This window comes from Castanea sativa, chromosome 5 (genome assembly GCF_040712315.1).
Source record: "Castanea sativa cultivar Marrone di Chiusa Pesio chromosome 5, ASM4071231v1".
NCBI lineage: Eukaryota > Viridiplantae > Streptophyta > Magnoliopsida > Fagales > Fagaceae > Castanea > Castanea sativa.
The window spans coordinates 443,305-505,442 of record NC_134017.1 but is presented as its reverse complement, the minus strand read 5'-3'; the positions used below and the strand labels follow the sequence as shown (position 1 = coordinate 505,442).

Here is a 62,138-nt window from a genome sequence, read left to right as displayed (position 1 = left end):
CTTCGTTGCTTCTTGGAATCTCGGTGGCTGCTGCTTTTTTGACTTGTTTTATGGCCTTATACACATTTGGATTCGCTTTCACATCCTCTATTCATTAACTTACCAATTACCATTCTTTGTGGATTTTGGATTCCAAATTTGTCATCGAGTATATATATATATATATATATATAATTGGCTATAATTGTCATCATGTATATTAAGTTATTAATTAATCCTATTATGTATGTTATTATGGTAATGGATAAAAAATAGGTACTATAGGATAAAGATATAATTAATCTACAGATTAAATTTTCTTGAAATCACGTGGGAGAAATCTCCTTTAAAATATTATGCAGTGAATTATAAGATTATTCACTTATATTAAATAGGTCATATGATTTAGAGTATATATAAATAATAGTTTGATTTTCCATATAGGGTTTGAGAAATCTGTTATATAAGGAACCAATTAAGGCTGTTAAGGACAAAATCTAATCTAAAATCAAAGAAATAATCTTTTAAGATAGGATCCTAAGATTTTGTAAAGCTATTAAAAAATTACTGATAGATATTAATCTAACAACGTAGTGTTAGATTGCTAAATTTTCAAACTTTCAAACCCAACTTAATAACAATAATTAAATTGCCCCCAATAGCTAGAAGAGCCTTAAAATTTCTGCTACTTGTGGCTTGAGCAATCAATTTGCCCTGATATCAACCATTAAATGGCCACACTTTTGTTACACCATGTTTTTTATTTATTTATTAAGGGTGAGTTACAAATTATATCCCTAAAGTTTGAGAGTGATTGGATTTTACACTTTAAAGTTTCAGAATTTAGATTTTATCCTCCGAAATTTGGGGTGTTTGGATTTTACACCTTGACGTTTCAGAATATAAATTCTACCCCCTAAAGTAGGGTTTTTTGGATTTTACACTCCCAAATTCTGAAACTTTAGGGTGTAAAATTCAGATATTCTAAAACTTTAGGAAGTAAATCCAAACACTCCTAAAAAATAAGGGGTAAATTTCAAATTCTGAAATGTTGGGTGTAAAATCCAAATTCTGAAATTTTAGGGTGTAAAATCTAATCACCTCTAAACTTTAGAGGTGTAATTTGCAATTTACCCTTTTATTAATAAATCTATGTTATTGACCAAAAGGATAATGCTACTAAATACTTTTGAAAATTGTTGAACTTTAATTCATGACTTTGGCTCAACTTATATCTATTAGTTAAATGACTCTAAGGTGAGAGTTTAGTGGTTAAGCATTTCTTTCGCCTCACCTCAATGCTTGGGTTTGAGTCGTGTGGAACATACTAGTATCAGGGTTGGCGGGACCATTTAGTGCGAGGGTTTAACTCGTCACAGTGAAAAGTAACTTTCTCCCAAAATTCTACCTTTAAAAGCTTATGTATTGTACTTTTTGGGGGGGGGGGGGGGGGGGGGAAGAAGATAAAAATAAGTTCATCTAGCAGATACAAGAAAAAAAGAAAAAGAAAAAAAAGAGGTCATCTAATGGACCAAAGTTTATGATAAAGATGCAGGGTCAAGCATTTAGGGTCTTTTTAAAAAAAAAAAAAAAAAAAAATAGCACTTAGGGTATTGAAGCTAGTCAATGGATTGATAGTGGTTGGATTTGTAGTCATTGACCTAAGCAAAATAAAAATTTGAGTCACAAAAACACAATGCCATCCAAGTCAAAGATCTGGTAATGAAAAGGTTGTTCAAATCCAACAATCCTGATTTTGTTTGGGGGGGGGGAAGAAGTAAAAAGATGTGCAGTGAAGGGAATATACAGGAGATTTTGATGCATGCAAATACTGTAGGCTTGTGCAAGATTTAAGGATGAGTGAATTAATTTAGAGGCAATTAGGCTAATAACTAATAAGAAAAGCAATGGAGTGGCCCAGCATTGTCACATGCTAATGTTTTACGTTTTCCACTCCTTTAGCACAAAGCTCAAGATTACTTGACTTTTTAAAATTAAACTCAAAAAAATAATGATTTTTAATCGGTAGAAGCCGCATAAGCATCCAAATCCAACGATGTTAAGTTTAGGCGTGGTAATTCATTTTTTGGGTGTTAGGGTTGTGTTGTATCGACTCATGAGTATTTGATTATATTAGTAAGTTACTTGTGCGATGTACAAATAATTTAGTGATATTTTATGTAAAATGGTTTTGGATAATATTGTACATATATTATAAATAAAAGTAAACTAAATTAGAACAAAGAAAACGTATACATTTTGAAATATTAAAAATTTGTTTAGTAGCTTTACTACATATTTGTAGCATTCTTAAGGTAAGATTAATTTTTTTTAAGATCATGAAATCAAAAATAAATGCAAAAGAAAAACAGGATCGTGAAAGTCAACTAATTTGTGTTGTGCTCACATATTTCATACCATAAAATGAAAGTATGTCTAACTATCTTCCACTCATCAATAATGCGAGATTAAGACATGTCGTGGGCAAGTGTATATGCATGTATCTTATAGATAATTAAAATTAAACCATGGTAGAATATGACTTTACATTGCCCACAAAATACTCTCTTTATTCATATACCCAAAATAAAAACTATCCATCTAAATTACATAAACCTAAATCATATTTAAGCCCCTAATTTAAAAAGAAAAAAAATTACCCGTAGGGGTTTCAGTATCTTGATGGTGGTGAGAGGCTAGTATAACTAAGGTGGTGACCCTTAGATTCCTCTTTCTCTCTCTTTCAAATGTTTTGTTAGTCTCAGGTTTTTATTTTTTATTTTTTTTTATTATAAATTTTGGTAGTATATAGTGAAATAATGAGTTTTATTTAACAATCTACAACATTTTTGTGTCGCTCTATCTCTCTCCAGTGTCTTATCTAGTTAGTTATTACTATTAGTCCTTATTTATTATTATTTTGTTTTATTTTTGCTTAAAAAAAAAAACTAAAACAGTAGGTATGCTAAAAGACATGAAGAATAAAGAAAAGTGTAGCGTAAGCTTAGGCAATTAATGAGATATTAATTAATGAGATGACAATAAAATAAGTTAATGTGAACTTTTGGGTAACAGTAAAACAAACTTAATGAAAGAGCGGTAAAAAAGAAGAAGCTAAATGCAAAATTAGTGCACCACTTGACAGGAGCTCATGCACTCTCACATGAGGTCTCTGTTTATATATATATATATATATATATATATATATATATATATATATATATATATATATATATATATATATATATATATATATATTGATGAGTCAACATTAACCCGATACGTTTATTAAATGGGTCAAAATTCCTTAACCTTAACATGATCTATTTAGGGATGTTCACCAAATCGTATAAACCGCACCAAAACCGCCCACAAAATAGCATAACGGCACCACAAGTAATAATACACGATACTGCACCGCACCGCATCGTATCCTCTTTATATATTAATTTATTTATTTATTTTAATACTAAATATATTGTTAATAGTTTAATAACTATAGTTTTCAAAAAAAAAAAAAAAAGTTTGATAACCCTAACAAGTGTTAACTAGAAAAGCCAACCCAAAATAAAGAAAAACTAGCTCTATAATTTAAAACTTGACCCAATAAAAGGGGAAAAAAAAAAGTTTTGGGCTAGGTAGAAAATAACCAAAATTTGAAAAATATACCGACTTCAAATCGCATCTTATATATAGCATCGCACATGTGACTACAAAAATGAGGTGCGGTGCAGTTATGGTTTTCGCTAAACTCTAAACTGCACCACAACGTACCGCATCGCACCGTGAACATCCCTAGATCTATTTATTAACGGGTGAGTTGTATCAACCCGTTTATCATATTTTATCAAAACGAAAAAAAAAAATAGTACTAACCAAATTGATCTAAATTATATAAAAAAAAAAACCAAGTAAATTTTTTAAATATAAAATTCAGAACTTACGAGTACTATATCACAGAATAATTATTCAAATTAAAGCATATTTCAATATTACAAATAATCAATTATAATATGTCAAAGAAAATAAACAAGAACAACTAATAAGTTTATATACCTAGGGTTTGAAGGCTATATTGAAAAAATGTTATTTAATTAAACAAATTAGATGGGTCAAACGGTTTCCATGGGTTGGACATAAAACCGACATGTTTATTAAACGGGTTATTGTGTCAACCCGAATATGACAAAAACCCATTAAATATTAACCTATAATCTGCTAATTTTGTGTCGTGTCGTATCAAGTTAGTAGTTCGTGTCAAATTTGGCCACCCTTAGTGATGTTGAATGGGAGAGGAATTTTTTAAAATTTTAACTAACTTAGTCGGTCAAGTCCTATGACATGTCTTTGATATGATTTTTTTTTTAATATCTTATTAGGTGAAGATATCGATTAGTTTTGGTGTAAATGTATTTGAACTCAAATCTCTTATTCAACGCGAATTTTTATATCAATTTAAGTAGAATATACTGTATCTTATCCTAAAAGTCATAGTTTTTTGTCTTCTTAAGAAAGGAATTATGTTAATCAATAAACTCTTGTGGTCCTAACCGTTATATTAAAAGCCAGTGATAGTAGCCTTTCTCTTTTTCATTTCCCTTCTTTGTTTCAGAAATAGCAATCATAAGTTTTTCAAAATAAAAAAAGAAAAAGAAGAAGAAGCAATCATATTTCAAGATAAATGGGGTACAGCAAATTTGAAAAGGTGAGAATTATTCATCCGAAAGAATGAAAATTAGTAAGAATCAACATGATCCATGTAATTATAGAAGCAATTACATATTTATCACTCTAAAAAAAAAAGATGAGAAAATTTGTTACATTCTCGCATATGTGACAACAAATTTTCAATTATAAAATACATGGAACCTTAATAAAGCTTCTTGAATTTTTCTCAGAGATTTTGTTGTTTATAAAGGAATTGCGTAAAGCTCCGAACCTGCGAACCAATCAAACCTTTCCCGCAAGTTAATTGGTTTCCTGTCACTGGCCACAATTTTGGGCTTTAAATAAAATATAGAAGACGTAGGTCAAAAAATATATACAAAGACAAAATGATTAATTGGGAATGATTTTTTTTTTTTTCCCAAAATTTTCCTGTCATTATGGACATTGATGCCATTTAGTGGTAAAAGCATAATAACAGAAACGTGTACGATTGTTTCTCTAAAATATAGATTTTTTTTATAAAAATTATTTATTTTGGGGCTAATAAGAAAGCTGGGAGATAGTGACTTTATTAAGTGCTACGTTTATGCCACAGGAAATGGGCAGTGTTTTTGTTTGAAATGGGCTTAGTCTCTTGACCCCGCATGTTGGGCCTAGTACTGTGGATTAGTTGGAGCATCCATAATTGAGCTAGGTCGACTAAGGAGGCCCAAACTCATATACAGTTTTGTTTAGGGGATTTGGCCAATTGCCAATGATCCAATTGGTTTATTGGTATCATCACCTTGTGAAATGGAAGAAGGAATCTCAAATTCTATAGAGTTTTGTGTTCCTTTTCCTTTTTTATGGGTAGTATATTATGGCCCAAACTAATTGTAGGCTCATGTACTTGTAAAACAAGCATATTAACCTTAGGTTTATTTATGGTTATACTAGACTTAATCAAATATTTTTTAGTATATAAATTCTACATTTGATTCACGGTAACACAAATACTTAATACAATATAGTTGTCAAGGGCTTTTTCATTGTGAATATAGGCTATTAGGCTGAACCATGTAAACCGTTATGTGTACTATATATCTCTTTTATGCTTTTGCTTATCATTCAATTATATAATAATCACACATAATTACAAAACAACTTTCACAGTCTTGAAATTTCTTTTCAAGCTATTAATGTAAACAATTTTTCATTTTCATTTTCATTTTCTTTATTTGCAATGCTATTTTTTTTTCCTTAATTTACCTAATGCATTTATGAATTTTAAAAACAAGAAAATTTTTTTCGCTCTTAAAAATAATGGTCCCTTTAGATTGAGGGAAAGGGAGGGAGATTAAAGTAGAGTAGATTTTGCACAAAATTAACTTATTTTTAGTTAACTCAACTCTACTCCCCTCTACTCTCCTTTTTTCCCCCCTCCATCCAAACTTACCATAAATTTTTCAAAACAAGAAACTGAAAACATTTAAGAGTAATTCTTAGGTACTCCCGGAGCACGGAGAATGGTGCTCCCTCCTCTCACATTCATGGTGGGGTCCGCTCATTAAATTCATGGTAGGGTCCACCATGAATGTGAGAGGAGGGAGCACCATTTCACTATACTCCGGGAGTACCTAAGAATTTTCCAACATTTAATTACTTACTAAAAATTATATTAAGCAAGCAACAATGGTTTAATAGGAGAGAGAGGCTATCGCCATTGGGATTGAGATCTTCTAGAGTTCCTAGGGTACTCTGCCATGTAGAGTTCTTTTAATCTTAACATTTAATTTATAATAAAATGTCTAGATTTTGCCATATCATTAATCCACTAACAAATCTACAAAAATAATGATTTTAAAAAATAACTGCTCATAAATGATAGGTATTACCTTAAATGCGAATAGTGGCTATGACATTGCAGCATTAAATACAAAAGAAATTTGCTTATTTAGAAAATTGATTATTATGCACATAGACCAAGAAGCATATATATATATATATATATATATATATATATATATATATATATATATATAATTGATATATGAATGGTAGAGACACCTGAGTTTTCATTCCAATTTTTTTAGTCTTCTATTAATTTTATTAAAATTAAGCATATAAATGTTTTTCCTTTCTTTTCAAGTACATGATTGGCACTTAGGATCATAAAATATGATTTTTCTATGTCCCATTTCAGTCGAACCTATGCTTTGAAATTAACAACCAAAATGATTTAAGGAACAAATTGAAAAATGAAGAGGGGAAGGAGAAGATGACTTCACGTTTTCTTAGAGACCTGATTTAGGTAAAAGAGGTAAGGCAATAATTATCATTTATGAGTAGTTATTTTTTATACCATTATTTTAGGGGATTTGTTAGTGGATTAATGGTATGGAAAAATCTGGACCTTTTATTATAAATGAATGGTTAAGATTAATAGAACTCTACATGGTAGAGTACCCTAGGAACTCTAGAGGATCTCAATCCATCGCGATTGTGTAGTACGTGTAATTAGTAACGACGATAGTCAAAATCAACTCTCTAGTACTAATCGTAAAATTTGGTCTACTAGCTCAAGCTAGCGCATGCCATCTAAAATCCTTAATTTCCTTTTCTCCTCTCCAAAGTTTCATTTCCATTATAAGTGAGGATATAAACAAGGTTAATTTACTTAATGTTATTTCAAATAAAATTCGAGTTTGAACTCATTACCGAGTTACATTACATGTTCTCCTCAAAAAAGAAAAAAAAGAAGAAGGAGTGATTACATGTCCACAGTTGGTTTATTTTCTAACTTTATTAGCAAGTTATTACTTAGTTAGTTTATTCTTTCTCAATATATAATAAGAACCATAACTAAAAATAAACCCCTTAACAAATTTATAGAAATAATTAATAACTGTATTATAATTGAAATCGTTGCCGAGGACTTGCTTTTAAAACACTATTATTATTTTCTTGCGTGTTCTAATAAGTATTGCTATTTACTAAAAAAAAAAGATGTTTATCTCACATTGGTTCTGTGTGTCTAGTGTTCACTGTTTATAACCCCAGTCTACAACTATAAAGGTTAGACTCTTTTGTAGTTGTATTCTGGTTATGTAATGTAATGTATTATAAATCCGGTTTAAAACATTATTATTATTTTTGTGTGTGTTTTAATAAGTATTATTGTTTACTAAAAAAAAAAATTGAAATCATATTATTATAATTAATTAGATATCTTGTAAGAAATTATAAGAGTTAGATTCATCATTCTTGTATTGTAGAATATATATATTTTATTTCTACTACAAAATTTCCTATTTATATTATCAATAGATCATAAAACTAAAAATATATACATGTTTATATTTTACTTTTTCTAACAGATTTTAATACTTTTTTCAATGGTTTCAACAATTAAAAATTACCAAATTTCTTATAGTGACTTTTGTATTACACTTCTATGCCTCATATAAAAGGCACTCATATATATTTTATTAAGTGAGAAATACAATTAATACATGCATTAAGTATTTCTAACACACATAAAAAATCATTTTATTACATGAGTTATTACAGTTTACCAAATATGCCATTATTAGAATTAATGGTAAGTAATAAGTGAATATTATCCTTGTGAGAAGTAAATATCTGTTTTCCACATTACAAGTAACTAATCTTATTTGGTTACCAATGGATTAATTATATTTGACTAATACCCTTTTAAACTTTAGTTTTTCTCCAATATGTAGTGAACAATGGGAGAAAAAGTAGGAAAAATATTTCCCCTAGAAATTGAATTTTAAAGAATACATTATAGGAAAATTCAATTGGTGGGAGTGGAAATAATGGATAAGTCTGACACCCTTGAGCACTTTTTGATTGTTATTTTCCCTTGAAGGTGTTCCTTGTCCTAGCCAGAAAAAATGGCAATTGAATTGCCAATTTGTCATGTTATTTGAATATCAAATAAAGCATATAGAGGAGACGAGTATTGTGATTTAATAGCATTACTCGGTCTAGCCTATGTTCTGCGGCTGCCTCACTACTTTTTGTAAGGAAAAAAAAAAAAAAAAAAAACTATAAATCATACAAATTCATTAAAACAGGGCTGCCGATATTATAAGACAACCAACTTAAATGAATAAAACATTTCTTATTAGGAAAAGGAAAAAGACCAAAAAAAAAAAAAAATCTATCTAAACTTTTTCTTTTTGTTTGAGAAAGAACCCTGTAATTTTATTGATGGTAAGCCGAATCGGCTAAAATTACAGAAACAAGATTTGGAGGAACATTCTTTATCCACACTGAAAACTCGTTAATATGTCTCGCATGTTAAAGATGATTAAGATGAGAGACATACGAAGCAGTATCCATTTACAAATTAAAATGGGGTGATTTTATTAGTTTTGGTTCCAACAATATAGGAAGAAACCGTAGAGGGACATCCGGACATAGACATTGTTATTAAGAACAGAAGGTAAAAGCAAACCCTGCATGTTATTGAGTGACGACGCAATAATATAACGAAGAAATTGAACATGAACAGTACTCCTCAACAGTAACAATGACAATAATGTAACTTCCGAGGCTGGCCGTTCTTAAAAAACTTACAAAAGCCTCCTTTAGAGCAACCATTGTTGAGACAAAGGTTGTTACATTCTGCTTCACCATTTTTAATTGGGTTTTCTGCTTTTGTAATGCATTTCACATGGTTGTCGAAGCAGCATTTTATTGGGGCTGCTGCTGCGTTTTGGCTTTGGCTGGCGACTTGGTTGCAACTACTGGAGATTAATATTATTATGCTCACCATAAGGAATAATAATGAGGGGAGACTGACTCTCACTCTACCCATCTTTGATCTATCAATTTTCACCAACTTGCTTTTCTACAATATTAGTTTCTTTGTATTACTTTTACCCATTAGGTATGCCGTATATATAATGTCAATTTTTTTACTATAATGGAATTCTTTATAATTCAGCGAATGTATTTAACTTAGACAATATTAATTTAAATTGTTATGGCAAGATCCTAATGCCAATTACAAGATATATATTGTTAATTATGGGAAGGATACGTTTGAAGCCTTGACTTCTTAAAAATCTCCTTTCCCTATTATATTTTTGGTAAAACAAATTATTTTGGACATAAATTTCTATTAGTGGTTGGAGCTCAAAAATCTAAACATGTTTACAGCTAAAATTTTTTCCTTATGGGATTTTACTTCTGCAATTTCTATATATTATTTTATAATTTTTTTCCTTAAAACGTTAGTCATGTCATATTTTCAAATATTCAAACTTGACTTTTTCGATTTTGTTAATTTTTTTTAAAAGATAATGAAATCTAAAATCTATAAAATAATAATAATATCAACCAAAAGGCAAACGTTTTCACGAGATTTTAGGATATTAAGAGATTTTAGGAAATTCATTCCTTTAGAATTGTGAAGAACATTTAGACGACAAACATAAGATTATTAAGAGATTTTAGGATTGGTTAATTAATATCTTGTTGCTTATGCAAAAAATACAATGTGATCTAATTAATTTAAATCAGAATAGTTTAACACTATTTTTTAATCTATAAAGCAAATTTAAAAATATATCATATAATAAAATGTGGGTTTTAACTAGCTCAACTAGTAAAGTTTTTAATGGTTGAATAAGAGATCTGGTGTTCAATCCTCGCTTACACAAAAAATTGATAATAAAATGTGGCCTGATAATAAAGAGCTATTATCAGATGCAAACACCGTAGGTTTAAACTCTCTCTCTAAAAAAATAATAATATATATATAATAAAATAATGAGGTAGAAAATAAATCTTAAAAAAATGTTCACATAAAAAAGCATTAAAAAATGTCAAAAACCGGTCAAAACATTTCATTTTATATAATCTATTATAGAATTTATTTGTAGGGTTTATACATACATAGTGTGAGAAATAAGTACGTAGGACAAATCCACACTATCAAAAAAGAAAAGAAAGAAAAAGAAGAAGAGAGGGAAACATCCATTACAAGACTTATTGTAAGGTCCTATCACTCTCCAAAAAAAAGAAAAGAAAAGAAAAAGGTAAGTTCCTATATTTAGTAATTAGTGTTAGTTTTTTAGAAACATATTTAGTTTTTATTTCCCTTAAAAAGAAATTGCATTTCTGACACTTGGGCAAAATTTTCTAATTTCTCTGTCATTTTATTTAGAGAACAATAATATGGTTGAAAGTTGAAACTGCTATGGCAACATATCAATGTCAATTAATATATTAAATTAAATATTCTTGTGGCAAAATTTTTTAATTCTTAAAAATTTTATACATCAATATTTTAATATGATTCTGAATTTGGTAAAATGAGGTGTAAAACCTATATTTTATACTATCCAATAAGAGATTCTCACATAAAAATTTTACTTAAAATTCAATACATCGTACTGTAAGTGCACAATTGCACCTGGCCCCAAGAACAGTTACGGGCTCAGGCCCAATGAGCCTTAAACAATATGAATTTGTAAAGTGTGGGCTTGAAACCCAGGTTAGAAGTGTGTGAGGATTAAATGACAAGCCAAAGATTGCAAATACTCAAAAACAACGGGGAATATTGTAAATCAACCTCCTCGGACGAAGCCAAGAGTTGTTCTTATATTATCTCTTTCTCTTTTTTCTTTTCCTTTTAGATTACAAAGTCCTTTCCCCCCCCCCCCTTTTCAGTTTTAGGTTGCTCCTTAAATACTCTTCTTTTTGATACTTTGTACACGTGTTGCCCCAACTCACCCTTAGCCTAGATATTTCTTTTCTCAGTGCTTTTGAATAGTAACCAGAAGTTTCCCTTCCACTGTTCAGGTGTCACTTCCCCATTAATGCGGTCAGGGTGGTAGGTGCAGGGTCTTTAATGTGGAGGTAGTAGCCTTTATCTTTGATATTTCTCCAACATCGGTGCTTCTAGGACATTCAAGGGTTTACCCCTTTTAACCATTGGTCTTGACCGTATCATTCCTTAACCTTTACCATGAAGTCCCGAGTTCTCTAGCGTCCGTCTGAAGGGAAATTCACCCTCGGCTAGATCCTCGGCGTATGGGCCGACCCATAGTACTAACAAATTCTAAACCCAGGAGCAGGTCGGTCTTCCTTAGCACGGCTCAAAAGGCCCACATTCCCATCAGGATCTTTTTACCCCCCACAATAGCCCCTCAAAACTCTAATTTTCAACGTCTGAGGAGAAAAATAGGGTTTTGATCCAACGAGAACCTACTCCACACATTTTGTGAGTGATGGCACGTGTGGAAATCGTTTCGCATCCCAGAAGACGCCACTTGGCTGTTTTATTTTCAACAACGCGCGCATTTATTACTGCCAGTTACACTTTGTCCCCCACGTTCAACGGCGAGATGGGCATCCAACGGCCCTCATTACTCCACGAAAATTTGGGCGGGATAAATATAATTTCGAGGCCGCTTTTCCGTACGCCGTGACGCTTCGGGAACCTGCGCCTTCATTTAATTCCCCAGGGGTTAATCCCATCAAAACATCAGCCATCATACTTTACCTGCAGAAAACCGTGGAAATTTGCACATCTTCAACTTTGTAAGTTTTTGTTCTTTCTATTCTTAACCTTTTCTCCTCGGACCTTGTCCTCGGCTGTCCCTATAAACGTTCTCCCTCTTAGAGTTTATTCTTTCGTTCCTCTGTAATGGGAAGATTCAAGTGTCTAGTTGATACCGCTGCTGGGATGGAAGGCTTTAGGGCCAAGTACCGTATTCCCAGCGACGTAGGTCTAGAATATTGTCCGGCGGAAGCCGTGGCCGATTCTAGGAAGGAGGGAGAGGTTATCATCCCAATGATAGCCTTTATAGAGGGTGGGATGACCCTCCCAATGAAACCTATAACTAGGGAGTACCTTCGCAACCACCGGTTGTGTCCCGATCAATGCCTCCCAAACATTTTTAGAGTTTTGGGTAGCGTCGATGCTCTAAACGAGCAAATGGGTCTAAACTTATCCTGGCATGATGTCGTCTTTCTGTACGAGTCCCATAAACTCTCCAATGTAGGTTACTACATTAAGTCCCATTCTAGTGTCGTTAGGCTGATCTCCTGTCTGCCCAAATCCAACAAAGGCATGAAGGACGACCACCTGATCGTCTCTGGGAACTGGCACGACGGCCTCCACTGCCCAGTTGAGTGGGGGGACCCAGGTGCGATGCCATAGGATTAATCTCCCCACAACACAACTTCCTCTAACACACACAAAAGTGCGTATTCATGTTTACTTAAACTTATTACATATCTGTGTGAATCTGACCAGGCTTGTTTGTTTTGATGTCTTTTTTGCAGATAAACAACACGTGCGCCCTCGTTTGAGTCACTGTAACGTCGCAGACCTAAACCGAGTACTGCGTTCCGAGGTGTTCGTTAGCGAAGATCTACAACTTAGGGCCGCTCATCTGATCCTAGGGTACGATCCTATTTCCTCGGACTTCCAGGAGATAGAGAACGCCATAATTGCGGGTGACCGAAGACGAAGGAGAATAAACGTAGCCCGGCCCCACTTTTTGGACGACCGCGAGCTCCCTGACGCCCCTAACACCGTCTTGTACAACCAGGCCATAGCGGCAATTCCCCTCGCCGTACATTCCTAGGCAACTATTGTTCCAGAGGAGCAGGTGTCTTCTTCTCATACACTAGACGAAGAGATAGATCAATTCCAATTCGAAGACACCGAAAGACCTCGAGGGAATCAATTCGTCGTGCTTTCAGACGAGGAGGAAGAAGCTACCGAGGCCTCCGGAATTGTAGGGTTCGTAGTTGCCCAACCGGAAGACGAAGCCGAGGAAGACATGGATAGGATGCAAGATCTCCTAGTCAAGAGAGGTGCGAAGGTCGCCGAGAAAAAGACGGGGGGGGGGGTCTAAAGCTCTTCAAAATTTGCCACCTCCTCCTCCTCCAACTGAGCCAAAACTTCCAGCCGAGGATCCCAAAAAGAAGAGAAAGGGGGAGGCCGAGGGGATGATTAGCAAAGACCCCAAGAAACCGCGGCAACAACTCCCACCGGTTCAGCAGCAGAAGCTGGACAAAGGCAAGGGTAGGGCCCGCTCAGTTGAAAGCGGGGAAATTAGGGACGAGGTCGAAGTGCGCCGAGCACCGAACACCTGGTCCCCCGACTTAAGACTGGACGGCGCACCCATCTCCTGCCAGTCCAGTATAAGGGCGGTTCAACAAGGCCATGCCCACCACTTGGCCGAAGTGTTGGAGCGCCCTCTTCTGTTGCCCAAGGACATGAAGACCTTGGAAAAAATGAGCCAGCCACAACTATTCCTCTCTTTAAAAAGGGATTTAGCGCTGGTAAGTCTCCCCCTTTTTAGGAAGATTCCACTTTTAACAATATTCATAAGTTGTTTATTATTCCTGATTCCATCACACTTTGTTACAGGCCATTCAGGAGGTCTTTGTAGCCGAGAAATTTATAGAAGACACTCGGAAGAAGGCCAGGACTGAGCTGGAGATTAGGCTGGAGACTGAGAAGTCCTTGGGCACTGCTCTTGCTGAGAACGAAAAGCTTACCTCGGAGGTGGCTGAGCTGAGGAGAGAGAAAAATGGGGTCGAGTCAAACTTGAAGACCATGAAGACCCAGATAGAAGGGCAACGCAAGCTCCTTCGCGAAAGAGATGAAGAGCTCTCTCAAGCCCAAAGGGAGTGCTCGGATCTGAAAAAGGAACTTGCGCTGATGAAGGAAGAAGCCAGCTCATTCCAACGCTCTTTTGAGGCTGCTAAGCAGACGAGCTACGAGGAAGGGGTAGCAACAACCGAGGAGCAGCTGACAGAGGCCTTCGCGGCTTTGTGCCGGGAGTACTGTCAGAAGGTCTGGGGGGAAGCTTTAAACGTAGCAGGAGTTCCTCTATCTTCGGATCTGAGGAAATCCGAGAACATTTGGCTTCCCCTGGAGATACAGGAGATTGAAGAGGCTCCTGCTGCTACTCCTACCCCTGAGACAACTCTTCCTGCTCTTCCTCCCATGGTCTCGAAGCCAATTCCAGATCCTACAGAACCTTCGGGTTCCAATAAAGACAAGGAAGGAGGCGGAGATGCCGAGAAGGGCCTTAGCCAAGCCATGGAGTCCAATGTCCCTCCAACGAAAGTAGCAGACAAAGAAAAAAAGGTTCTGTCTCCTTTTGAGTTGGAGTTGAAAGAGACAGAGGGAACCAGCACTTCTCAGCAAGATCCTCCTCCAAAAGCTTAGGACTTAACTTAGGGCTTCTCTTTCTCCATGTTCAGCCTTTATATGTAATGCATGTCCAAATGATTAATGAAGAACAACTTTATTTGATTTTTACTCGTGTTGCATCTGTTTTTACTTTATTCTTTTTATATTTATCGCAAAAGTTTCCCATTAACACATAAAAAAAGTTTCTCAGAGTAAACAAATTTAACTCCAAGGATTGCACAATCATAACTTCCACATAATCATACGCACATTATTAAAGATTTAATAGAAGGTGATATGGTTGAGATATTTAAACAATGCCTTTGATTAAAAAAGAAGAGAAGATCTCATATAACGATTAAACCCTTGTAATGTACAACACCTTTTCTAGTAGGATGTAAGGTCCGAGGACTGTTCCTTACACAAATTTGCTTAACACTTAAAGATATAAAACTTAAGATCCAAGTTAATAAACAGTAACGCATTAACACCCAGACATAATAAGAAGTTAACTTTGATCAAAGTCGTGGTCCAAAGATAAGACTTAACCAATTTTTCGTTTGATTCTTAAAAATTGTAACTTCAAATGTTAATTTTCCCAAAGCAGGAGGTCCGAAGACCCGGCATAACTAAGGTTCTGTTTAACAAATGACAAGACATCAATTTCCACAAGGTTTGTGGTCCGAGGACTGCACTTAACCAAGTTTCTGTTTGATTCTTAAAAATGATAACTTCAAATGTTAATTTTCCCAAAGCAGGAGGTCCGAAGACCCGGCATAACTAAGGTTCTGTTTAACAAATGACAAGACATCAATTTCCACAAGGTTTGTGGTCCGAGGACTGCACTTAACCAAGTTTCTGTTTGATTCTTAAAAATGATAACTTCAAATGTTAATTTTCCCAAAGCAGGAGGTCCGAAGACCCGGCATAACTTAGGTTCTGTTTAACAAATGACAAGACATCAATTTCCACAAGGTTTGTGGTCCGAGGACTGCACTTAACTAAGTTTCTATTTGATTCTTAAAAATGATAACTTCAAATGTTAATTTTCCCAAAGCAGGAGGTCCGAAAACCCGGCATAACTAAGGTTCTGTTTAACAAATGACAAGACATCAATTTCCACAAGGTTTGTGGTCTGAGGACTGCACTTAACCAAGTTTCTGTTTGATTCTTTAGAACAGTAACTTCAAATGTTAATTTTCCCAAAGTAGGAGGTCCGAGGACCCGGCATAACTTAGGTTCTGTTTAACAAATGACAAGACATCAATTTCCACAAGGTTTGTGGTCCGAGGACTGCACTTAACCAAGTTTCTGTTTGATTCTTTAGAACAGTAACTTCAAATGTTAATTTTCCCAAAGTAGGAGATCCGAGGACCCGGCATAACTTAGGTTCTGTTTAACAAATGACAAGACATCAATTTCCACAAGGTTTGTGGTCCGAGGACTGCACTTAACCAAGTTTCTGTTTGATTCTTTAGAACAGTAACTTCAAATGTTAATTTTCCCAAAGTAGGAGGTCCGAGGACCCGGGATAACTTAAGTTCTGTTTAACAAATGACAAGACATCAATTTCCACAAGGTTTGTGGTCCGAGGACTGCACTTAACCAAGTTTCTGTTTGATTCTTAAAAATGATAACATCAAATGTTAATTTTCCCAAAGCAGGAGGTCTGAAGACCCAGCATAACTTAGGTTTTGTTTAACAAATGACAAGACATCAATTTCCACAAGGTTTGTGGTCCGAGGACTGCACTTAACCAAGTTTCTGTTTGATTCTTAAAAATGATAACTTCAAATGTTAATTTTCCCAAAGCAGGAGGTCCGAAAACTCGGCATAACTAAGGTTCTGTTTAACAAATGACAAGACATCAATTTCCACAAGGTTTGTGGTCCGAGGACTGCACTTAACCAAGTTTCTGTTTGATTCTTTAGAACAGTAACTTCAAATGTTAATTTTCCCAAAGTAGGAGGTCCGAAGACCCGGCATAACTTAGGTTCTGTTTAACAAATGACAAGACATCAATTTCCACAAGGTTTGTGGTCCGAGGACTGCACTTAACCAAGTTTCTGTTTGATTCTTTAAAAATGATAACTTCAAATATTAATTTTCCCAAAGCAGGAGGTCCGAAAACCCGGCATAACTAAGGTTCTGTTTAACAAATGACAAGACATCAATTTCCACAAGGTTTGTGGTCCGAGGACTGCACTTAACCAAGTTTCTGTTTGATTCTTTAGAACAGTAACTTCAAATGTTAATTTTCCCAAAGTAGGAGGTCCGAGGAGCCGGCATAACTTAGGTTCTGTTTAACAAATGACAAGACATCAATTTCCACAAGGTTTGTGGTCCAAGGACTGCACTTAACCAAGTTTCTGTTTGATTCTTTAGAACAGTAACTTCATGCATCAGAGGTACTTATAACTTCGAAATGTTAACTGACAAAAGCATATTTTATTAATAATAATACCTTCTAAGATTATTTACATTCCACGGGCGTGGTACAATTTTTTCGTCTAGGTCAGCTAGCCGATATGACCCTATGCCTGCTACTGAAACAATGCGATAAGGGCCTTCCCAGTTGGGTCCTAGCTTACCCCAAGCTGGGTTTTTAGAGGTGCCAACAACTTTTCTTAGCACAAGATCACCCGGTGCAAGTGGCCTTAGCCTCACGTGGGCGTCATATCCTCGTTTTAGCTTCTATTGATAGTAAGCCATTTGAACCATAGCTACCTCGCGTCGTTCCTCAAGTAAATCAAGACCTTTCTCCAGGAGTCCATCGTTATTCTCCGGGCTAAAAGAACTTGTCTTTAGGGTAGGAAAACCAGATTCCAAAGGTATGACCGCCTCGGCTCCATAAGTCATAGAGAATGGCGTTTCTCCAGTGGACCTGCGCGGTGTGGTCCGATACGTCCACAGAATGTGAGGGAGCTCTTCTACTCATCTGCCTTTCGCATCGTCCAACCTTTTCTTCAGCCCACTGACAATGACCTTGTTAACGGCCTCGGCTTGTCCATTTCCTTGAGGATAAACTGGGGTGGAATATCTATTTATGATACCCATGTCACCACAATACTTCCTAAAAGCCTTACTATCGAACTGGACACCATTGTCTGAGATGAGTGTGTGTGGTATTCCGAATCTAGTGACGATGTTTTTCCAGAAGAATTTCTTGGAGTCAACATCTCTAATATTTGCTAAGGGCTCGGCCTCAACCCATTTAGTGAAATAGTCTGTTCCCACGAAAAGCCATCTTTTGTTACCTGTTGCCCTGGGGAATGGCCCAACTATGTCTAGTCCCCACTGTGCGAAGGGCTAAGGACTGGAAAGGGGGTTAAGAACTCCTCCAGGTTGATGAATATTAGGGGCGAACCTCTGACACTGATCGCATTTCCTGGCATAGTCTTGAGCCTCCCTTTGCATATTGGGCCACCAATAACCCTGAGTTAGAGCTCTGTGGGCTAAGGATCTTCCCCCAGTGTGGCTACCACAAATCCCTTCATGCAGTTCTTCCAGAAGCCCTTCCGTTGAGTCAGGGTGTACACACAACAAGTACTGTCCTGAAAAGGATCGTTTGTACAGTTTCTGGTCTTCGGACAACCAGAAACGCGGCGCCTTTCGGCGTATCTTATCTGCCTCAGATTTGTCCTCAGGAAGGACATCATTCCTAAGAAAGGATATGACCGGGTCAATCCAACTACGTCCTGGCCTTATTAGATGGATGCGAGGTGCGTCAGCAATGACAACAGAGGGTTTTAGTAAATCCTCAACGAGGATAACCCTAGGTAAACCTTGAGCCGAGGTAGTTGCCAGCGTGGCTAAGGAGTCTGCATGGGTGTTTCCGGTCCGAGAGATATGGGTTAAGGCGAAGGAATCAAACTCAGTTTGCTGGCGTTTGATCTGGGCCAAATATTCCTGCATTCTGGGGTCTCTAGCCTCCATGGTCCCCATGACCTGGCCGACCACCAGTTGAGAGTCCGAGAAGACATGGACTTCCTTACCACCCGTCTTACGTACCATCTGCATGCCTACCAAGACTGCTTCATACTCGGCCTCATTGTTAGTAGCCGAGAAGGCCAATCTTAAAGATTTTTCAAAGACAATTCCTTCAGGGGACATTAGAACAAGTCCAATACCAGACCCTCTCTGATTAGCAGCCCCATCCACATACACTTCCCAAATCGGAGACACCGCAGCTGTGATTACCCCAACTGATTTTTCACCTATGTGGGCCTCTTTCAGAGTTTCTTCCAGCAATGGCTCGGCAAATTCCGCCACCAGGTCAGCGAGGACCTGGCCTTTCACCGAGGTGCGAGGCTTGTATTTAACATCAAAAGCCCCCAGGATGGTCCCCCACTTTGCTATCCTTCCTGAGTAGTCGGCGCTACGCAGCACTGCCTTGAGGGGTAATTGAGTCAGAACAACCACCGTGTGAGACTGAAAATAATGGGGAAGCTTTCGTGTGGCATGAACCACGGCCAGGAGCGCTTTCTCTAAAGGTTGATAACGCACTTCGGCATCACCTAAAGACTTACTAACATAATATACAGGTCTTTGCACCCCGTCATCATCTCTTATCAGGACCAGGCTGACCGCGTGGACGGCCACTGCTAGATAAGCAAACAAAATCTCATGTGCCTCCGGACGAGACAGAATGGGTGACCGAGAAAGATATTGCTTGAGACGTTGAAAAGCTAACTCACAGTCCTCGGTCCATTGAAACCCTTTCCACTTATTCAACAGTTGGAAGAAAGGACGACACCGGTCAGCTGACCGAGATATGAATCTATTCAAGGCAGCAATCATTCCCGTTAACTTCTGGATTTCTTTTGGGTCCCGAGGAGACTGCAAGTCCTGAATAGCCTTGACCTGCACCGGATTTACCTCTATGCCTCTATGAGTAATCATATATCCTAAGAACTTTCCAGACCCCATGCCGAAAGAGCACTTTGAGGCGTTGAGGCGCAACTTGTACTTTCTCAGTGTCTGAAAAGTGTCGGCCAAATCTTTCACGTGTGAGGGTATTGTTTTGCTTTTCACCACCATATCATCAACATATACCTCAATGGTTTTCCCCATTTGCTGTTCGAACATTCTGGTCATCATTCTTTGATAGGTAGCCCCAGCATTCTTTAAGCCGAATGGCATGGCCTTATAATGATAATTTCCCGTCGGTGTAATGAAGACAGTTTTCTCTTGGTCCTCTAATGCTAAGGGAATCTGGTGGTAACCCTGGAAGGCGTCCAAAAAACTCATCCGAGGATGTCCGACAGTGGCATCCACCAGTTGATCAATACGTGGCATTGGGAACGAATCTTTAGGACAGGCCTTGTTCAGATCAGTGAAGTCCACGCATACCCTCCACGTTCCATTCTTCTTTTTGACAACAACCGTATGGGCCAACCACTCGGGGTAGAAAACCTCTTTGATAGCACCCGCCCTTTTGAGTTTAAGAATCTCTTCCTTCACAGCCTCAGAATGTTCTCGGGAAGATCGCCGAGGTGGCTGCCTCCTCGGAACAATGGCAGGATTGACGTTTAAATGATGACAAATGAAGCTCGGATCTACGCCTGGAGCCTCATAGGGGTCCCACGCAAAGACATCTATATTATTCTTCAGAAATTCCAACAACTCCATCTTCTCTTGGTGTGGCAAACGTATGCCAACTTGGAAGAACCTCTCTGGATCATCTGCTATTACAAACCTCTCTAACTCCTCACAAACAGCCTCATCTCCTGTCATCGCTCCAGGTGCCTCCAGAGCTGTTAATTGCTATGACTCCTGGATGGGCAAAGTTGATGACTCAATTTCTGACTGACGAAGCACCGCAGCCGATATGCATTGCCTGGCCACTACCTGGCTGCCGAGGATTTCCTTAACATGCTCCCCCGAGGGGAATTTAACCTTAACGTGCAAGGTAGAGGAGACAGCTCCCAGAGCGTGCAGCCATGGCCTGGCGAGGATGGCTGTATATGGAGAGTACGCGTCAACCACAATGAAATCCACCTCAACCGTTTCTGTGTCGGATTGAACGGGTAAACGGATCTGTCCCTTCGGCACTACGGCTCTCCCTTCGAAGCTTATAAGTGGGGAGTCGTAAGGAGTTAGATCTTCCAATTCCAACCTTAGCCCCTTAAATAGATCAGGGTACATGATATCTGCACCGCTGCCCTGATCTATCATCACCCTTCTCACATCATAGTTCCCTATCCTGAGGGTAACCACCAGAGCATCGTCATGGGGCTGGATAGTCCCTACCTTATCCTCCTCGGAGAATCCTAGGACGGGCAAGGTGCCCTTTAACCTCTTCGGCCTGCTACCCACATCCTCGGCCTGAGGATGGGAAACCGCCATTACTCTAGTAGGACCTGAGCCGGTTCTACCAGGTGCAGCGAAGATAACGTTAATTGTTCCTAATGCAGGCCGAGATGAATTGTTCCTCTGGTTGTTTGAAACAGGTTGACTGCCCTGCCCGCTAGGGTGGCACAGGTGCTGCTTCAGTTTTTCCTCACTGACAAGCTACTCCAAGTGGTTCTAGAGGGTCCGACAATTCTCAGTAGTGTGGCCGACATCCTGATGGTACTGACAAAAGGAATTTTGATTTCTTTTCGCAGGGTCCCCTGCCATCTTGCTGGGCCATCTGAAGAAGGGCTCTTTACGAACTTTCTCTAGTAACTGATGCACTGGTTCTCGGAACACAGTATTTACAGCCTGAGGTGCTGCCGAGCCGGATTGCCCGAAGTAATCCCTCCTCGGCTTGTTGTTGTGATATCTGTCTGACTTGAAATCCCTTCTCTCCTGCGGGATAACCTTCTCCTTTCCCTTGCCCTGCTGCTGGTCTTCCTCTACCCTTTTGTACTCATCAATACGATCCATAAGGCGACGTACGCTGTGGACGGGCTTTTTCGTCAAAGACTTTCTTAGGTCGTGGTCAGTAGGAAGACCTACCTTAAAGGTATTAAGCGCCACCTCATCAAAATCACCATCTATTTCGTTAAACATTTCTCAGTATCGGTCGGAGTATGCTTTCAGCGTCTCCCCTTCCTTCATGGCCATGGATAGCAGCGAGTCCAATGGCCGAGGGACTCTGCTACACGTAATGAACCGCGAAGCAAATGCCCTAGTTAGCTCCCCGAATGAGCCTACAGACCCCGATTTGAGACCGTTAAACCATCTCATAGCCACAGGTCCCAAACTGGAGGGGAAAACTTTACACATCAGAGTCTCATTGTGAGAGTGCACTGCCATCCTCTGGTTGAAGTGACTCACGTGCTCCACCGGATCAGTCTGGCCATTATAGATGGTGAAGGTGGGCTGGGTGAACCTCCTGGGAAGCCTCCCCCTCTCAATCCTCCGTGAAAACGGAGATTTAGAGAGTTGGTGCAACGCCCTACTCATAGTATCGTTGCCTAAGCCCCTAGAACGAAGCTTCTTACGTCTACGGGTTGGCTGGTCGTCCTCCTCACCGGAGGACGTTGCACTGGTGGGGGAGCGCGACCTCGAGCTGTAGCCACCTCCCCTATCCTTCTCCAAGGAAGAATTAGACGAGGACGGTGAAAACTTACGTTTAGCACGGCGCAACTTTCTCTTCAAACGATTGATTTCCTTCTGCATGGATTTAGAACCCTCCTCGTGGGTGGTGCTACCCCCGCCATGAGTATGGCTAGCGCCGGGGTATTCCGTATGGACACTCCCTTCACGATCCCTTCGACGTTCAAGACGTTCGAAATGATCTTCCGGTTGTGATCCCTGTGACTCTGCATGGTGAGAGCCTAAGCCTGCCATAATGTTCCTACCTCTTCTAGACTAGATTTCCCACAGACGGCGCCAATTGTAAGTGCACAATTGCACCTGGCCCCAAGAACAGTTACGGGCTCAGGCCCAATGAGCCTTAAACAATATGAATTTGTAAAGTGTGGGCTTGAAACCCAGGTTAGAAGTGTGTGAGGATTAAATGACAAGCCAAAGATTGCAAATACTCAAAAACAACGGGGAATATTGTAAATCAACCTCCTCGGACGAAGCCAAGAGTTGTTCTTATATTATCTCTTTCTCTTTTTTCTTTTCCTTTTAGATTACAAAGTCCTTTCCCCCCCCTTTTCAGTTCTAGGTTGCTCTTTAAATACTCTTCTTTTTGATACTTTGTACGCGTGTTGCCCCAACTCCCCCTTAGCCTAGATATTTCTTTTCTCAGTGCCTTTGAATAGTAACCAGAAGTTTCCCTTCCACTGTTCAGGTGTCACTTCCCCATTAATGCGGCCAGGGTGGTAGGTGCAGGGTCTTTAATGTGGAGGTAGCAGCCTTTATCTTTGATATTTCTCCAACATCGGTGCTTCTAGGACATTCAAGGGTTTACCCCTTTTAACCATTGGTCTTGACCGTATCATTCCTTAACCTTTACCATGAAGTCCCAAGTTCTCTGGCGTCCGTCCGAAGGGAAATTCACCCTCGGCTAGATCCTCGGCGTATGGGCCGACCCATAGTACTAACAAATTCTAAACCCAGGAGCAGGTCGGCCTTTCTTAGCACGGCCCAAAAGGCCCACATTCCCATCAGGATCTTTTTACCCCCCACACGTACCACATCTAATAACATCTCAATAAACTTCTAATTTGGTTAGATTTATATATGGGTATTAGAGTTTTTATTTATTTATTTATATACAAGATAGAAATTTTAGTCTAATCTAATCTAAGTGTGTATATATGTGAAACTCATTCCTAAAGACTTGACTGCTAATCCTTACCTTCCACACTCCACAAGTACTTATACTTGTAAAGTGACCATCGCGCTAAGGGTGCGTCGCGCTAAAGGTGCGTGCTGGTTATGGGCGTATAACTGTATAAGTGTTGATTATGTGTGATTGTGTTTATTTTTAAATTTGTAATACGATAATGTGATATGTTGGAATTAGTGGGGGTAAACATGAGTTTTACATTACATCCTTACAAAATTTAATCTCTTCTATTATATATTTTTAATTGAATTTATATTATATTTTATACTTCAACTTTCAATTAAAATCTTAATACATCCTATTTTCTTTAAAAGATAGAATAGATAAGGTCATAAACAACACAATCATATTAAATGTCTATTAATAATTATCATAATTCTATATTTAATAGTTCCATGTAAAAGCATTATATATATATATATATATATATATATATATATATATATAATATGTTTTGCATTTAAAAAAAGTTTTATAACTTGGCAATGTTATCAATTCTGTTGGATATTTTGTATAATTAGGTAGGTTGTAATGCAAGTTTAATCCCACTTTCGTGGTAGAAGAATGTTATTTGATCCCACTTTGGTAGTGTAAGAAACTAAGAATGTCATTGTATCTTTATAAGAGTGAGTGAAAGAAACACAGAAAAACAAGTGAAAATTGCATTTGTTGTAATGTCAGTCGAAGCCTCAATTGAGCGGGAGTCTAACAAGGGTCATATAAAAGTTTCTGCTTGACGGTCATTATATTCTTGTAAGACACTCAGTCAACTAAGGGTCATGCAAGATTATGTAAACATTGTTTCAACAGAATTTATTGCTGTGAGTTGCACTACTTGACATTTAAAATGTTTGTGAGAGTTGGGGATTGTTTCTAACTATTTTCTAACCGTAATAACACTTTATTTGTAACTTTTTATGGTCTATATATATAGGGTCATGCTAACGAGTGCTCTTAAGATATTGGTTAATAATCTATTTTAAAAAAATTTTAATACAACTTTTATAGGAAATGAGAAAAATTGTCAAAACATTAATTGCTTCTTTTTCTTTTCCCCTAAAAACTTTATTTAAATAGATTATATTAACTAATGCCTTAAGCCTAAAGGTATTTGTTAGCATTTCCCATATATATATATATATATATATATATATCTGACCAGCAACCTAATTTGACTAACCCAAACCAAACCAACCAGGTTTGATGGTTTTGGCAGCTTCATTCAAATGGAGGCTGTTTTTGATGTGCTAAATCCAAATGTAATTGGTTGGATGGTGGATTTTTGTGGCAAATAACCAAAAAATCCAATCCCAACCAGCCGAAGAAACCTTCTTCCCCCTTCATATCGCCACCTACCCTTAATTAATAGAGGTCTATGGTGTGACCCTATTGTGCTAGGCATGCCATGGCCGATGGGGTCGTATTCATTGTAATGGGAGTTACTTATTATTGTCATATTTTTATCAAAGTTGCTAAAGTGGTCGTATTCATTGGTGGGAGTGGAAATAATGGATAAGTCTGACACCCTTGAGCACTTTTTGATTGTTATTTTCCCTTGAAGGTGTTCCTTGTCCTAGCCAGAAAAAATGGCAATTGAATTGCCAATTTGTCATGTTATTTGAATATCAAATAAAGCATATAGAGGAGAAGAGCATTGTGATTTAATAGCATTACTCGGTCTAGCCTATGTTCTGCGGCTGCCTCACTACTTTTTGTAAGGAAATTAAAAAAAAAAAAAACTATAAATCATACAAATTCATTAAAACAGGGCTGCCGATATTACAAGACAACCAACTTAAATGAATAAAACATTTCTTCTTAGCAAAAGGAAAAAGACAAAAAAAAAAAAAAATCTATCTAAACTTTTTTTTTTTTTAGAAAGAACCCTGTAATTTTATTGATAGTAAGCCGAATCGGCATAAATTACAGAAACAAAATGTGCAGCAAAATCCTCCATTCACACCGAAAACTCGTTAACATGTCTCGCATGTACAAATTAAGATGGGTGATTTTATTAGTTTTGGTTCCAACTTCCAACAATATAGGAAGAAACCGTAGAGGGACATCCGGACATAGACATTGTTATTAAGAGCAGAAGGTAAAAGCAAACCCTGCATGTTATTGAGTGACGACGCAATAATATAACGAATAAATTGAACATGAACAGTACTCCTCAACAGTAACAATGACAATAATGTAACTTCTGAGGCTGGCCGTTCTTAAAAAACTTACAAAAGCCTCCTTTAGAGCAACCATTGTTGAGACAAAGGTTGTTACAATCTGCTTCACCATTTTTAATTGGGTTTTCCGCTTTTGTAATGCATTCCACATGGTTGTCGAAGCAGCATTTTATTGGGGCTGCTGTTGCGTTTTGGCTTTGGCTGACGACTTGGTTGCAACTACTGGAGATTAATATTATTATGCTCACCATAAGGAATAATAATGAGGGGAGACTAACTGTCACTCTACCCATCTTTGATCTATCAATTTTCACCAACTTGCTTTTCTACAATATTAGTTTCTTTGTATTACTTTTACCCATCAGGTATGCCGTATATATAATGTCAATTTTTTTTTACTATAATGGAATTCTTTATAATTCAGCGAATGTATTTTCTTAACTTAGACAATATTAATTTAAATTGTTATGGCAAGATCCTAATGCCATTTACAAGATATATATTGTTAATTATGGGATGGATACGTTTGAAGCCTTGACTTCTCAAAAATCTCCTTTCCCTATTATATTTTTGGTAAAAAAAAATTATTTTGGACATAAATTTCTATTAGTGGTTGGAGCTCAAAAATCTAAACATGTTTACAGCTAAAATTTTTTCCTTATGGGATTTTACTTCTGCAATTTCTATATATTATTTTATAATTTTTTTCCTTAAAACGTTAGTCATGTCATATTTTCAAATATTCAAACTTGACTTTTTCGATTTTGTTAATTTTTTTTAAAAGATAATGAAATCTAAAATCTATAAAATAATAATAATATCAACCAAAGGGCAAACGTTTTCACGAGATTTTAGGATATTAATTCCTTTAGAATTGTGAAGAACATTTAGACGATAAACATAAGATTATTAAGAGATTTTAGGATTGGTTAATTAATATCTTGTTGCTTATGCAAAAAATACAATGAGATCTAATAAATTTAAATCAGAATAGTTTAACACTATTTTTTAATCTATAAAGCAAATTTAAAAATATATTATATAATAAAATGTGGGTTTTAACTAGCTCAACTGGTAAAGTCTTTAATGGTTGAATAAGAGATCTGGAGTTCAATCCCTGCCTATACCAAAAATTGATGGGTGTCTTGGTTTGATAATAAAGAACTATTATCAAAAGCAAACGCCGTAGGTCTAAACTCTCTCTCTCAAAGAAAAAAAAAAATATATATATAAAAATATATATATAAAATAAAATAATGAGGTAGAAAAGAAATCTTTAAAAAATGTTCGCATAAAAAAGTATTAAAAAATGTCAAAAACCGGCCAAAACATTTCATTTTATATAATCTATTATAGAATTTATTTGTAGGGTTTATACATACATAGTGTGAGAAATAAGTACGTAGGACAAATCCACACTATCAAACAGAAACAAAAAAACAAAAAAAAAAAAATGAAGAGAGAGGGAAACATCCATTACAAGACTTATTGTAAGGTCCTATCACTCTCCAAAAAAAAGAAAAGAAAAAGGTAAGTTCCTATATTTAGTAATTAGTGTTAGTTTTTTAGAAACATATTTAGTTTTTATTTCCCTTAAAAAGAAATTGCATTTCTGACACTTGCGCAAAATTGTCTAATTTCTCTGTAATTTTATTTAGAGAACAATAATATGGTTGAAAGTTGAAACTGCTATGGCAACATATCAATGTCAATTAATATATTAAATTAAATATTCCTGTGACAAAATTTTTTAATTCTTAAAATTTTATACATCAATATTTTAATATGATTCTGAATTTGGTAAGATGGGGTATAAAACCTATATTTTATACTATCCAATAAGAGATTCTCACATAAGCATTTTACTTAAAATTCAATACGTCGCACCACATCTAATAACATCTCAATAAACTCTTAATTTGGTTGGATTTATATATGGGTATTAGAGTTTTTTTTTATTAATATACAAGATATAAATTATACTCTAACCTAATCTAAGTGTGTATATGTGTGAAACTCCTTCCGAGAGATTTGAATGCTAACCATTGCCCTCCACACTCTACAAGTATTTATACTTATAAAGTGACCATCGCGCTAAGAGTGCGTTGCGCTAAAGGTGTGTGTGGGTTATAGGCATATAATTGTATAAGTGTTGATTGAGTGTGATTGTGCTTATTTTTAAATTTGTAATATGATGATGTGACATGTTGGAATTAGTGGGGTAAAACATAAGTTTTATATCACATCTTTACAAAATTTAATCTCTTCTATTATATATTTTTAATTGAATTTATATTCTATTTTATACTTCAACTTTCAATTAAAATCTTAATACATCCTATTTTCTTTAAAAGATAGAATAGATTAGTTCATAAACAACACAATCATATTAAATGTCTATTAATAATTATCATAATTCTATATTTAATAGTTCCATGTAAAAGCACTATATATATATATATAATGTTTTGCATTTAAAAAAAGTTTTATAACTTGGCAATGTTATCAATTCTGTTGGATATTTTGTATAATTAGGAAGGTTGTAATGCAAGTTTAATCCCACTTTCGTGGTAGAAGAATGTTATTTGATCCCACTTTGGTAGTGTAAGAATGTTATTGTATCTTTATAAGAGTGAGTGAAAGAAACACAGAAAAACAAGTGAAAATTGCATTTGTTGTGTTTTTGTAAAAATGTCAGTCGAAGCCTCAATTGATCGGGAGTCTAACAAGGGTCATATAAAAGTTTCTGATTGACGGTCATTATATTCTTGTAAGACACTCGGTCAACTAAGGGACATGCAAGATTATGTAAAAATTGTTTCTACAGAATTTATTGCTGTGAGTTGCACTACTTGACATTTAAAATGTTTGTGAGAGTTGGGATTGTTTCTAACTATTTTCTAACTCTAACAACACTTTATTTGTAACTTTTTTTAGTCTATATATATATATATATATATATATATATATATATATATATAGAGTCATGCTAACGAGTGCTCTTAGGACATTGGTTAAAAATCTATTTTAGGAAAGTTTTAACACTACTTTTATGGGAAATAAGAAAAACTATTAAAACATTAATTTTTTTTTTCCTTTTCCCATAAAAACTTTTTTTAAATAGATTATTAACTAATGCCCTAAGTCTAAGGGCAATTGTTAGCATTTTTCATATATATATATATATATATATATCAGTCCTGTCCATATATCTGACCAGCAACCTAATTTGACTAACCCAAACCAAACCAACCAGGTTTGGATGGTTTGGCAGCTTCATTCAAATGTAGGCTGTTTTTGATGTGCTAAATCCAAATGTAATTGGTTGGATGGTGGATTTTTGTGGCAAATAACCAAATAATCCAATCCCAACCAGCCGAAGAAACCTTCCTCCCCTTCACATCGCCACCTACCCTTAATTAATAGAGGTCTATGGTGTGACCCTATTGTGCTAGGCATGCCATGGCCGATGGGGTCGAATTCATTGTAATGGGAGTTACTTATTATTGTCATATTTTATCAAAGTTGCTAAAGTGGTCTATTGTTAGCCTGATATGGGTAGTTTTAGTGTATTTGACTATGTTTTATAAAGGGATTCATGTTGTACGTGGGGTAATATTAATACCATTGTCACATGTCAAGACTACGTGTATCAGCATCTTTTGTAGATAGAAGTAGCTGTGAACATTTTTGATACAGATGATGTGATCTATTTATCTATTAGGATAAGGCCAATTTGGCTTGCTGTGTAAATATGATTAGGTTCATAGTAGTCTAGTAGAGGGAGTTGTTATATTTACTGCATTGGGTCAAATTTGCTAATGCTAATGAGGGTTGCTGTCAAACCTGGAATGTGTAATCCTTAATGTATTCAACTTAGTTGTATACAGGTTTTTATGATGTATACAAGGTAACATCTTTGGTTGCTTTTGGAAACTCTGATTTAGATTTTAAATTAGTAGGTTTGAAATTATTTAATTTCAAATCCATAGATTTTAAGTGTTATTTTAAATCCGAGGATTTTATTTGTTAAATCCAAATTCTTGAGCTTTTTAAAATTTTTCAAACAAAATATTTGAATTTTAATAACCCAAATCCAAATACACCATTGGAGAGTGGCCACATGTCAAGATTATGTGCATCAACAACTTTTTATAGATAATATAGCTGTGGGCTTTTTTGATGTAGAGAATAGGGTGCATTAATTGTTGGCAAAGGCCGATTTGTATTTGGTTTTTCAATACAAAATTCGCAACAATTCATAAAATTAATTAATTATTTTTTTCTCTTGTTAACATGACTTTCAAATTATGAAAAAATAACATAAAAGGGATGATGTTAAAACTTACAAATTGATTGATATGTTACCAATCACGAAAAAAATTAATTCAAAAAAATTATTTATTAGAAAGTTAAAGCCCACTAATTACAAATTAGTAACTTAAAAACTAATCCACAAAATAAAAACTTATTTCAACATGTGATTTGTATTGAAATAGCCTCATAGTGATAAAAGAAGAAGAAAACTTTTCTTTTTGGGTTAACCTAAATTGGGAAGGCCCTGAACCTGCAGAGCTTGAGGCCCAAAATATATATGGGTTGGCCTTCTTATGGTTTGAGGATTTTTGTGTGGCCTTTTTTTATTTATGGGCTGCAAATTGCAATAGGCATTAGGCAGTAGCGATTAGCAAGCATCATCGTTTTTTCGTTATCCAGCACCCTACACACTGTGTGGTTCTCTCTGTCTGTCTCTCTCTCGCAGTGTGTTCCTTTGACTCAGATTGTGTGTCCCTCCCACTAGTACTACCAAATTACCAATACCAATACCAATACCATAGTTGTTGTTTCTAACAAGGAAAGATTACTAATTTACTATCCCCTGAACCCCAAAATGCTGTCTTAACAAATGCTATGCCTCTGCTATGCACTCTCTCTTTTTCACTAAGCTCTTGAAATTGGCTGAATGAGCTCCCATGCCTTTACTAGGTACTCTTCTCTCTTCTCCTTTTCTTTGTTTTCTTCTATCTCCAACTTCACATTCAGTTCCTTGTGTGTAGTTATTCAGTTCAATATTTTTTTTTTATAATTAAATTAAGTTGAAAACCCAATTCATTGTCTTGTTTAATTTTCTCCTGTTACTGGAGTTTGCCCATGAGACCACTCAACTTTATTTTCAGATTGTTTCTTCTGTCTACAACTTTATATTCAATTCCTTATGAATTCAGTTCAAAGTTTTTCTTTTTATGTATTTAAGTTGAAAACCCAATTCACTGTCTTGTTCATTTTTCTCTCATCTCCGGACTTTGTCCATGAGACCAAGCACTCAACTTTTGTTTTGAGAGTATTATCTCCATGAATTGCTCATGTGATTGAACCAGAAAACTTGCTTTAACATAATTTAGTACCTCATAAAGCAAGCAACCCATTAGGAACTTGGTTGGGTGTAATTGCCTATTGGTTAAATTTTGAATGTACAATTGTCATAACTGTTATGCAGAGTCTTTGCACTTGTTTTTCCGCTTGATGATACTCACTGAGGGCGTCTCTGTTATTTTTGCATCTGTTAGCAGAGATTGCTGCTGCGCAGCCTGCCTTCCAAAGTCATTTGTGTATGCACAGGGCTCGAATTTGTAGTCATGGTAAACTATCATCAACTTCATTTACCTTGGCGAATGAGAAAAGTTTGTCCTGTGCTTGGAAATCCTTGGGCTTAGCTAAAGAACTGTTCTTTAGTGTGAAGCACCTTGAGGTACAAAGGGGTAGACTCCGAATCAATGCAGTTGCTACTCTTGAGACCAAAGGATTGGTTCAGAATGAAAATGGACAGAAGGGTTATGATGTTTCACAGGTTGGTGCCAATTCAAGTCTCCCGACAATTCAACTTGTTGAAGACTCAAACGAATTAGATGAGAGGGAGAGGTTGAGAAGAATGAGAATATCTAAAGCAAATAAGGGGAACACGCCATGGAACAAAGGCAGGAAGCACAGTGCTGGTAACAATATGTTAAATAGAGCCTGGCCTCTGTGTTTATCGGTCCTTTTTCCATTATTGTGTTTTTCCAATAGCTTAACAATTCATTTTCTTGGCAGAAACCCTTCAACGGATCAAAGAGAGAACAAAGCTCGCAATGCAGGATCCTAAGGTGATGTCATGTAAGAGTAATTTTACATGTACTTTCAAAATGACCTTAGTCTGTTTAAAATGAAGACCTTTATATAGGTTGATCTTTTTCTAAATTTTTGAGTCAATGCGTCTGTTTCATCATTTAAATGGTTAACTGGACACACACTTATCTTATTGCACACATGTGGGGTGTGTGGTGATTGATCATTGAATTTGTACATCTATCCTTGAATAAGATAAACTTTTCATGCTACAATATGATGAGATGGTTAGGTGTAGTTGTAAATATTCTGCTTATAAACTAATTTTTTGAGTTGATTCAAGGTGTCCGCAACTTGTTCAATAATTAATGCTAGACTTAGTACCAATTAATGTACACACTATGATGAATAGTAAGCAACAAACTCTATAATATTTGTTTTAAAGAGTTGCTTTGGGTTTTTTTGAGGTTGGGTTTTGTCTTTACCTGACAAGCCATCTCTAGGTTTTTCCAAAATGAAGCATTAACACCTTTTTAAATTTAAATATGGTTTTTTAAGTCTAGTATCCTTGGACAATCTTTGAGATGATGTTTTAGATGGTCAACCCAATTAGTAGGATCAGTGTTGTAATTTTATATTATGAGATGTCCAACAGATTATGCATTTGATGCTCATAATGTGAGAGGTTTTCATGCTATCATTTTTCATAAATACAGTCCATTAGGGACAAAAGTAGCATTGCTTATTCTTCTAACAAATTTGGATGTGCAGGTCAAAATGAAGTTAATGAACCTTGGACATGCTCAGAGGTAGGTCTTCTGCCATCTTGTTTATTAAGGATTTAGTTGTACCATAAGCATTTTTCTCTTAGATTCTTAGCGGAGTCTCAATCATCTAAAGTATCTTATAAGCCTTTGTACAGCTTGTATTAGGATCTTTAATGTCCATGACAGACATCGAAGTTCATGAATTCATAATATTTCCCTCCATACCAATTCACAATGTACTCTTTTCTTTCTTTTAAACTTTCATTGATTGTACAGCGAAGAGACAAGGATGAAAATTGCAGTTGGAGTGCGAATGGGGTGGCAAAGGCGACGAGAGAGGCTCATGGTGCAGGAAAATTGCTCCTTTGAGTGGCAGAACCTGATTGCAGAAGCTTCTAGACGAGGCTTTGTTGGTGAGGTAGAGCTGCAGTGGGATTCCTACAAGATCTTGAATGAGCAGCTCAAGCAAGAGTGGGTGGAGAGTGTTGAACGAAGGAAAATGATGGATAGACCGAAAGGTAGCAAGAGAGCACCTAAGTCCCTTGAGCAAAGGAGGAAAATTGCAGAAGCCATCTCTGCAAAATGGGCTGATCCTGTGAGTACTTACAATGGTTGCATGAAATTTACTAGGCAGGTCCTACCTTGGAACTCCCCATTTAGATAATGGGTTGTCTTGAGGGTCATAACTCATAACAAAACTGCACCTAAGTCCCTTGAGCACAGTATTGATTCTCTTGCTAAACTGATAAATCCTTATTGTAAAAACCAAGTTTCATAATACTCTCCACATCTCCAAGTGGAAAAACAAGATCTTTCAACTGAAAAAATTTACAGGGTGCTGATTCTTTTTTTTGTTGTCAAACCTATTCTAAAATTTAAGTTGGTTCTAAACATGACAATTGTGTGTTTAATGTTTTCCTATTTCTACAATCTAAACCTGAAATATTCCAATTTCTTGTCCAACACTGTTCAACCTTCATAACGAGGTTGAAACAGATGTTCTGAATGCATCTCAATGGTATTTGAGCTGTACAACTATCTGTTATACTTTTCATTTTTTCAACCTCTTCCCTTCTAGGCTATCAGTCTTTTGTTCTCCCTTAGACCAATAGTCTGCAGCCTACTTATTAGTTCGGCTCAAAACATTGGGATTCACAGAAATTCTGTCAAATTTCCCAAGAAGCCAAGTTTCACTTGTGACTCAAACTGATGCTAGTTAGTATCAATTCTACTTTGTAGTTATTCTATGTAACATTAACTGTGCACCTGAACAATTTCTTCTCCAAAATGTATTTTGTTGCATTTTATCAGGATTACCGTAATCGGGTTTGCTCTGGCTTGGCTAAATATCATGGCATAGAACCTGGTGCCGAAAGAAAGTCAAGGAGGAGGCCAAGTGATGGTACACGGATGTCTAAGAGGAGCCCTATGAAGAAGAAAGATAGTGATATGAGTAACTCTTCTGAGGGTGAGGCTAAAATCCAAAATCAGCGTTTAAGGTTGAGGAGAAATAATGCACCCCATTACAAAGATCCCCTGGCGAGTTCTAAGCTGGAGATGATAAAAAACATCAGAGCAAAGAGAGCAGTTGTAGAAACAAAGAAAACGGAAGCCATTGAACGAGCAAGGTAAGTTCATATGTTTCTACTCTCAAACTTGAATTGGTTTAGTACAGAAATATTGAATCAATTGAAAATAGGAGACATTCAGCCAGCACAATTAAGTCATAAAGTCTTATCAAAAAAGAAAAAAAAAGAAAATGAAAAGAGTCATAGAGGATTAATGGCCAACCATGACCAAGTCATCACTTCCAAATAGTTTAATGGTCTGAGACTAATGCCATTGCTTTACCTGATCAAACCTTTGTCAATATTATTATTCTATTTTAGTCTGAATGAACCCATCTGCATTCAAGGGCTTCATATTTCTCATTTCTGACTGCCGTTATCATTAGCTACTTTGAAATTCATGAAAAATCTACAATGGTTTTATGTGACAATGTGCAGGCTATTGATTGCGGAAGCGGAGAAGGCTGCCAAGGCCCTTGAGATTGCTGCAACAAAGAGCCCTATTGCTCGAGCTTCCCTAATGGAAACCAGAAAACTTATAGCTGAAGCAATCCAATCGATTGAATCCATAGAGACTGGTCAGATCAGTTCCCATGAGAATGGCAGTTTCCCTTCTATTGCCTCAGACGATCTGATTAGCCAAGTTGATAAGGATTCAAGTGCAAAAATTGAAGTTCTAAACCATGCAGACCTGAGAGAAGTAAATGGGACTCCAATCGTGCCAAGCAAGGACGACGACGACTTCAACTTCAGCAAGTTTGCCTTACATGAGTTACTGAATAATGAGGAGGAACTTCTTCCATCAAGCTTCAGTGGTTCTGGTTCGTCCCCGTTTGGTTTTGATAGTCTAATGAAGCAATCATGTTCGAAGAATGACTTGGACCAGGCAGAACCAAATGGCTATGGTGAGTATCGAAAAGACACTCTATTAAATGGAACCGAGGTTGAGTCCCTGAAAGAGGAAACACCTAAATTGGTTCCCGTAACCAAAAAATGGGTTCGTGGGAGGCTTATTGAAGTGGCAGAAGAAGTTTAGCGTTGGTGCAGGAAACATCATAAATTTTTTTTATGTAACTGTTATCTCCGTTCTTTGAACATATGAATGTATAATGCAAGTCTTGATCACAGCGGTTCCAACCAAAAGGCCTTTGCCATCTTAGTTTAAAGGCTCAAAGTTGGATGCTGCAGTTTTTTAAGCAATATTAGTGCCAACTGCCAATGTAGCTTTCTTAGAGTCGTAATAACATTATAGTTTGTATCCACGTTCAATTTAGCTTCTACATATATTTTCCTTTTTTTTCTAAACTCTCAAATGGCTAATCTATGACAAGGCATGCTGTGGTACAGACTACAGATGGCTTCTTCAGTGGAATTCGTACTTAATAACCATGTGGACTGTGGAGTCGCAAAGACCTCCAAGCCATAAAAAGTAAATAATGATAATTGCTATATGGCAGGCAAAGCTATTAGGTGATTTTGGTCTTCTGGGGGATGCGATTGCGGAGTGCAGTTGGTTTGCTTATACACACACATGCACATATAGTAGCTGAATTATTTGTTCAAATGTTCGATGGGTTAAGCTACATCTCATTCTTCTTGCTCTTTCTTTATTATCAAGCTTTTGTTTTGGCTTCAGTACTTTTAAAGAACATATCAAAAAATCAAACTACTATAATTTTCCATTAAGCCTTACACTGATTATTAAATTTACAAGCAAAATCCAAATAAGAAGCATATGGCATTTGGTTCATGAGATAAGAACATGGGACATGGTGGATAATCTCTCTTTTTTAGAATTCAGATACACACAAGCGAAGCTGAGGATTAGCATATATAATAATAAAATGTCAATCAACAGGAGATTTATTAGAAGAGTCATGATCGGAGAGTTTGAGTTGGGAGTCCACAGCCTTCTCCACCTCTTTTCTCTTGTTTTCTTTCTCTTCTTTCCTTTTGTTAATCTCCGCTTCCAATTCCTCTCTCTGCTCAAGCACCCATTAAAAAGAAAGTAGTAAATAAACATAGAAATGAGCATATATTTGATGTATATTTCGAATACTCTATCTCCTGCCTGCATATATGCTTTATGAATATAAATGAATGGAAGATATAAATATATGCAAATTAAGAATTGACAAGAGAGTACTAAAAAGCACCTACGTTGAGGGTCTCCGCGACGGGCAGCCTTGTTCCATGAACTGCAGCACGTGTGGGCGGTTTAATTGCCATGAACCGCAGTTGCTCATGTTCATGGTGGCTGACAGGGCCACGAATCTGAGTCAGACTCAGACTCAGAGTCTGAGCCGGCCTCAACAACGCCCCAACCATGACTCTCACTCTTCCCAGCTGCTGCTGCATCTTCTTGTCTTCTATAATCTATACGCTATAGAGTCAGCTAGCTTTTTATTATATTAATTAATTGTACTGGGGTAAAACCAGAAACTAGTAGAAAGAAATGGTAGCATCTGGAAGTTGAAACGCAATATGTCATGTCAATGTCAAGCTAATTGGAAATTAATTGTTGCATGATTTATTTTAGAGGCATGCCAGCACAGCGGCTACGTGTCTTCAAAATTCATTCATCACGTGGCATACTCTGTATATCTCTGCTTTGTTCTGGAGTGGCATTTGGGCTGGTCTCCATAAAAAGTTTCTTGCATTTTTGTTTGTTTATGCATAAGCTAAGTTTGAGAGTTTGTTTAAAACTTGTTTAATAAACAATCTAAGTTCAAACAAAAAAAATTGTTTCCGAATAAGCTCGTGACTATAAAACTTGATACAAATAATTCAAGTATAAGCTTATTTATAAGTTTATATATGTTTATTAAATAAACTCATTATACATATCTTAATAATGACATAACTAACATAAGACCACTATCTATTATCTTAATATTTTCCTTCTCTCTATACTGACCAAGCACTACTTTAGACTATATATATATATATAGTCACTTCATGTTGCTTAGGTGATAGTATTTGGGCCCCCAATTTATTTCTATATTGGCTATCTCACAATCCTACCAATTGGGCTTTAAATTTCGCCTGGTTAGTCTTCTCCAAGCCTCAATTCAAGACCCTCTCTCTGGTTTCCCTCAGTTCCCTAGTGTTTCCTTGTGTTTTTCTCTCTTTATCTCACTCCCTAGAAATTTTCCAACCTCTTTCTACTCAACCTCTTTCATCTTTTATAGTCAAAGTGAGATGATCATTGCTATTCTCCCACTTCACACGTATTTCCACATTCATCAGAATCCCAAGGGATCCTCACAACTTTAGAGGATTCCCTTGGAACTTGTTTCAGATGCTAAATAGTATTCAGCAGTAAATTTTCCCAATGTCACTACTAGCCCTCGATTACCGACCTCACTATGTACGCATCCTATCCTGACTTCCCTCATTGCTAGTCCCTTAAGACTTCCTCAGAGAGTTGTCCCTTTGACCCGTCATCCCGATCTTAGGGTTGGGCTCATTGTGATAAGGCTCGGAGTTAACTCCCTCCACGCGTACAATACTTAGTTCCTCTAATGGGCCTTGGGGCCCTATTTTGGGTTTTGATTAAGTGGGCTTGCATGAGCCTTACGGGCCCAACCCCCACCCCCACAATATATATATATATATATATATATATATATATATATATATATATATAAAAGTGGACTATGTATGATCCTTCCCTATCAATCATCTAATGTAAAGTTATAAAACATGTTAGTTTTTTCCTATTCATAATAATTACAAACATGTCTTTTCTAGTTCATCATCATCTAATATGAATGTAAAAATTGTATTTTGAACAATTGCTGAAAGTATAAACAAGAAAAGACGAATGGATGGATTTTAATTATGTAAAGTTGTAATTTGAATAATGGTTAATCATAAGTGGGACTAGAAGCATGATAAAATGAGTATGCTATTTTCTTCTTCTTTTTTTAACATGATTTTGGAGATATAAGTATTTGATAATGTAATATTCTTAGATCTCAAACTCAAAAGCTTAACCTATGCTTGAGTTTGTGCTTGATATTAAGCTTAAGCTTAATATTAATCATGAGCTTAATATTAAGCTTGAGCTTGTCTTGACTAATTAATCAAGACAAGCCAAACCAAGCCAAACTGGGCTTAGGTATTTTGGCTTTCCTATGAGCTCAAGCTCAAACATTATTTTAGGCTTATCACTAGCTCGAGCTGAGTTGAACTTTTTGACTTTTATTAACAAGCCAATCTTGAATATGTACTACTCAACAAAGCTTGGCTCATTTATAGCCTTATGTTGTGTGACTATGTGGATATATGTTCTAAGTTGCTAATTAAGGGCACAGATTAATTCTAAATGGGTTGTTTGTACTAAGACACTACATGCAAGGTAGACCTTCTCATCAAAAGGATAGGCTCTGCTGCTACCTAAACTAATAAGACTTTCAAAAATTCAAATCAACCAATAAAAGAGGAAAAAAAGGACTATATTACCAATATTGCAATGAGTCACAATAATTAGATTACAAGATCACACAAGACTGTTCCTAGATACTTCGTGATACTATTCCTAGATACTTTGTGAGGTGGAACACATTTACAAACATGAAATTATCATTCCGTTAATCAAGTATAAAATCTAGTTTGTTAGATTATGCATTTGTGTCCTTGTAAAGAGTAACTAATTTTTCTATATATATCCCATTATTAGTTTTTACATCATCTCACAACTTAGAATAAGTAACTTCTTTAATGTCGGGTCCTCTTCACTTTCCTCTTCAGTCATCAAGTAATTAATTCATGGTCCTCTCCCAAAATTGTGATTGGGCAAGGGATTATTAGTGACGCTAGGCCTTGTAGGCAATATGATCACCTTATTATCTATTAATTCTTGAATTGCATGACGACGTCCAAAACACTTGTCAGTATCATGGCCAGGGCTTTGGTGGTAGGCACATCTCTTAGCCACATCAAATCTTGCGGGCAGTGAGTTTGGGATTGGTCTTGGGTCTAAGAGTTTTAGTAACCCTTTTGCTTTTAGTTTCTTAAACACTTGGCTAACGGGCATATATAACTCATGAAATTCCCTCCTAGGCCTTGGATGCGGCCCTTATGATATTGGCATGGGGGCAATAGGGGCAATAAGTTGGTAAGGATCATTTTTGTATATATTAGAAACTTCTACCGTTTTAGAACTAGATCCTAAATTCTTTTTAAACCTTGGTGGGTTCTCATTCTTTATAGTGCCATTATTTATTGCATCCTTAATTTGGGTTCCAACAACAATCAAAACTTTAAAATTAGGAAAATATTGGGCAAAAAAATATTTATGGTATACGGGCAATAAGTTTTTTTTACAACCATAGTTAATTGTTCTTCTTCACTTGGCCTATTCATCACCTATGCCACCTTGGACCTCCACTTGGTAATGAAGGTAAAGAAAGATTCTTTTGGATCTTGCTTCGTGGTCTCCAAATCTCTCCTTGTTACATCCACTTTTATGTTGTATTTGTATTAATTATGAAACTGACGACAGATGTCCTCCCAACTCCTTACTCTAGCATCATCTAGATTGAGGAATCGCCTAAGAGTGGCCCTAGTCTGGGTGTTTTGAAACATTTGAGCAAGTAGTTCTTCAGTTTCTTCTAGGGGTTGCATGACCTTCATATACATCTTCAAATGGGACTTTTTGAGTAGCCAGTCTTGTCGAACTTGTCCAAGGTTGGCATCTTGAACTGGGGAGGCAAACTCACATTAGGGAAAAGTGAGAGTGATTGGTAGTCCATGAGGTCCTCCATCTTGTGAGCTCTCTTGATCATCTCTTCCATCTTGTTTATCCTCTCGTTGATCTTCTTCTCACTCTCCATGGTTGGGGAATTATGGTCAGTCTTGTTCTCCTCTTAGCCACTTTTCAAGTTCTAAAATTGTTGTACCATGAGGTTCATGTCCTCTTTCAGCTGAATTTGACTAGCTACCATGGTGTTCATTAACTCTTAAGTGTTCAGATGTTCTCCCCCATTCACCATAGTGATGGAGTCTTCAAACTTCCTATGGCTCGGACTGTCTTGTAGGTCGAATACGGGATTGTGATGTTGTAACAGTGGAGCGTCTTCTATGCTCACTGGCTTCAAAACCGTGATAGGAGTGATGGGCTTGGATCTGGAACTACTAGCTTGAGTGTCGGTCTTGGGTTCTCTTTGGAGTCTTCCCTTTAATCTTGACCATATTCTCCCCTAAAAAAAGGCTCGGTTGGGTCAATCAAAGCTAGGTCCCCAACTACATCAATCAACCAACCAAACAAACATATGTAACAATGCAATGCAATGCAATTTTAACATGGAATGGCCTAAGGGTAGGTTCTAAGTCATTACATTGTAGGGTGGGTTTGTTGTTTCAATGTTTCCCATAATTAGGACGTTACACCTCCCAACTTGTAATGTAATGAACATTACGTTGGTCCAAATGACATGGTCTATCCTTTATAGTCAACAAGAAATGATCCAGTGACTTTGGGCTATGAGTTGGTGAGTTCACCACTAGGTATCCGAATCTAATGAAGACCGGTGATCCATGGTTACTACCACCATATGTTGAGATGGGTGCTTACATATTTGTTGCTTTGATGGCACACATTATGACATTTAGGGAAAACTCTTAACAACCAACATGGCAACAAAAAAAAAAAAATCATATAAACATCTCAAGACATAATCAAACAAACAACAATATCATGCAAAATCATGAAAAAGACAAGGGTATATAGTTGGTCACTTAAAGTCTAACACAAAGATTAGACCTCAACATCCCTAGTAGAGCCATCACTATGAGAGACAGGGAAATTGGGTGCTCTCAAAAAAGAGATTTGGGTGTTTTTAAGAGTATATCTCTTTTTGGATAAGTGATGTGGAGTTGCCACTTATTTTTTATACAAAAAAAAATAAGAAAAAAGAAATACAAATTACATGATCAAAATACTTCATTTTATGATTGAATAAAGAAAAGTACAACTTTGGTAAATTAACCTTACAAGGCTTTGGGTCCTATTTACAATCTACGCAAAAGAATACAAAGTTTTGGTCCTAGTTATAATCTACCAAAATTAAAAGACAAAACACTAATCTACCCATCCAAAAATCCTAAGCTCAGGAGCTAAGTTACAGAATAAAAAGGTGTTATGCACCCATTCTGCCTAGACAAAGTCTGGCCTTCTAAACTCTAATGACCAATATACCATTTTTTGCATAATATTGAATGATATCTTGAACACACATGATAGACACTTGACAAAAAATAATTTAAATAATTTTGCCTTATGAATAATGTCCTCTTTTAAAAAGAATATTCAGATCTGTTTTGAAAATTAAAAACCTAAGACTTGGTTTGTAAAAAAATCAGATCTGTTTACGTGAAGGGTTAAAAAATAAGGACTTGGTTTGTAAAAAAAATCAGATTTGTTTTTAGAGGTTAAAAAAACCAAGATTTGGTTTGTAAAAAAAAAAATCATATCTGTTTTTAGGAACAAATAAAAACAAAATACCTCTTGCATGTGTGTACTCTTTTAATGAATGAATATTTTAGAAATCAAAGAAATTTATTCATCTCTTTGAGGTCTAAAACACTTTGCTTACAAAAAAGAAGTTCCTAAAGCAAAAGCCTCCAGAACGTCTTTAATGTAAGAGGAATTGAAAAGTCAGAAGAGAAGAGCCCTTATTTCTGATTTGCTTCCCCTATTTATAGAGATTGGGATGCTGAATGAGATTAGATACAAATTGGAATGCATCCTTATCTCTAAAATGTCGAAAAAGATAGGGTTTATCTTAATCAGGAAGTCGCCGGGCTGCATGTTTGGGCCAATCGGCACTTCTCATGTGCCGATCGGCACTTCAAGAGTGTCGAATGGCCTTCTTGGGTGTTAGGCCCACGTTTGAGTTTTGGTCCAATTTGGACTTCCTTTTTGAGGATTTTTTAGCTGGGAATCGTACCTAGACTCATTTTTAATCCGTATTCTAAAAATTAATCAATTTTTCTTGATATTTAGGTTTTTAAAGTGGTAATTATCTTGTAGATAAATATTCTAATTATCTTTTAGATAAATATTCCAAAAAAGACTTGATTATCTACAACTTCTTTGTTATCTAATAATCAACTTTATTCCCATGCAAGCAGGCCTACTTTTGACACTAACCAACAACCAATTACAAAATTATTTAATTAATTTAAATTTTTTAATCAATCAGAATTAATTTAAATTAATCATGCGTGATCGACTCCACCCAAAAAAAATGCATGCTAATTGTGCGAACTGATCACGTGATATCTTTCAATCCGACAGATCGATTTGGAAATTGGACATACCGTTGCGACCGTTAGAATCTCAATATCATTTTTGTGAAATGCAATGAATGAATTAATGCATGTAATGCAACTCTAAATTTTGGGTATATGAATAGTCACTCTAGTCATCTGCCTAGATTAAATTATGGGTGCAAAATCGAGTGCCTACAGTATGCTATAAACACTAGGTGAGTTTGGATCTTCATATGAGGACTTAAAGTGGTTCTCCAAAACATCTTTAAATTCATTTGGATTATTAGTTAAGTTCCCTTCCCCATCCTTTATATTCAAGATCCTACTTCTAGCTCTTCTTTGCTAAACCACTGTTTGAAAGTATCTCATGTTTCTATCCCAAACAATGTCCAATTACATCTTGCCTGAGACATCTTTCCCTTCTCATATCATTTGGTGTTGTTATGGTGTTAAGTGTGCAAGTTTCCTCTTAATCTCACTTTCCACTCTTCCAAAAACTGTCCTATTCCAATCAGAAGCTTCTCCCCTTATATTGCAGAGTTTATTTCTTAATTAAGCGGCCCTTGATCCAGTTGTATGTAAACTCCATGCTTTTTGTATCATGTCCTGGAAATTAGGATGGTTGATCCACATATGTTCAAATCTAAAGGGTCTCTTTCTAAAAGGATGTTGGAATTCAAAATCTAAGATGATAGGTCCATGATCAAAAGATCAAAATGGTAGATAGGGTGATTTCTTAGGGCATAATGTGGGTAAGAGTTAACCCACTCAACATTGGCAAAAGCCCTACCTAGTCTCTCCATAACAAAATTATTCTCACTTCTATTATTCATCCAAGTAAATCTTTGCCCAATAGCCTCCAAGTCACAAAATTGAAACTCATTTATTACATGTTGGAACAGTTTATATCGCACAATTGTATCTTGAGTGAAGGAGAATTTTTCTTTTCTAGTTAGGATTTGATTATAATCTCCAATACAGAGCCAATTAGGCTTAGCTAGAGATTTTAGGTTCTTGAGCTGTTGCCACACTTCCTCTCTTTTGGAATAATCAGGCTGACCATATACAAAGGTAATAGATAGTGGGTTACCCTTAAGATCTAATAACTTTGTATGAACAAGATTTTTTAAGGCATACAATACTTAAGACTTAGTCTGGGTATCCAAGCAAGAATTAGGCCACCACTGTAACCCTCTCTTGGAACCTCCCATCTTTCTAAAAACCCACATTTGACCCATATACCTTTTCCCTTATCTTTCATTAACTTAGTCACCATAAGGAACATCACATTAGGTTTAAATTCATGGGCTTTTTTCTGGCACTTTAGAATTGCAAAGGATTTGCCCAAACCTCTACAGTTCCAACTTAAGATCTTTATGGGTTTTAGGGAAGCTAATTAGGGCCAACTTCCCATTGCCCATTTGGATATACAGGGTATAAAACTCTACAACACTTTTCATTTTGATTCAAGCATAATCTCAGTAATCTAGAAGGATATTAGGATTACCTTCCTTTGAATAGAATCCACATAAAAGCCTTTACCTGATGTTTCTCCTTAGTTTTCCAAATTCTACCCTAAACCTCTGCCTTGTTACCTCGATAATGCCATGGTTACCAGTATTAGACTCCCACTGTTCTCCATCTTGTTGGCTCGAGAGTGGAAAGGGGTTTGAGCATGTAGATATTGGTGATGGTGGGCCAAGTCCAAGGTATAAGGGATCTGGGATGTTTAAGTTTTCCAGGCTTGTGTCTAAGCTAACTGTTGGGCCAATGTATGCTTCCTAATTTGGGCCTGATGCTGTACCAATTTGGCTTATTCCCATTGTTAGGTTACTATTCCCATCTTGAACCACTTCAGTAGGCAAATCTTGTGGCCTTAGTAGTTGAGGCCCGTTACTGAAGCTTCCCATCTCAAATATGAATCTGCCCCTATCAGTCCTTTGGACTAATGACTCAATGAGAGAATCAGATAACTTAGGTATTTGTCCACGACTCCATGCAGCTCCTCGTACTACTTCAAGTCTATCAACATTCAACTTATTGATGTTGAACATTGTTCCTGCTGCTGAGCTGCTCTCTGTTTCAGATGATGTGGGGTGGTTATCTCTCATCTCTCCATTTGTGATGAAAGGGCTAGCTCCCTCAGCCTAAGTCCATCTTAGTGCTAAGGATTTAGGGGGTAGCCATAGAGGTCGCATGGAGAGGGTTAAATCTACTTGATCAAAGTTAGGGGTTTGGTCAAGGGTATTGTTGTAGTTATGTGTTAGGACAAGAGGGTTACTTTGAATTGGGATTAGTATTTGTGACTTGGGGTGGTTCTTGAAGATGGCTAGGGTTTGGGATAGTATCTTGTGGGTGTCCCGGAGATGATCTTGGTGAGTTAAAAGGTGTAGGAGGAACTACATTATGTCCAATTGATAAGGAATGGGTGGCTGAGTTAAGGGTTGCATGTTCGGTTTCTGGTTGTGTCGTGGGGGGATGATGTGATTTGGGGTTAAGGTTATTTGGGTTGGGGTATTGTGGTGTTTCTGGGTATTGTTGGCTTTTTTTTGGAGTTAGAGATGATTGTGGTGGGGACAGGTTGCCAGAGTTGGTGATGTTGGGGAGTTGATTATCTAGGTGGGGGAGATGATGATGATTGATGTTTCCAAAGCGAATTTGAGTGGTCCAACATCTTCATCTGTTGTAAAAGGCTCTAAGCTCATTAACAAAGTGTGGTTCCAAAACATCAAACCTAAATTGTACCTGATGACGCTGCTGGATATGTCTCCTCTTTCTGAACAAACTCATTTCAATTTCATCCATGCATTAGGTGCACTAAGATCTGGTATGGCCTATCAACCCGCATCTGGTACATAACTTGTGAACACATTCATATCTACACTGAATCCAGGTTCTAGTGCCATCATCCAACCTTAACATGAAACCAGAAATGACTAGCATCCATGAATCTATACAAACCCTGAGTCACATGAAACGAATATTCTATGGCATATGATCCTCCCAATCCACCCTCTTAAAGAGTCCAATCATTTGGCCCATCCTTTCTACCAGTTTTGGATACTGATATTCAAGTGGAAGTCCATGCAATTGCACCTATAAGGAAACATAATTTAGTTGAAGTCTACTTAGGACCAAATTTTGTCTCCACCTTTCCAACACCAACAAAGCTCCATCCACTGCCCACGGTCCCTCATTACAGATATGATTTACATTATCCATCAATTCAAGATGAATGAGATAAAAGTAGGAATCTCTTCCCACAATAATGGCCGAGCCCCTGATTCTCCATGCAACATTGATACTGTATTGAAGATGACCTATTGAGAATTTCCTATAGTCTAGAATAAAACCAATTGCAAATGAACCCCAAAAATCATGTTGCATGCTGATTTCTTTAGGGTCCGCTTCAAGTACTAGTCCATGTCTTGCAAAAGGGACTTCTTCTTCCTCACTTGACTGAGGATCTGTTTCAATTTGTCAGCAAAGAGTTCAGAATTGACTTTTGAGTCACTGCTCTCGGTCCAACCATATTCCCTTGTTGTGAAGTAATCTTCCATGAGAATAAAAAAAAAAAAGGCCACAAAAGGCCTAGACTAAAAGAGACACAGAGAGTATATTTAGTTAAAGGAAGATAAGTAGGGACCATACGGAACAAAGGGAACAAAACAGGAAGAATAAAGTTAGACTAGGACCAAGAAAGGTTGGGAAAAGGAAAGATAGAACCAAAAGAGTAAAAAGCAGCGGACTACTAAAGACTAAGATTCTTGCAAAATACAAAAAAACCCTTCATTTTACACATTTTGACCAAAAAAACACCCACATCAATGGCTGTAAAATTGTGCATAAATACATAAGTGCTATAGTAACCGTGCATATATGCATGGTTACTGTAGCACTTGAATTTAATATTCTAGTAATTTTTTCTCTCTCCTTGTCTCTGGTTGCTCTCACTCTCACCTCACTCTCCCTTTCTCATTTGATCAAATCATCAAATCACTACCACCGATCAAATCATCAAACCACCGCCGTTGATTGCCACCGGCATTGATCTCTCGCCGATTGCCTGATCAAATCATCAGACCAGCATGAAGCTTGATCAAATTGCCGATCACCACCGCCACGAAGCCTCTTTGATCACTGATTGCCACTGATTTCTCATTGTTTGATTAGTGGGTTTCGGTTGGGTGATTTCTTGTTGTTTGATATGTGGGTTTCGCGTTGGATGGGTGATGATTTGGGTTTCAGATTGAATGGGTTGGTTTTCCTTGATGATGCTAGTTGGGTGGGTGATGATGGTGGCTGGGTGTGGAATGGTCGTTGATAGCGTTGGGTCTATGAGAGAGAGGGGTAGTGAGTGAGGAAATAATAAAAAATTGTAAAAGAATGAATGTTTTATTGAATAAATGTGTAGAATAGATAAACTAATGTGGGTATTTTGTAAAATGAGTGTGTAAAATAGAAAAAGTAGTTTTTTGTGCAAAATAGATGGAAAGTTTGCATCCTCCAGATGATCTAAGAGTGAAGAGAAGTCCACTCCTTGGGCATGAAAAAAGTAGGTTGTGAATTAAAGGAAAACGGTTGATGGTTGTAGGATTAAATAGCTACGGGTGAGGAGTAATGAGGATGAGATGTGATTGGGAGTGAAAAGAGGTGAAAGTGGAAGGTTTTTTGGGTGAAAACGCCGGCTATCCTTAGGTAGAAGAAGGCTCTCCTAGAGAGAAAAAACATGAAATACTCATGTTCGACTAGTCTATGTTAGCTGTGCTATTGTTGATGTTTTTTGAGGTAAAAGGTAAAAGATAAAACTCCTTTTCTCCTATTACTGTTAGTTTGTCATTTAAACATAACTTCAAAGAAGAAAAACTCATATTTCTTATTCTTGAAATGGCCTAATATCCAAGAAAGTTTTCCTTCTCTTTTTCATTTTTTCTTGTGAAAATTTAGAGGGAGTTTAATTTTTTTTTTTTTGTGCTGAGACTTGAGTGCCATCTTAGTGTTTTTCTCTTGCTCTAACTAAATTTTAAAGTGGAAAAGTTTGGTGTTTGTTTGCTTTTGATTTCAAGTTGAAAATTTGAAGATTTTTTTTTTTCCAATTTCTTAGGTTTTTGCTTTCTCAACAATCTCCATGACCTCCTCATCTTCTCATTTCCAAATTTCCTTTCATTAACCAGTGGACTAAACTAAAAGTGTGTTTGGTATCAGCTTATAGATTTTAGCTTTTCAAAATTTTTATGTACAAGTTTTTAAAATCTAATTTTTTTTGTCATATTTTTTTACTCTTTCAAATTTTTTCAAGATACATATATCATTTAGCATACTTTTAATAAAAAGCTAAATAAACTATTTTCAAATGAATTTTAAATATCTAGCATGTCCTAACACAATACGTGCAAAATTACAAAGCCCACAAAGCTCTGTTGTCGTAAAATTGTATCATTACCTCTCATTGGCGATTTTCTTACCTGAGTAATATTACCAAAAACAAAATTACAAGAATTGGAGATATTAGACAATATATATATATATATCTTAAATAAAACATTTCCATAGATACTTCAGGTCAATGTACAAGTTAATAATAATAAAACCCTCCACTTGCCAAAAGAAAAAGGCCTGCCTATTGTGGGAGGTGAGAGCCTCCATTAGGTGGAGAAGATCCTGATGGGTTATTGATGCTTTGGAAGCCAAGAACTGGTCTGGCAAGGAAATTAGGATAATTCAAACCATGAGTGTTTGTTTTCGTCGAAGCCACAGGAGTAGTGGCTGCAATTGTAGGTTGAATAGAGGCTGATGCTGAAGAAGAAGCCCTCTCGAATGCCAAGTGTGGACGGGGAAGACCCATGTGGAGTTGATGAGCAAATTGCCTGGCATTTGCTAATAATTCCATACGAAGGCGAAAATTCTCTCTCTCCAAAGCAGCATTCTGACGGTGCAGAATTTGGCGCTCTACCTCCCATGACATTCGCTCAGCCTCCAGACTTCTTAGGGGCTTAGTTAGGTTCACAAAGTTCATTCTTGGAATACCTGATGGGTACATGTTCAGCTCAAAGGGAGCCCCGCCCTCAAAAACCGTAGTCCCTAGCTGATTTTCATGGAAGTCGCTCCAACTACGTTTCCAATCACCTTCGGAAAGTCCATCCTATAAGAATATGGGGATTGGGGAAGCCCCAAAATTAAATAGTGAGCCATGAGTCAAATTAAAAAACAAGAATATAAATTTTACAACTTTTTGTACGGTATATGAGATGTCAAATGGTGAATAGTGTGTGTAAGTATACATACTAAGGATAAGTTTTCATTGGAACTTGTTTAGAACTCCAATTCCATATAATCACTAAAAGGTAGTCACTGTTAGGCTGGCATTAACCGAGTGTCCAAATGTTGGGTTGTAAGTTAAAGTTGTTATTAAGTTAATTCTATTAGTTGAAGTTAGTGGTTATAACAAATACAGTTGGTTTTAATTCTGTCATAGCACTTGTGGGAGCTTGGTGATACTCTCTTTATGTTAATCATTTACTCTACTAAGTATAAATAGGAAATAAGATAGCACTTTGTTATGTATTACTCTAAAATCTAAATGAGAAAATGTAGTCCTTTAATTAAACAAAAATAATTTTTTTGAATTATTATCCAATATGTGAAAATTTTTAACTTTTTGAATGAAATGTAGAATAATTTGAATTCAAAAAACTTGTTTTAATACCATAAAAAATTACTATAGTTCTAAAAAAAACCTAGAAATGATAAATTTTATTATTTAATTATTAATCTAACATTAGGAAAACTCTAACTTGGCAAGAACAATGTGAAGACCATCGGATATGAGCCATTTGGCTAAGAAGGCGAAGGATAGGTGTTTCCACAACCATTACCTTAGCCTCCACAAGAGCACTGTGGTCCTCAGGAACAATGGTCGGATCCTCCAAAATCGGGGCGGTCAGCTCACAATGCTGTGCAATTGAGACATCCTCCTTATCCTGTAAATGAGCAGCAAGCTCCTCGTCCCACTGCTGTTGGGTTGTCTCTCGAGCTGACAAGCATCCACGCTTAGATGCATCTAAAGAGGTGGCAATCCCTTTTTGCTTATCATCAAATCTAGACTTCTACATTTAAAAAAAAAAAAAAACAAGTAAATCAGTTAATTGAAACATAAGAACCACTTATGAAACTCTAATACAATTGTGAGATAGTATATAAGTATCCATTTGAAAACAGCTTATTTAGCTGAAACTGAAAATTTATTCTGAAAGTACTATAGATAAAAGTAAAAGTTAGCTAAAATAGTACATTAGGACCCATGAATAGTACTAAAAAGTGTAATGAGACCCATGAATAATAGCAAAAATAAGCTAAATAGTAAAATAAATTGATTTTTTAAGCCAATGCCAAACATAACCTAAGTCTTGCGGGTTATTAAAATTGACCTGTAATCAGAAGGGTTGATTTTCTTATCACCAGCCATTGGTTGATCTGTTGAAACATCTTCATCTAGAAAATCATCCTTATAAGGAAGTGATGCATTATTGACCATTGCTTCAAAATAAGAGTGGCAATCCTTCTTATCATTCTCATAAATTAGGTTGACCCCAAACTTCTTCACTTGGAAACCACCACTTATGCGTATTGAATACTCCACTTCATCTCCGGCTTCCAATAGATGTGGCATATGATGTAGCGGTTCAAATTGCAACCACATATGTTCTTGACATGATATTACACGACTATTTTTTTGTTGACACTGCCACTCAATGCCCTTGGTTCTATTTTTGAATTTATAGGATACAGTGAATCCATGAATATCATGAAAGTTGCTTGCAAATACAGCACATAGAAACCATCCTCGAATCTCTTGCTTCACTAGTGAGGGCATAACAAAAGATAAAATTGATCCCTTACTCACCACCAGGGCGTCAAACCAGCCTGGAAACTCACCCCCAGGGCGGAAAACACTAAAACTATTGGTTCCAATCAATTCCTGATACATTAAAATCATTAGTAATGAATTTTGGTCCAAAAACCAAATTCAATCAAACAAGAATAGAGACAAGAGAGATACATTGAGAAGCTTGTTTTTTGGGTTACTAGTACAATTCTTCATAAGCACCTTGGAGCAGCCAAAACATTGCAGCTGTTTTGATAGTTTCAAATTTAGTCCAGTAAAATTCCATACAAGGGACGTGGTGTTGCTTGCATCCATCGCTTGTAAACCTGTTGGAAGCTCATCAAGTGATTGAAATCTTCTGCATAGGCTCAAATCAAGACTTGTGAGTTGATTAAGGAAATTGAAACGACTTGAATAGATTTTACTAGTAAGCGAACTCGAACGATCAAGTTCCTCTGGGACTTCATTCACACCATAAAAAATTATAAGCTTTGATGATGTTTTAAAGTCCTTTCGAGTTTTGAGGTAACGTCCATCTTTTTCTCTCATGGAGAGAATACCAAGATTAAAAACTTTTCGTGTCCAACTGCTTGCAGCTATCATAAATTCTAACGGGTTTTGTAGGGATAAAAACACCTATACAATGATTGTAGACAAATTAGTACATGAAAAATAAAAGTAGTGTCAATTCATTATTAACTAGAAAAAAGAATACAATCATTTTGCTTTCTACATTTAAACTTAATCATATACAAGGATGGACCCAGAATTTTAAGTTAGTGGAGGTCGAAGTATAAAAGAAAAAGAAAAAGAAAAAGACTCCAAATAAACACATATATAGTATTAAAAAAATTATAAATACACAAAACTGTTATTTCTAAATACATTAAAATGCAATCATCTACCAACAAAGATAAAAACAAAAACAAAATAATGCTTTTTTTTAATACTAGGCGGGCTAGGATTTTGTTTTTCGAAGTTAGAGCATTCACAATGGTGGTGCTAAAAATTTTAGTTATTAGTATCTCAAAAAACTACTTTATCTATTTTAACACCTCACTGTACAATACACCAAATATTAAATTTTCTATTTTTTTTAATTTCATGTAAAATAATATAAACAACTCATCAAAATAATAATGAAGATAGAGAATTTGAGTTTTTTAATTGAAAGAAAAGATATAATCTTAATAAAATATTATATATTATTTTTAACAACTTGCTAAAGTCAACTGATATTTATACTAGTTTACTGTAGTTACAAAAAATTTAGCTTTAACTTCTCCAATAACACATGATTTTTTTTTTTTTTGGTGGTAAAATAGTTTTTTTGCTAAAAACAATCATAATTGTGAATATTTTTTTTTAAGTTTTTGGGTTAGATAGTTACTATTTGGCTTAAGTTAGCTAGACTAATTGGGAAGAAGGAGGTCCAACTATAAAAATGAAATATAGAATGACCTAATCATATATCAATATGTAATTTTACATTTTTCAATTCCTGAAAATTATTTATTATTAATTTTGTATTAATTTTTAGCAATTTCTTTCAAATTTACAGGATACCTTAAATTCTCTTGTAAAATCAAAATTATGTTAGCATATCCTATCTACCATCTAATTTCAAACCAAAATATAAAAATCTTCTTTGAGAACAAAAAAGATATATATGGCTTTTTTTGGGAAAAAATGATGAATGAATGACTACTAAGAGAATTTTTTTTTTTTTTGGAGAGAAATGCAAAAACCAAACGGGACAGGCTCCCCTCCCGTTTATAACTCTCCCGTTTTCTCCTGTTTTAATTTAGATGACTGACACGTAGCACACATAAAATCCAAGGGTTAAAAAACGTCCATGAAATATTAAGTTTTCTCTCTCTCTCTCTCTCTCTCCCTTTTTTTTTTACTCTCTCTTATCTGCTTCTTTCGCCGATCAGAAACATCGCCTCATCCTTTGGTGGACGATGGCAGTTTGGACTGAAGCGGTGGTGAGATTAATGGCTGAGAGCATCAAGACTCGGTTTGGTGGCGGTGCGAAACTAAATAGGGAGGTCCTCCAGCTAGGTAGATGGGTATGAGTTGTTTTCTTTGGCATTTGCAGATACTGATTAAATGAATATGGGTTGGGCGCTGTGTGATTAATGGCTTTATAGGTGACTTTTTTTTTTTTTTAGCCAGTGGTTGCAGAAAATTAGATCTGAGGTGATATGGACTTTTGGAATGGGACTTTCGATGGGTAGCGAATTTGGTATGAGCTGGGGTTAGGCCATTGCTAATTTGCTATTGTTGTGGCGCGGTGATACAAAGAGAGAAACTGTGTTGAGATTGTAAGTTAGAGTCTCATAAGTGATTTGCTTTGATCTAGATGCAAGTGTCAGTAATGATGTTGGTCGGAGAAAGAGGCATATTTGGATTTGTCTGTTAACAATTTTTTACTTCATTGCAAACACTATCATAGGCTAATTGATCTTTTTTATTTTCTGGGAAAATGAGAAGTAACAATGGGAACTCAAGACATCGAAAATTTGATGAGATAAAATATAAAATTCATGTTTTATTTTTTGAGGAAAGGAAGTGAATCCTGCTTCAGTCCAAATTGCCACCGTCCAGAAGTCCACCAAATGTTGAGGATGATGATCTCTGAGAACTCTCTTTCTGATAATAAGAGGTTTGGAAAATGAGAGAGCCAGCAAGAGATGTTGAGGATGATGATCTTGGTCAGATAAAGAGGCAACGAAGATTCAACCAAAAAAAAAAAAAAAAAAGAAAGAGGCAATGAAGAGAGAAAAAAAAAAAAAGTGAGAGAAAAAGCTTAACATGAGGGGAATGTTTTTTAACCCTTGCATTTTATGTGTGCTATGTGTCAGTCATCTAAATTAAAACGGGAGAGTTATAAACGGGAGGGGAGCCTGTCCCAAACCAAACAATTTGACCCAAAAATAAAGCTTTCAATTTAACTCTTTTGAAAAAAAAAACTCTTTCGAATTCCATGTTTGTGGTTTGAATTCCACCACTCTACATCTCCACTTTCTATCTAAAAAATAAAAATTAACTCTATCAAATTATCCTCCATTATGTTTTACCCCAAGAATATATATAAACATATTAGCCTTCATGTTTTTCCTTTTTATTTATTTTTTATTTTTTTATAACTGAATTTAGTAAATTAACTAGGAAAAAACACTTATAGTGGTGTATATCCAAACTGTCCTAGCTTTTGAATACACAGTATAGACTTTAAACGTCTTAAACTCACACTGATTTTTCAATGTGGGATTAACCCACTGTTTTTTCTTTTGAGAATACTAAGTATTTTTGACACATACACAGGGAGAGGGGAGAAGGTTTTGGACCTTGAAGTAGGCAATGGTGATAACTAGGAATATATTCGGTGTTCTCTTTGGGAGATAGGAACGAAGGACAACACCATGGTGCAAGTACTTTACACAAATCTGTTTCCCCACCCAAAAGAAAAGTTCTGAATTAATATCAATTTGAATTCAAAAGATAAAAACACGTTAAGATGAAAACAAATACTTTCATGCCTTGTCTCTCCAATCTTCTAGTTCTTTTAATCCCCACCATTCTGGTATTTATTCTTTTACTAATCTACTATAAGTCATTTAGATAGGATTCATGTTTGCATAATGCTTCAACTGTTTGAGCCATCACCAAGTACTAGGGACAATAAATTACGTAGATGACAGAAAGTTTCCAGAAAAGCATGTGGGATTACACGAACCTTAACATTGTCATTAACTGGCGGAGGAAGCCCCTTGGAAATGTCAATACCAGCTGGGAGACGAAACCCCATGTCGTGCAGGTTCTGCAGGTTGATCTGTCTCATTTTGCTAACCGGTTGAAAATTCAGGATGATTTGTCTACCAAATAGAAGCTCCGCAACCTGACAAATTTCAAAGAAAAGCTGGTAGAAATTTCCATAGTATTCAAGACTCGGTCGAATTAGTTCCGGTGGTTGTGAATGAAAAGGATGATGAGTTACTGCACTCTCCAAGTGCCTTCGCTTCCCCTGAACACCACCTTTAGTGAAATCCTGCAATGAGTTGAGGCAAAAGTCGAATCATCACCATCCTTGTTAGTCGTTAATGTTTAATCCTGCAATGATTTAATGTTTAATAAATCAAGGGTCTAAATTTTGCCACCTCATTTAAAACTCATTAACTTTAGTTTAGTTTAAACATAGTTAAATGTTTATCATGGTTAAATTTTAAATGAGGTAGACCTTAGATTTTTTATTTTAACTTTAAATTATGACCTTGAAATAGAGAGTTATTTCAATTTGAAATTGAGAGAATCAAAATCCTAAAAGCCTGTTTTCATCGGACAAAAGAGAGGAAGAGGAGACCTTTTGCGGGAAAAGCTCTCTGTTAAAACAGACACTTACCAATGGAACTTCAGAAGATATACGGTGCGTTAAAAGCTTTCTGATATAACCGACACTTCCCAATGGAACTTCAGAAGATATACGGAGTGAATAACATGTTGTTAATGGCGATTTGAATCTAAAGCTCGGTACCGTGTCTAGCTTTGTGCAGCCAGAAAGGTTTACACGAGACTCCAAATTGTAAATACCTAGGGGAAGCTTCCAAAGGATTTTACAGTCTTTAAGATCCAAAGTAACTAGCTTGCTGAGATCTATAACAGACTCATGAACCTCGACCAAATTAGTACAATTACTAAGAAGCAGCACCTCCAGATTATCTATGCCAGAGAAATCTGGTGTTCTCCTTAGGTGATAGGAATGACTGACATCAAGAAATTTCAACCTTTTCAAAATCTGTACCCTCACACAAAAAAGGAAATACTAAATTAACATCCATATGAATTCAGAAAAAAAAAAACAGAAATAATATGAGCAAGAATATACACGCACATACACACTTGCATACCTTGGTTCCTGTCCAACGTTCTATCAAGCTACTATAGGGCATGTAAAGAGCAACAAGATTTTCCAAGTACAAGTCTGCTGGTGTGGATTCCATAGGGTACCCATACCATTCTAGATATCTTAGCTTCTTGGAAGGACATTGGAAGTTCCCTATCAAGCGTGCATAATTTAGTTGAAGGACACTTAGCTGATGCATCTTCTAAAAGGCTTTGGCATCAACTTGCAAATCATGAACCCCCGGACAATTTAGCATGATGCCTTTAACTAATTTTCTTTCCTAATAGAATAGAACACTGTGCAAAAGTCATATTTTAGGGAAATTGTAATTTACATGCATAATTGCATATATATTTATAAGCACACCACTGTGTATAAAACAGGGTAGCGTCCTATTACTGATTGTGATGCAAATGCAAAGTGACTCTACAACACACAATTTGTGGAACAGGTACTATGTCTACGGTTCTTCTAGTGGTGTGCAATACAGTAAGTAAATCATCTATTATTTCTCTAAATAAGGTAAGTTGGCCCTAAATTCTTATCCAATCAACATAAGCATCTGAATCTTACCTCGTCATGTTCCAATACATCAAGGACATCCTCATGATTCCATAGTTGGCTGCATTCTCTGCGGGCAACTTCTCTACCCATCTCTCTAATCATATCATGCATTGTCAACCGGTTCGAGCAATCAATTACTATAAGACATTGACGGACCAAAACCCCTAGATCACTTTTAAGGCCTGAATATGAGGCTTGGAGTATTTTGAAAGCATAATTTTTTTTCATTCCTACAATGAAGCATGCAAGATCTAGAAACAACTCTTTCTGTGTGTCACATAGTGAATTAAAACTCACCATAAGCTTCTCTTGAATTTCTCTGTCAAGTATTACTTTTAATTTTTCCAATGTACCTTCCCATTCATCTATGCTCTTGTCTGACAAATTGGAACCCAAAACTGTAAGTACCAATGGAAGCCCTTCAGCATAACCGATTACTTGCTCTGACAACTTTGCATAATCTTCATTAGGATGGTCTTTTTCAAATGCATGCCAACTGAAGAGCTTAATAGACTCATGGTAATCCAATGTCGGTGGCATATATATATATATATATATATATATATATCTTAGACTCATCCACCTTAGCCAATTTGAGAATAGACTTATCTCTTGTTGTAATGATAATTATACTTCCTGGTTGAAAATAACTTTGCCTAATGGCCAGTTTATCTAATTGGTCCTGGTGGTCCACATTATCAAGAACAAGAAGAACCCTTTTACACCATGCTCTATCTTTCAAAACCGTAGTTCCTTGATCAACAAGTGTTATTTTTCTATTGTCGTTTGCATGGATATTGGAGAGAATTTTCTCCTATAAATGAATTAGACCTTTTGGGTGCTTAGAATCTCCTCCTACATTTGCAAGAAAGCAACTTCCATCAAAGTATCTTTGTAGTTGGTTATACATAGCTTTGGCGATTGTTGTTTTGCCAATGCCGCCAATCCCCCAAATTCCAACCATGCAAACTTCACTTGAACTACTACTTAACAGCTTATTGAGTTTCTCACTGGAGACTCAATCCCAACTGGATAGAGTGCAACAGTAAGGTGTGTCATCTCATTTTGTTTGCTGACAATGTATTCAATAATTTCTTCTATAAATTTTGACTCATAACTGCCAAGATGTATCCACCATTAAAAAGAAGTCAGTGATAATTTAATAAGATGCAACTAACCTAGAAAACATAATATATCAGCAAAAGCCCACAAAATGTAATTGGTTGTGTGTATTTTTGGATAACGAATAAACTACTTCAAAAGTAATGGACAAAATTTTTCTTCAAACTAGTTTAGAAGATCTCCTCCAACCCATTACACAGTGACTAATAAAATCATCCATATGTATAAACAAAGTTTAGCTCCAAACCAGATGAGAGCTATTTCCTTAGACCCATTACATGGTACTTTATAAAACTATCCATGTATATTATTTAAACAAATCACGTAACTTATTAAAAAAGCCATAAGACTAAAACTACACATGAATGATATCTTCAATCATCTTATAATGAGTTGGAGAAAAATAGCTCTAATTTTTTTGGAAAATTAATTGACAATATAAGAAGAAAGGGATAGTGCATATATTCGGTACTATGCGGCACATTTTCGGTATATATCTTTTGTACACCTATGATAATAATATATTATATAATATTGAATCCTCTTCAAAATCAGTGGTGTAAAATGTAAATGAGAGAAAAATACTGTATGTGTCGATCTCATAAGACTCATATCTCACTAAGAGCACAAGTATTGGTGGTGCTAAAAAGTCATATTGCTTTTTTTAGCAACACCAAATACCAAAATGTGACTACATTGGTGGAGCCAAAGTCATATTTTTTTGCTCCACAGCTACAGTGCACAACTACTTTTGGTTGTGCATTGTAGCTCATATGTAAAAAAATATAATATTATTAAATTGTTGTGTTCACATTACTTTTTAATAAATAAAAAAAATCTTTTTTGGTTGTGTTCACACTGCTTTTTAATGAATTTTTTATATTATTTTAATCAAATAGCTAAAAATATAGATGCATTGATGTATTAATGTTGGGTTTATTGTAAAGTGAGAAGGTAAAATAGATAAAATTGTTTTTTATAGCTTGTGGATGCTCTAACATATGCGTCTCATGAGAAGCGCTAGTGTGCAGGGGCGACTCTACCCTTTGTTCAGGGGGTTCAAATGAACCCCCTGACTTCAATTTTTTTTTTTTAATATTTTTTTTGTTAGTTTAATACTTTAATTTATTCTTAAAAATATTATTTTTCACATCCTGACTTAAATTTTTTACACCCTTATTACAAGTATTTCCAACTCTAAAAGTAAGAGTAAGTGTTTGTGAATTATAAGTGTCACTTTTTATTATATATGTATATTATATGTGTGTGAGTTTGTCTAATAGTTGTGTGCTTTACTTTTTGTTATAATGTTATTTGTGTAAATAATGATGTGTGTGGAAGTATGTGTGTATAATATAAATATAAAGGAAATGTTTTGATATCACTCTCATAAAAAATATAACAATTGCCCTAAGGGAATTCGTTAACATGGTCCTAAATATAAAATAACTTTATATAATTTAGTAATACAGAGGGTTTGTTGTATGTGTGTGTATTGTTATCATGTTATAATAATTTTTTGTTATAAAGTCAAAAAAGTTCAAGAAAGAATTTGTAAAGTTAGTGATTGTTCAAGTATTTAATTTGTTAAGTAGACACGTAGTGTATTATTTATGTATGAATGTGTGTAGTCGTGTGAGTCAATATATATATATATATATATATTCATACACGTGTGTCAATAATTAGTACAAAGCCAATGAGTTAAGTTTATTCATTTAGTTTAAAATATTTTTATAAGAATAAAGACAAATAGATAATAACAACTTCATAAAAATAAAAATGGTCATAGCTACCCACAATGGCAATAAATACTCCTAATAAACTATCATGAATCAATTCAAAATTTGAAAACTTGTAGAAGAAAATTGTAAAATTTCTTTTATTTTTTTGGTTGATAACTCAATATATTCAAGTTCTTTTTTATTAAAAAATTTTTCATTAAAGTTTTTTTCGTGACTCCTAAACAAAATTTTTAAAGCCGCCCCTGCTAGTGTGCTACATCTTTACAAGCAAAAAAATGAATTACCGATGTGCATGATTTTGCGAGTCCCAGCCAGACAAGCTTGCAGCCTCAGTCAAAGCAGCCTTCCACCTGCCCACCTTGCCTACCCCAAAACGCTTCTCATGCCTGACAAACGCTTTCTTCTGATTTCAAAGGTGGGAAGGATGAACCTCATAGAAAAAGAGCAGCACAATTTGTTGCAGATTCCGTTTGCATTCCATGATCTTCCCCAGCTCTTCAAGACACCATCTCGAATCAGCATAGTTTTCCAAAAAGACTATAACAGCAATCCTGGACTTCTGTATTGCCTTCTCTAGCTCGGTCTAGATATCTTTCCCTTTCTCAAGCTTTCTGTTATCTTCAAAGCTGTGAATCCCGCTCCGTTCCAATGCGGAAAATAGGTGGTCGGTAAACTCATGGCGGGTATCTTTGCCGCGGAAACTGACAAAGACATCGTAACTCCATGCTTGGTTGGATGAGGCTGAAGAAGAATAGGTTTCTTGGGCCATGAAGGCAGGAAAAATTGATGAAGACCACTGGCGTCTGCATCGTGGGGAATATAATATATATACAAAATAATTGTAGTTGTTGGGTGGGTGAAAGGAAAGCGGAAATGATGGAAATCAATTGGAAAATGGGCACTGAAGACCGTAGTGACTGGATGCTTCGGGGACACGCTCTGGCTTTGCTTTTATAAACCATTTATTTATGAAATGTGCTATGTTCACAATATTTTTATAACATTTTTACAATAAATCATAGGTGTTTAGCTGTTATTGGTTCAAATTTGGATCTAACACTAAGATTACTTTTTTTCCCCAACAATAATAACCAGTAACAACCTGCCACTCAGAATTAGTTTTAAAAATATTGTAAAAATATTATAAACATAACATTTCTCTTTCTTTTACACTCTTTCACACAAAAAAACCAAACCTCCTTTTTGAGGACGAGTTTCCCGACAAATCCCCCTCAAATGAAAGTGTGTCCACGCATTATATGGGGGTCAACTATCCACACATCTGCTTTTCTTTTTTGGTCAGGTTTCAATTTTTTTTATGCATGCTGCAACTCTAGTCTAGATTCGTATGTAGTTTAAATTGGATATGTTTTTGAATGTATCCAATGACATGTTCTTTAAAATTAAAACTAGTCCCTGACCGTGTGATGCATGGGATAATTAAATAAAAAATAAAAATATTTATTTTACTTAAAATTTTATGACTTGATTTTAAAAAAATGTATAAGTTAAAAATAAATGAAAATAAGGTTGTGTTTGGTAAGATGTAAAACCTTTTTCAAGTGTAAAATATTTTTTAGATATTTGTTTTGGGTTCTAGAAAATACACTGGAAAAGTATTTTCAGTATTTGGTTGTGCATGTAAAAGCATTTTTCCAGAAAATATTTTCCTGCATTTGGCCCTTTAATGTAAAACATTTTACTGGAAAATGCCAAAAAAATATACCTATGTTACAATTAAGCATCTCAAAATATCTATACACATCATATATGCACATCCATTGCAAAATTCTAGTCGAAAAAAATATAAACATATACACATCCAAGTTTTACATAACAATGATAGAGGTACCCACATACAAAAATCACAACCCTAACACAACTTTCATGGTCATTCACCCAAGTTTAGATGTGCCATTTTATTGAGCTCATCATCAGGCAGGACTTGAGATGCCATTGCATTTAGCATTCTTGCATTCAACTTTGCAATCTTCATTGCAAGGTTCCGTTGCTCAATTGCGATATCTAATTGATATTTCAATAAATCTTATTTAACATCTCTTGTGCTGGAACACTCTTTAGTTGAAGGAGTACTAGAACTTGAGCTGGAATGAGTAGAATGTGTACTAAATGAAGAACCTTGTTACATATTCCCACAATCAATCTGCCAAAACTTCATAAAAGCAATTTCTGCATCCATTTTATGCGAAAACGCCTTGTGGTCTGCTTTAGAATATTGATGAACTTGGGCACGGACTTCTTCCCATGTGTCGTACGCCCCAAGCACACGACCAACAAAAACAACGTATGTCTTACTCTTTAGGTGGTGAAATAGGATAAGCAGTTTAAAAACCAAAATTGGCATTATGACATACATATTTTTAGCATAGGAAATTATTTGACGTACTATTTAATCAAATGTGTAAGCAAGAAGATGATATTTACCAAAAAAAAAACAACTTGCAATACAAGACAGTGTAGACCCATTCAACATCATCTCAGCAAAGTCTCTACAATAATTGTTGTTAAACCATCCAAATTCATAAAAATATTGTAACAAGCCTAATTCAAGAACAATGCTAATTTCAATTTACCAAAATATTCTGAAATTGCCATATACCTTCACAAACACTATTGCAGATAACATTATGCACATATATTTTTAATATACAAATAAATCTATAAATAAGGATAAATTGTCATCCTCCCTAGTCCTACTGGGCTCTCCCTTTTTTACAAACCTCTGCAACTTCCCTTTTCGTATGAGCTCCTCTACTTGCTCCTTCAGGTCTCTGCAATCCTCTGTGTAATGGCCATGATCCTTATGGAAATGGCAGTACTTCTTCCTATCACATACGTTAGGTGACAAATGTAATGGCCTAGGCCATTTGAGGTAATGCTCATCTTTAATCTGCGCCAGAATTTTGTCAACAGGCATAACCAAAGGAGTAAATTTTACCACCAGAGAAGCTTTCTCATCTTTCCTTTTACCCCCGTCATTAGTCTGACGATTTGAGCTTTCCCTTTTCCATCCTCTCTGGTCGTCCTCTTTCCTTCCCTTTTCACTAGGTTTCCCTTCATCTTTTATCACGCCTAAAGCATTTTCGGCATTCATGTACTTCTGTGCCTTCAAGAGCATCTTAGCCATTGTTTTTGGAGGATTCTTTGCAAGTGAGACCACGAACTCCCTGGATTTCAATCCAACTTTAAAGGTTGTCAGCTGCACCTAGTCATCAGCTTCGCCTACCTCTAAAGTTTCCCGGGTGAAGCACTTTACGTATGACCTCAGGGTCTCCTTCTTTCCCTGTTTAATGATGAGTAAGTGGTCTACTGGCCTCCTCGGGCGTTGTCCCCCGACGAAGTGGCATAGGAAAGAACTGCTCAACTGTTCGAAGTTGTCAATGGACGAGGTGGGTAGCTTCGTGAACCATTCTCTCGCAGCCCCTTTGAAAGTAGTAGGGAAAGTG

The 62,138-nt window shown here is 36.0% G+C and overlaps 2 protein-coding genes and 1 pseudogene across 3 annotated transcripts; 1 reads left to right on the top strand and 2 right to left on the bottom strand.

The window, feature by feature from the left end:
• Positions 1–30,428: 30,428 nt before the first annotated feature.
• Positions 30,429–35,431, top strand: LOC142636951 (uncharacterized). Of its 2 annotated transcripts, none has more exons than XM_075811242.1 (7): positions 30,429–30,715; positions 31,297–31,722; positions 31,820–31,872; positions 32,606–32,643; positions 32,878–33,196; positions 33,913–34,229; positions 34,608–35,431. In XM_075811242.1, the coding sequence occupies exons 1-7, from the start codon at positions 30,703–30,705 to the stop codon at positions 35,203–35,205; spliced, it is 1,764 nt and encodes a 587-aa protein (XP_075667357.1). In that variant the 5' UTR covers positions 30,429–30,702; the 3' UTR covers positions 35,206–35,431. The 2 variants fall into 2 exon arrangements, with proteins under 2 accessions (XP_075667357.1, XP_075667358.1); XM_075811243.1 differs by having other exon boundaries at positions 30,471–30,715; positions 31,300–31,722.
• A 389-nt stretch (positions 35,432–35,820) lies between these two features.
• On the bottom strand, positions 35,821–36,655 carry LOC142637073 (uncharacterized). The gene is made up of 2 exons (XM_075811364.1): positions 36,330–36,655; positions 35,821–36,151 (listed from the first exon to the last, which is right to left on the bottom strand). Exons 1-2 carry the CDS (start codon positions 36,525–36,527, stop codon positions 36,017–36,019), a joined length of 333 nt encoding a protein of 110 aa, XP_075667479.1. The 5' UTR covers positions 36,528–36,655; the 3' UTR covers positions 35,821–36,016.
• Positions 36,656–48,069: 11,414 nt separating this feature from the next.
• On the bottom strand, positions 48,070–59,440 carry LOC142637263 (disease resistance protein RPS4B-like; annotated as a pseudogene).
• Between the last annotated feature and the right edge of the window lie 2,698 nt (positions 59,441–62,138).

What these genes read in the sequence shown, in the direction of transcription:
- LOC142637073 (XM_075811364.1), bottom strand. Translation starts at nt 36,527, where the DNA reads ATGCAGCAGCAGCTGGGAAGAGTGAGAGTCATGGTTGGGGCGTTGTTG. An exon ending in CCGTCGCGGAGACCCTCAAC is followed by an intron (nt 36,152 to 36,329) that starts GTAGGTGCTTTT and finishes GTGCTTGAGCAG; the next exon opens with AGAGAGGAATTGGAAGCGGA.
- LOC142636951 (XM_075811242.1), top strand. An exon ending in AGGCAGGAAGCACAGTGCTG is followed by an intron (nt 31,723 to 31,819) that starts GTAACAATATGT and finishes TTTTCTTGGCAG; the next exon opens with AAACCCTTCAACGGATCAAA. An exon ending in TCGCAATGCAGGATCCTAAG is followed by an intron (nt 31,873 to 32,605) that starts GTGATGTCATGT and finishes TTGGATGTGCAG; the next exon opens with GTCAAAATGAAGTTAATGAA.